Genomic DNA, 72,089 nt, shown 5'->3' on the forward strand with positions numbered 1-72,089 from the left:
AAACGCGACTCTTCCACCGATATGCCTGCTCACTCTATCTGGTCACACAAACACACATATAGTATGCACACAATAGGCGGTCTGTATGTATACTGCACCACCTCCAGCTATAATGATAAATGTGAAGCAGGGCGATACCTCTCTGTGGTGAATCTGCATGATGCGGCTAAACTAATAACGAAGGCTGCAAACTGTATTTTATTGAAACAAGTATTGGATCATCATTTTTCTGGATATGAAAGTGTAACACTTTTACAGTAATGACACATTGGGTCTCTAATGTCTAACCTAATAGTTCAGTGTTTCAGTCCCCAGTACAACAGTGTAAGACAAATAGTGCCACACCAGGAGCACTGGCATGAACTGTATCATACGGTATGTTTAGGACTCAGGGAATAAGGCACAAATACTCAAAAACCTGTCTTGCTGGTTGGTTCAGCATTACAATAAATCAAAATAAAAATAAGTTACTTTCCTTTATGTAAAAGGTTTCTTTACAATTTTCCTCAAAATTCCTACTTGAAAAGTGTCTTCATAATCTTCCATTCGCTGCAATCTTGCGTGTCAGGTATGCTAAACAAGTTTTGATTCAACATGCATTCAACTTTGGAGGCAGGGACAACAAACCCATGATCCAACATGGAGTGTTTCCTTTCATAAAGAAATTAAGTGTATGATAGTTTTATGAAGCATGGATCACCAGTTTGTTGTAGCTGACACAAACCTATTTTTCACCCAAGCTTTTAAACATAGAAGCATTAAATTTGTAACAAACATTATTCAATCTTTAAGAAAGACACAATCTGCTCCTGGAACATCATCTGAACAGTAACAGTAACCTCTTGTCTCCCTCAGAGCGTCTCCCTCTCTCTCTCTCTCTCTCTCTCTCTCTCTCTCTCTCTCTCTCTCTCTCTCTCTCTCTCTCTCTCTCTCTCAGTGTGTGTGTTTGTGGTGTGTGATTGTCTGAGTAGAGACACATGTGCCAGAGCAAGAGTACAGACTCTCAGATGCATCTTATAATGTAATCAAGACTCCTACAAAGACTCAGGTCTGCCACATCCATCTGGCAAGATCACCTGATCACTGACTACAAACCCAGTCAGGCTTTCTTTCAAGCCGTCTGCAGTTAATATTTGCCCATTGCATATTCTCCGCTGCCTAATAATGTTTCTCCTCTTCCTGCATTTTCGCCTGCTCTGTCTCTGTGTCCAGATCTTCATTTCATCAGCCCAGTTCCTCAGCCCTGCACCACTGCTACTAGCTACTCCAGCTGCTCACTGTCTGGACTCTTGGCTCAGCTCAACCCTAGCTTTGCTCCTGCTCGACACAACCAGAAACCAGCCCAGTCCCCATTGGTTCTCACTATGGTCAATCACAGAGTTTAAATGATCAAATTTTCAATCACACATCAACATGGGGGGCTGCACGGTGGCGCAGCAGGTAGTGCGCGTGCCTCACAGCAAGAAGGTTGCCGGTTCGATCCCCGGATCAGGCGGGGCCTTTCTGTGTGAAGTTTGCATGTTCTTCCCGTGCATGCGTGGGTTCTCTCCGGGTACTCCGGCTTCCTCCCACAGACCAAAAACATGCTCATTAGGTTAATTGATGACTCTAAATTGTCCGTAGGTGTGAGTGTGAGTGTGAATGTTTGTTTGTCCTTGAATGTGGCCCTGCAATCGGCTGGCGACCGGTTCAGGGTGTACCCCGCCCCTTGCCCATTGTAGCTGGGATAGGCTCCAGCCCCCCGCAACCCCGAAAGGGATAGGCGGTATAGATAATGGATGGATGGATGGACATCAACATGGTTTACAAGATGTATGCCGATACCGATATACATGCATCAGACACATTTTGTGGATTAATGACGACATTCTTCAATACCAAAACTTACTTATATGATGACTAATAGTATAACTCTAATAGAACAAAGGAACAAGGAAAGGCAGATCATATTTGGTGAATTTAGTATTACTAATTCTAACTGTCACATCACGTATATGAAACCTAACCACTTCTAGTCTCTAAATGGCAGTATGGTTCCATGGTAGAAACCTGATAAAAAATGCTCATGAAAGATCACAGTTTTGTCATTTTACAAGCTAGAAACAAGGGAAAAGCATTGATACCATACAAATTGTGCTGTGGGAACATCCAAAGTTGAATCAAACATATTGTTTGCATTATTCTGATATGATAGAAAAGAAAGTACACAGACACACAAAACAATTTGCTACAGGAATGTCTGATTTACAACTTGTCAATGTAATCTGATTCTTGGGGCCACTCTGAGGCCTGGTGATTGTCCATTCAGACAGTTTTAACACCTTCATCTGGTGTGGAGCTGTAAGTGATAGGTAACCCTTTGAAGTTGAAATGTCTGTCGTCTCCAGCTCTCCTGAAGGAATGCGGGGGAAGAAGGTCAGTTACAGGACATGTTCTGCTTCACCGATGTCAGAGGCGTCCACTTCTACGATGAACTGTCTTTCTGGATCTGGATGAATAAGTACAGGCGCTGTGGAGAATGGAATTTTAAGGCTTTGAAAAGTCTGCTCTGCCTGGTCTGACCAGCAGAATGGAGTCTTTGTATAGGTCCACTTGGTGAGCACTGACGCCACTTTACTATGATCCTTAATAAACCTCAGATAAAAATTAGTGAATCACTGCACCTGCTTGCTATCCCTAGGGGTAGGAAAATCGGAAACGGCCTTGATTTTTTCCGGGGTCTGCCCTAACCTGCCCACTCCCAAAAATGTAGCCTAGAAACGGTATCGACTTTGCATGAAACTGACACTTATCTGCTTTCACAAAAAGCCAGATTTCTAAGAGACGTTCAAGTACCAAGCGACTATGGGAAACATGCTCCTCCAGGCTCTTGGAAAAAATTGAGTTGTCATCAAGATAAACAAAAACAAACGGTGAAGGAAGTCTCTAAGGATAACATTGACTAGGGCTTGGAAAACTGCCGGAGCATTTGTCAACTCAAAAGGTAAAAACGGGGTACTCAAAGTGACCTAAGGGTGTGTTAAATGCTGTTTTCGACTCGCCCCCTCTCTTATACGCACTAAATGATAAGGGTTGCAGTGATCGAGTTTAGAAAATACCGACACTCCCTGCAGGGGCTTGAACGCAGCACTGATCAATGGGAGAGGATACTTATTTTTTATGGTAATGTTGTTTTGTCCCCAGAAGTCGATGCATGGGCGCAGGGTCTTATCTTTCTTTCCACGAAGAACCCTGCACCCAGCAGGGAAGATGAGGGCCGCATTATACAAGCGGCTAAGGGGTCATGGATGTACCCCTTCATGGCCATGCTCGGGCTTGGAGAGGTTGTACAGCCAGCTAGTTGGAAGAGGTGCCCCCGGCAGGAGGTCAATAGTACAATCATGGGGTGAAGGAGCAAGGATAAGGCACAATCCTTACTAAAAGCCCCTGATAAGTCATGATAAACTTTAGGCACAGCCGTCAGATCAATAGATTCCGCCTCAGTGGAACCAAGGGACCCCCCTACCGGGGCGTGGTCTGCCACTAACCACACCTGCCCACCACACCTCCAAACCTGCACAAAATAAAGAGATAATGAGACACCAGAAACACAAAAGAACAATACCAAAACTCCCCGACCCCCCTAAATATACATTTTAATGGACTAGGGTACGGCTTGGGTAAGACTACCTCAACCTGTCAAGAGCCCAAAGTCAGGTCCAGAATGGACTTCAAAGTGTTCAACAATTGCTTGATGTAAGGTAAAGGGAAGGCATCCTTATGGATGATCAAATTGAGGTTCCTGCAGTCTTCTCCTTCTTCTATACTAAGACCACAGGTGCCAACCATGGACTTAATATTTTTGTGATTACCCCACTATCGAACACCCCCTGCAGCAGTACCCTGAGTTCATTTAACACTATAAAGCATTATTATGTTTATTACTGCAGGTCACAAAATTCAGCAAAACAAACTGTTGTTATATTAATAAAGAAGTCAGGCAATAATTGGCCTTTTTCCATCATTCTGTGAGTAACTGTGATTTGATTTTATATTGCACACAGCATGAGTCTGTGGAGTTTGGAGTTTGTTGCCTTGCTGAGAAATACAAGGTTTTGTAGCCTTTTCTCCTGTTTATCTAACAGCTCGCTGTGGCTGCTCTTTGTTGTTCATTACTCCCTCCAATAATTTAAAAAGGTCTGAGTCAAAAAATGACAAAAAATGACCGCCATTTGTTATTTTGACATATTTTTAATAATAGTGAGTTGCTGACATTAACTTTGAAAAGTTAGAATCATACTGATGACTGTCACCCTTTGGGGAAAAACAAAGTCACACTACCTTCAATGTGAAGATTTTCAGTTGAGTGTTTGATGTATAAAAAGTTGATTAATACTCAGATATTTCAGCCATTATCTATCTCTGTTATACAATGTCAAGCAGCAGACCTTGTGCATATGTTGCAAACACTGCCAATGTCAACAAAGTTGAGGACTGTTCAGAAAATTACCTTGATATTGTTACAGGGACAGGAATTTGCATTGGTATCCAAGGAAACAAGTGAGGTTTGAAGTCTTGTCCGATACAGCAGCATCCCAGTTCCCTGCAGATGTGATGATGGTGAGCACTTCAGACACATTGTTCTATGTTTAACTGAAGTCAGCAGAGGTTCAGTCCACTATACAGAGGGTGGACTATTAGATTAAGCTACAGTGAGTAAACTAGTATCTGCTTGCAGTGCTGTAGCTTGCAAGAAGACAACTTTTGCGAACAAATCAAATTTGATTTGATTTGGAATATGAATATAATGTAGGATCCAGCCACTAGCTGCAAACCTCCACCATGACCCCAAAACTGTTAAAACTAACACTAACATTAAAACTAGCCCTACTAATAATTAAAGAAAGCGACAATAGAAACATGATTTTCCTGGCAGTACATTGTTCAAAAATTTCAGCATAATATACGATTAAATGACCAAGAGGAAATGAATGCTTCCTTGCTTTACTACTAAATGAGTGAGGACATTGTGCACATTCTGGCAAAATGACAAAACTATGAACTTAACTTAGATAAGAGTTTGTCTGAGTTTCTATCATGGAGCCATACTGCCATCTAAAGACTAGAAGCGGTTAGGTTTTACATACTTGACACGAGACATTTATAATTAGTAGTGCTCAATTCAGCAAATATAATCTGCATTTCCTTGTTTCTTTGTTTTATAAGTTAGTTATACTATTAGTTATCATATAGGTTAGTATGAGTATTGAAGAATGTTGTCATTAATCATCAAAAGGTGTTTGATGCATGTTGTGAACGATGTTGAAATGTCATTGAAAAATTGATCATTTAAAATTGGTTGAATATAGTGAGAAGCAGATGAGTCTGTCGCACGCAATCATTAGTTAATGTTTTCTCTCTATAAGATAAAATCACAGCGTTCACCTGTAAATCATTCTAACTGCGTGAAGGTCTATTCGAGACACGCCCTGGAGCGCCGGTATATCCTCCACAGCATGTGGCAAGCTCTCACTCTCTCTTTTACCTCTTCTTTGTTTTGTACCTTGAGTTGCGTTAATACATGTTCAGTTGCTATAATCTTTTATTCAGAAAAACGTTTTTCTATTTCTTTTCAGTCTTCATGTAACTTACATTTTTTCCTCGCCATGTTAAACCGCAGAACTTTTTCAAAGTTAAAGCCAAATCACGTAATAGGATTTATGAAGATACTTTCAACAGGCCATCGAAAGTGTTCTCAAATTTATTATTAGCAGAGATGTTATTGCCATACGATCATCGGCCTCTTTGGACCGAAGTCCTGCAGCCAGCCTCAACCCATCTGTCTGGGTCAAATAGCCATCAAAAGAGATGCTCCTCGTCTGTTGCTGATACTGAAGGTCGAATCCCTGAAGCATCTCTGTCCAGCACTGGCTCTCCACTGCAGTTCGACTGGTTCTCTCCCGTTGGACTGCAGCGCAGGTCGGAGCCGACAGTTTGGGACCCCTCCCTTCGTGGCCAGTCAGGACAGGCCGATTAGGCATTTTCATGCTGCATTTGAAAAAGAGCTGGTGTCGTAGGTTATAACCATCTTACATCTCATTAGACTCGCTTAGTCATCCATTCAAGAAATTAACAATTCATTCACACCCTCATTTTTCCTCAAAACTACTTCTCACTATTGCCAAACTCATTCTTTTATTATTAGTTTAGTTTCTTCATCCAGTTGTTTGTGTTACGTCATATAATCCATATTAGTTGTTGTATTATTCATTATTCATATCCATAGACAATCACTGTATCGACAGCTTATGCTTCAGATTATCAGAATGATCGACCGTTAATTCATTAATTATTATTAAATCAGTATTAAAAGAAATAATAAATAAAATCCTTCTTAGCTGAGAAGGGTTGGTGCCCTTTTATATTAACAAGTGCAACATTAAACCCAAAGGTTTAATGACCTGATACCGCTACACTCATTGTTCTGCTTATTTGAGTCCAGTAAAATAATTTCAAGGCTCAGCTTTAACATGGGAAGCCTAATACTATGTGGTTATGGGAAGTGGACATAAAGCACCAACAGATTTGGAGTATTATAGAGGGAGAGATGAAAGTATTGGCACCCCTGTGGAAGTGCTGGTTTTCTAGCAAAAGTCGCACACTTTTGGAGGTTTTTTGATAATATAACCAAACCAGGATAATTTCAATAACTTACAACTAAAACAAAAGTTGGTTTCCCCAAGTTCAACACAAAATACCACGAAAATGCTGCGGGAAATGAAAAATGCATGGTCAAAAGTGCTAGCACCCCTTCACAACAAGTGCCTTTTGTACTGATAAAAGCACATTTCTCATTGTTAGAATCTTGTGTTGAGGTTATGGGCAGTCAGACTTCAGCTCTGGTAGCATTACTGACAAATATCAGTCCATCTCTAAAGGACAATAGGCTCCAGTTGACTAACATTACAGTTCAATTGATTTCTATGGAAGGCATGATGTTTTTTCTTCGGATTTCCAATTATTTGAATGAATCTGCCTTCCCCTTTACATGCAGCTGATTTTCAGTACCAGAGGAAGCAAAATAGCCCTACAGTGTCACCTAGTCATTGCCATGCTTCAGTTTAGAGAGGGCACACTTTTCAGTGTATGCTTCATTTTTCCTGGTCCATACTGCTGTTCCATAGGCATGAACAAAACAGAATACTGAACCATACTGAACTATATAAATGAGTGACAATAGGTTTGGCAGTTCATTCTACAGAGCAACAGAACAAAACTAGAACTTTTTGGGCCTCCTGACCAGTGGTTATGTCTGGAGGATGAAGAATGAAGAAGACCTTGAAAGGAGCACCATGCTTAAAGTGAAGCATGGCTATGGCCAGGTGATGCTCTAGGGCTATTTTGCTTCCTCTGGCGCTGTAAATCAGTAAAAGGCGAGGGAGAAGATTGATTTATTGAAATATTTGGAAATCCGAGGCAAGGTGAGAGATGTAGTCAGAGACACAGGGCGAAGGATATGGGGAAAGCAATCTGAAAAATAATGCTGGAGAGTCTTGCATGAAGGCACAGAATCATCTGGCAATGGGTGAGTGTGAGAGCTGCATATGTACTGCACTGATTTGGAGATGTGTCCCAGATGTGCCCCAGGTGACTGGGTGTGGTTGAGTGGTAAAGAGTGCTGGCTGAGCAGGTGAGCAGATGAGAGGGAGAGTGGTAGCAGGTAAGGAGACGATACATGTGACAGAGGGCAGCAGTCAAAATAGGGTAGAAAGAAAAGAGAAGAAAAAAGATGAGAGAAGGGTAAGAATTTTACAAGGACAAAAACAAATCCAAATAACAAGAGCAACATGCAGTATGTGTGTATTGTGAACAGCTGATTTGCCTGCTCTCAATACCCAGAAAATACTGTCTGTAAAACATACACAAACACACACACAGGCACACAAACCAATAATGCCTGATTAGACAAACTAAACCCTTCTCCCATTGGAGAGGAAGGTACATGACTTTAGTGACGACTTCAAATATTGACTACTGTGCATCATTCTCATCTCCAAACACACTACTGGCCAATTCTCTGTATTTTGAATATTCTGAGCGGGAGTATAATGTATGTTTTGCAGTACAGAGAAGGCAGTCTCTGCAGACTGGTCAGCTAATTAAACGACTGCTTGGCCTCAGTGGCAGTTAATGCTGTTCAATTATGAATGAAATAGATGGGGTGAAGAGGGCAGCACAGTCAATGGGAGGGAGGGTCCTAGGGATGGACCAAGGGACAGTGCAAAGATGGGAAAAAAGGGATAAATGCAAGGCAGGAGGATGGAACGAGTTAAAAGAAAGGAGCAAATAAAGAATGAAGGGTAAAAAGAAATCAAAGAAGGTGAAGATGTGAAGTTTGAAATCAGAGACCAGAGAAGAAGGAAAGAAAGAGAAAGAAAGCCTTCTCTGCAAAACAAACAGGCAGAGGTTCACACTTGATGTTGTGTCAGTGCTTGCTGCTTTGAACTAGACAGTGGAGGGTCTAATTTAGTGTCAGTCTGGCTGCAACGGGCCCTTTGGTGACATGGCACCCACTGTTTGTTTTGGTCTACCTGACAGCCAGAGGCACCTCTCTTTATCTTTCTCTCTTTCTCACTGTCACTGTCACTGCCTCTGTCTCTTGCCACATCTTTGTCTAGATATATGTTGTTTCTCTCTGCTGCTGTCACCTGCTTACTGTGTGTGGTTTCTGTCTCTGCCTCACATTTACTTGTCTTTCATTTCAATCTCTCTTCATCCTTCTCCTTTCTTTCTTCAGTTTGATTCTACCAAATCAACTACATTCTGAAAGTGTTTTGTAGTAATCAAAATGGCATGCCAAGAATTGTTGCCAACTTTCTCAATAGATCTGGAAAATGTTAAAACCCCTTTATTATACCCCTTAGTTAAAAAAAACTCTGACTCTTCTCTCTCGAAGAGAGTCGGTATGGCTATGGTTCTCTGGATGGGCTGGATCCAGTGAGTGGAGAAGAGCAACATCAAGTGAACTCATTAGCCAGTGATGTGAATGAATGTACCTAGCGACCAATCACTGATCCCCCATTGCTTGCCCAGGAAACTCCTCTTCCTTTGTTTTCAAAAATGATTTTAGTCCAGCGTCCGGGTCCTTTCAATTCATCATACCGAAGTTCTACACTCCATATAACAGTTGTCATGAACAAATTTAGCTTCATATTGATGAGCTGATAGCAGCTTGAAGAAATGTATAGCTAATGATAAAGCTAGTTAGAGACAATTAAGTTTAGCTTGAATTTTTGGTTTTACTTTTACTCCACTTAAAAATGTAAAAAATCATGTGAGTACGTAAACAGTTACAACAGGACATGTAAATCAACACATACTGTAATCTTGTCACTTTCAGCAGGCTTTAGTGGGTCCCCGTTGAAAATAGTTGGCAACACTGATGTCAAGCTCTGTTCTTGCATGGCTCGTATGCAGTTTATGATGATAATGGAGGCAGATTTACCACTCTAAATTCTAAATACTTTTTAAAAGTCGTTGATTTCAAACATAAGTAAACAAACCAGAGAAGATGTCTGTCTATCTGATTTTATCATCATGAGGTAGCTAGTTTAAAATGAAGTTTGGCTAAAATAGTGTCCCCAGCTTAGCTTTTAAAGTTTATGGCTGGCTCATTTCAAAATAAAAACTCTGTAAAAGGGTCTTGAATATGCATTTGATGGCTACAGACATGATACTGTTATTGCTAAGAGACTGCGTCTAAAGCTACAATCCCATGGAAAAAGTTAAACAGGTGGTAGATGTAATTGAAATGTAATTAAAATGTTATTAATTCCAACGTAACCCTTGGGTGGCTGATGCTTACTTTATTTATGCTTTGGTAATTGTATTTTTATGAATTACTTTTACAAGACGAAAGGATTAGAACATGAGGAACAACCAATGAGTGTTGCAAATGTAACACTAATGCAAATTTGACTGGAGTTGTTGAATGTATATTTCTCCAAAGGTAGTTTAATAACTGATTTCAGGAACAAGACCACGCCTTAAACACACCCTAATTACACACCAGGTTATTTAAGTGCTCCTGATTCATCCAGCTCCCCTTCAATTCATTTTCTGCACCGTCTCCCACGACATGCACTAAAACACAAACAAAAACAAACAAACAAACAAACAAATCCTTACCTCAATTAATGGACCAGGAACTCTTCCTCAACCCTCCCTCAACAGCGACCTGTTCAACGACGAACCCACTCTTGCAGTCCCCCAATCACCTCCATCTCCACAAATCCCGACAGACGCCTCTCTCCCTCCCGCTCGAGGTCCAGGCTCCCGAGCGACAGGTGAAGCCTCCGCCATACACATGCACCATGACAACACTCTGACCGCTCCCCGGCGTTAGATACATCCGAATGGACAGTAGCCTGCCTGAAACATGCTCTTAAGCAGTGAAACATCCGCTTTCACCACTCCGACAGAATCCCTGCAAACAAGATCTTCTCCCCAAGCATCCCAAGCACTTCCAGGTTCCCAGTGCCCACCAAACCAGCAGCGATGACGTCATGATGCATCGCATGCGCGACAAAGTATCTCACCCATCTTCACCAGCCCTCTTCCAAAGTGGAAGAATGGTGTGCAACAACTTTAATGTCCTAGGTTGCAATGCCTCAAGCTGCCGATTCCTCCACACCTGCTCCTTCTGCGGCGGAGCCCTTCCCAGACCCGCTGTCCCCACAACCCAGCCAAGCATAGCCTGTGTAAGTACCTCAATACTCTCATTAACATCCACACTTTAGCTGGTGCCCTAAAGAACCACCCTGACTGCCAGTTTGTCAATTACCTCATTACCTCATTATCGACCTATCATCCCCCATGGCTCATCCTTCCCGAGTATCAACAGCCTAATCCTAGATTTCTCCATGCACTATTCCACAATCGATCACGCCATCTCCCTCATTCGTCTCGCATTCCAAGGAGACTGGTTGTCCAAAGCAGACATCATCAGTGCCTTCAAGTCCTTCCTATCAACCCCCGACTTCTGGCACCTTTCTGGCATTCACTGGAAGGGTGCATACCACTTTGCAGTGCGCCTCACCTTCTGATGCAAAAGCAGTCCCAAATATTTGATTCCCTTGCAGTATCACTGTGTTGGATCCTAACAACCACAACATCCCGTAGTCATCCACCTCTTAGACGACTTTCTTACTATCTCACCACCATCTTTGCCCCAAGCTAAGGCTCTTACCACTCTCACTACCACATTTCACAAACTGGGAGTCTCCATCTTCCCAGACAAAACAGAAGGGCCCAGCACATCCTTAGACTTTCTCAGCATCACCCTCAACACCGTCTCACTCCAAGCATCACTGCCCTCAGAGAAAACCCATCGAATTGCCTTGCTCATTTCAAATTTCCTCCTGGCCCACAGGTGCACCAAACACCAACTCCTTTCACTTGTAGGACACCTCCATTACGCCACTTGCATCATCCTCCAAGGCCGATCATTCGTGTCACACCTCCTCTCCATTGCCTCCTCCGTCCCATCCCTCCACAACTATGTCATGCTTGACAAAGCATGCAAGATGGAACTTAAACTGTGGCACCAGTTCCTTTCATCCTGGAATGGTATCTCCCTCTTTTATGACAACCATGTCACCACGCAGAAAGACATGCACTTGTTCACAGACGCTGCCCCTTCCATCGGTTTTGATGGCTACTACAGCGGAAAGTGGTCATATGGCCTAGCGAATTCGCAACACTCTCCCTTTCCTCCACCATATGAGAATTGTATACCATCATGATAGCAGCCATTCTTTGGGGGCATGAATGGTCAAAGATAATCGTTATCCACTCCGACAACCGCACCGTCGTCAACATCATTAAGAAAGGAAGATCACACGTTCTAGAAATCATGCAATTTGTTTGAAAGCTCACCTTAGTTTCAGCTCAACAGCAGTTCATCACCTGTGCATCCCACATCCCAGGCCACAAAAACTCAATCAGTGACTCACTTTCTCGTTTCTCCTTCCAGAAATTCAGGCAATTGTCTCCAACCTCTGACCACTTTCCGACTTGAGTCCCACCATTTTTAGCCACCACCTTCAACTAAGACCAGAGCTAGAAAGCTTACGAATTGCTTCACAAGACGCCATTCTCAATAGTGTCTCCCCCCGGACACTCTCCTCTTATCTGACTGGATCACGTTGTCCCACTCCCACATCTGCATGTGCATCAAAGGTCTCCGCAAGACTGAACCTCTCTCTGACCCTAAACGTTTGGCTCTCACCTCAGATCTTCTGGCCTGATGCATAGTCACCCTGCGCTCAAGTTATCTGTCTCCTTTCGTAGACAAAGTACTGGAATCCATGTTCCTACTTGCTGTCTTCCACAACTGCTTCCCAGCAGGGCATTCCCAACCGCATCCTTAAAATTCTCGGCCATTGGTCTTCACCTACATACCTCATGTATATCCGCAACAACCTGAGAGACATCAGAAACGCCCAAGTGCAGCTGTCATCTGGAAGTTCTTTTGGGACTCAACCAGCTTAACCCAAGAACATCCAAAGAGACAGCTGCCCCACCCTGAGTCTCATCCTTCACCACTTTCCTTTTGTCGCTGAACCTCCAGCCACGCCAATCAATCAATTCACTCCACACACATGAGAGTCTGCCATCCTCTCTCCTTTTCGTCCTCTTTAACTCACCCCTCCTTCCCTCATCCCTCGACTCTCATCCCTTCATCCCTTGACCCTCATTCTTCCATCCCTCCTTTGATCATCCCTGCTCTCTTTCATCCAAAGACACATTAAATGATTGTGAATTTACACCTCTGCAGCGTGGTCTTTGTTAGTGAAACCACTAAGGAGCAGGACAGATCTGCAGTACAATAAGATGTCAGATATACTGTCCAAAACCTTAGCTACCATGTAACCTGTAACTCCACATAATACCATTGTTTGCTAATAACATGCACTTTCTTTTGGAAATAACACAACTAATGTAGGTGCTGAGATAAAGTTTAATCCATTACTCAAAACTTTGCTCTTATGCTTGTGGTTTAGGAAGGGTGAGCAAAAAACAAAACCACAATTCAAACTCTGAACTGCTGACTTTATTGCTTATTACAACCACATGCACACCATTTTGGCATTGTGGAAAAATCCAAAGCTTTACAGGCCTGCCTGTAAATTGGACAATCGTCATTCAGGGGAGGGGTTTGGCAAAGGTCAATTATAAATTTGTATGCAGAAGCTGGGGCACAAATCCTTCCAGAAATAAAGAAAAATGTCTTCCTATCCTTGTTTTATTATTTTTGTGTATTTGCAACTTCACTTTAATAGAGACCAGTGAAAAGTATGTGGATGTGATCTAAATTATATTCAAAACAAAAACACACCATAATCATAGAGAGCTCTTCTTTTTGTGTTTTAGCTACATGTGCAAGTTTGTCTCTGTATTCATTTTGCTTTTCTTCATTTTTCCTGCATTTACAATAAAAAATAAAATAAGATTAGATATAACATAACAGAATATTCAGTAATAGAGCCACTGATGTGGGCCAGTGATTAGTTGGTCACTTTCTCTGCAGGATAGAGACATATGTAGACAATACTTCATGCTCTTTGTCATATAAACACGTACACACAATGGTATAGATAAATGTGGACATAGACACAGGCGAGCACACGCACAAACTCTTGTTTCCATCACATTTAAAGATATTACATAGACTTACATTCAGTGATAGACTTAACCTAATCTTAACCACTACTTGCCTAACATTAACCCTTACCCTAACTTTGACCCAAGTCTTCTCCCTAAAATACATTATGCCGATAAGGAAGGCGTGTCTCGACAATGTGACTTGTAACAGATTTGAGTCCTCACAACGTGAGTAATACACGTATACACATGTGCCCGGGTGGGCGGGTGCACGCGCATACACACACACACACACACACACACACACACACACACACACACACACACACACACACACACACACACACACACACACAATTAAATCACTGTAGAGCTTGGCACTTGTGCCTCCCTGGCCTCCAATCCTGCTGGCTGATTCAATTTTCTGGGCAGATCTGCCGACAGTGACCGCTAACATTCACCTTTAGGTGGAAAGAGAGAGAGAGAGAGGAGAAGCAATGGGGATGGCAGGTTGGGAGAGCCAAAGAGGGGTTGAGAGAAAAGGTGACTGTTACTGCACTTTTACAGTTAGAGGGGGTGTGTGACGAAAGTGAATGCAAATACTATTCCTGAAGGGAAGTGGTTGGGGAGGAGAGTCTGGCAACATGCAGCATATACTTCACTCATGAGAAAGTGTGTGTTTTGTGTGTTACATTTCTGGCTCTCCTATGCTGGTGGTGTAATTTGACTGGTTGTACACAAAGTAACAGTCATATCTCTTACATACACAGCTACAATGAGGATATGATTCTCATTTAAAAACCATTATTTGGATAACAGCTCAGAGCTTTCTAATTTTCTATTTTTAAACTCAACAAACTTCACAGTTTTTTTTCCCACATCTTCTGATAAATGGCAGGCTTTTAATGTAAAAAATATGCAGGAAGTTGCACAGCTAGTACTGATGAAATTATTGCTATGAAAATGTTAATTATTTTGAATTCATCAGAACAACAGGTAAAAACGGAGAATGCCTTTTAGTTTGCCTTAACAAGGAACAGGGGAAATCAGGGATAAATTCAGTCCCTGATATAAGACTGTGCCAATTATAAAGGCCTGATTCGCCCATTGAAAAAACAAAATTTCAACAGCACAAGACATTCTCAATAAACGTCAGGTTTTGGTGTTAGACCCACAGACATATCATTAACATTAGCATTAGCATAGTATAAGACTACCTTTAATACTGCATGCTCACACACTTATACCACCTTTATAAATTACCTTCAGTAGGATGTGATCTTTCTTGATTCCTTGTTATGTATGACTTTAATTGGTTTGGCATATGATTGATGGGTAAAGACATAATCTAAAACAGAAAGTCTCTTAAATGTAAATGCAGAATGTATCTGCTGAATGTTCTCTGAGTCCTCAGACTAATAAAATAACAAACCGGAAAACATTACAATGATTTTTGAAATGCAGCTTTCTACACTCTAAATAAAATGTATTTAAAAAGCCAACTTTTCCAATTAAGAATATACTTTACTGTTTATTAAACATGTGTTACGGTATTTGAATACAATTTAGCTTGAAATTACAATGTTTGATTTTACTATCTTTTTCATGCATATTACTGTTATATGTGGCACATAAACAAAATAACTTTTATTTAAAATGCATCCACTTTTTTAAAGGAGAGAGAAAGGAAAGAAAGAAGTAAGATGGCAAAAACGGGGGAGCAGAGGTCCATACAAAGTCAAAATACACACAAAAACACACACAGACAGACAAACCACACCCACGTTTCTGTGGCTATGTGTTACATCTTGTGTAATAATCCAGTATCTCTCCTCCTATGATAAGAAGATAAAAGGTGGTCGCAATTGCAAATCTAGTCTACTCACACACACACACACACACACACACACACACACACACACACACACACACACACACACACACACACACACACACACACACAGAGCGATCTCCCCCTTACGGCTTACCCTTCTTCAAAGCCTTCGCCCCGCTGCTCAAACTCTGTCAATAAAAGTGATTCTTGACGGAAGCTGCACAGAAACGAGGAGGGAGGTACAGACAGAGAGATGTGAAGGTATCTGATCAAGAATGAGAGGACAAGACGAAAGGGGAGAACAAGGAATGGGACAGAGGGGGGAGGAGAAGAGAGGAGAGGGGAGGGCAGTACTCTGATTCTGTTAATTGGAGGCTTTCTAGAAAAATGACCTGAATGCTGCAATTATATTCCCTGAGACACACACACACACACACACACACACACACACACACACACACACACACACACACACACACACACACACACATTTCTGATATTTCCCCTCTATATTTCAGACAGCACACCCACATTGGTTATGATATTAAATTGTTTGCCAGCTGCACATAACAGTAATCAGGCTGTCATACAAAGCTGCAGGGGAAGGCTGTTTGCTGCGGTCAACATGGATACATGGAGCTTTGTGTGTGGAAGCTGTGTGAACCTTGAGTTGCAGTCAGGCTTTACACCCAGAGTTCAATAAATTCAACTTTGACCCTGAGATTCATTTAGCTATACATACTGCATCCATTTTAATTCTGGCAGACAAGATGTGGAAATTTTATCGAGGCCAAATGTGACTGCGAATATGAATGGCGAATTTAATTTTGTTTAACTGAATGTCATATAACTGTGCATGTTGATCACACTGGAAGGCCAAAAGTCATAGATATTGGTAGATACAGGTAATTTTTTTTTTTCAGAAACATAGTTGAATATTGCCTATGATTGTCATATTCTACTTCTCTGCTTAATATATAATTAAAGGTGATGTGATGATTGAAACAATGCAAATATCCAGTACTGCTAATAAAAAGAAGTAACTACCGACTGTTTAGCCATGCCATCTCGACAGCCCCTGTCATTTTGAAATGGCTAATACTACAGTAATGGCTTAGTTTGTCCTATGAGGCTATTGTACTGTGATTACACGTAAACAGGAAGAAGTTGAATAAAGTCAGAGCTGAAAGTACTGACTGATATTGATAACACAATTATAGAACCCAATTTAATACTTCATTTCTGAAAGAGTGCAACAGAGAGGCTAAAAGTCTGTGCTGCTTTAACGATAAGCTGCAATTATTGATGACGAAAGAAATAAAGTCTGGGACAGCCTCCTTCATGTGGGATCACTCATGAATTGAAATATGATTTTGAAAAATTGCCCATTTGTGGGATTTTTCTCAACCTGTGTGCTTGTATGACTGCTCGGTTGTCATAGTAGACAATTTACAAAAGGACTTGAGTTAATGCACAGCAGCTTTGCGCTTGACCTAAGAAAACTGCTTTGTCATTTCATAAAGGTGGACAAGCAGTGATAGATATGTTGAGGAAGGTAAAATGTATCAAAGCAGAAAGACAGACAGACAGACAGACAGACAGACAGACAGACAGACAGAAAGGGAAGCAGGAAACCATGAGGCAGACAGAATGATACATTGATAGACAGATAGAAAGAGAGAGAGGCAGGCAGAGAGGAAAGCACAGAAACAGAGGAGGTCACACATGCTCACTTCCATAGACATAAGCCCTGATTAAATTGAGTGTGTAGTAGCTGGCTGCTCTTCAGGTGCGTGTGTGCGCGCGGAGGCGAGAGTGTGAGTCCTGTAATATTGTCTGCAGTCCCAAGGGCTGTAGCTGAGCAAACTCAATCAACTCCCACTCACATCTGTGCAACACCCCACCCCCCCAAACCCGACACACACACACACACACACACACACACACACACACACACACACACACACACACACACACACACACGCACTGTCAGGCCAAGAGCAGACTCTGGCCCAACCTCTCCCCTGGCCTGAAAGAGAGAGAAAGAAAGAGAGAGACAGAGATGGAAGGAGATGCACTGTGTATATGTCTGTGTGCATTTCTGATTGTGTGTGTGTGTGTGTGTGTGTGTGTGTATGTGTGTGTGTGTGTGTGCGTGTGTGTGTGTGTGTGTGTGTGAGAGAGAGAAAACTGTGTGGGCACACGTTCAGGTGTGCCCTTGAAAGAATCAAAGCCTCTGCAGATTGAAGGCATCAGTATGAGAGACAGAGGTGTTCCTATGTGTGCGTGTGTGTGTGTGTGTGTGTGTGTGTGTGTGTGTGTGTGTGTGCATATACACACTGGATGTGTATGCTTTCTGTTTGAGAATGTGTGAGCACATGAGCCAGTAGCATGGACATTTTCTTCACCTTACTCAGATTATTAAATTGCTTTACCTCATCTTTTTGTATATTCATCCAATGCTGAGATGTGCAAGGGTATAGAAAACACACACACCCTCAAGTGTCACTAACCTCTGGCCCTATCTGTACACCTGTCAATCAGCAACATCTGCCATGACATGCCATGGGAAGGGAAGTTCTACTTGCAAAGGGACAGAACGGAACACATGGGGGCAGGCAGTACCAGTGGAGACACCACCAATCAATCAGCTGATCAGTCATAATTGGATCATTTGCATATTTGCCACATATTCAATGTCATCATTCATTTATGCAAATCTGTAGCAGGATATAAGCTCCAGGGAGAGTGAGGTCAGGACTGAATGTGGACCTGTTGGTGTCTGAGAGCTCAAATTAGAGCTTTATTTAGATTTATGCACATGTTCACTGTAATGATATACAGCAGGCACAGCACCCTTCTGTGTCAGTGTAGACAATGCATTTATGGCAAGAACACTGACAAACACTTTCTTACTGCAAAAACACATGACCAGATTAACCTGTGAGCCTCATTTCTATTGAAACCTAAAGCAGGAATCATATGTTCATATTATTCCCAATTATGGACTGAACATTGACTGTGTCTTACATACTCTGAAGACTTTGTCCTGCACGGCTCTCTCACAGTGTCAGCAGCTGGTCTCACTGTTGAATAAGGACTTTGTGAAAACTACTGGATTTAGAGCATTTTAAAGACCCAAAACCCCAAAACATAAACCTGAATTTAGTTTTTCTTCTGTTGTGACGTATGGAAATCTGCATAATGATGGGTGGTCCTTGGGTGGCATTGTTCAAATATGGTGATGCAGATACCAGGCGACCATAGCAAAGCTCAGGAAGGAAGTGAAGCCAGAAGTACCGTTATATGTAGTATCATTGATCATTGATTCCGGTCAAATATATGTGGACTCTATTTTCCCATGTTTTTGTGTCTAAGTGACTAATGGAAACGTTTTTTTTAACTGGTCCGGTACTGAGTGAGACCACTGCAGCCAACAGCTGCTGTGTGTCCAGTGAAAGTGTTTGTTTTGCTACTGACAGGCCAGACTGCCTTTACAAAAACACTATTTTTAACATGGTAAAACACACTGTGACAAAATTATCTCACCGAAGCCTTCTTGGTTTGTCTTTCCACTGTTCCTACAATGACCACCTATTTTGGATTGATTGAAATAAACAGAACTTAATTCACAGAATAGGGGTGAGTGAGCGATGCAACCAGTTGTTGTAGATTCGGTAAAAGTTTGTTGTACATACCAACATCAATGGCAGCCCTGTCTATGCACACAACAACCAACTATGTCATCCGTTCATCTAAGCCTACATCATGGAAGAGCTTCACTGCTGCAATTGACAGAAGGGGTATCTGTTTAAACCCCCAGTGGCAAGCTAACACATCCTGGTCTCTGTGGAGCACAGATAGGCTTAGCGGTATTGTTGGCCAGTTACCCTTGTTACAAGTATGTCTTCTCCAGTGTCTACTGCCAGTGTCTCATCACCTGGGTCTTTTTTGCTTTGTTTCTGGATCAGTGACTTCACCAACACTGATCTCCAGCTCCAGTGTCTCTGCCACTACGCCACCCAGCCACCTGCCTCAAGCCTCCAACCCTCAACCAACTTGATCATATCCAGGTAGAGGTAACTGTTACGCATGTGAGATAAAAATCCAAAACGTCCAGTTTTTTCAAAGTGTGTCAATGTGTGAGCAACTGAATTAGGTCTGGGTTATAGAATGGAAAATGCTGTGAACTGGAACACTTTGGGTGCACAATGTAAATAGTTTGCACTGTGAAACTGGCACATTCCATCAGGTGGCGGCCATGCAACACTAAGGGATGCCAACCAACCTAAAACTCGAAAAAAAAAGCAACTGTCACTCCTCATCAATACCCATTTCTCGTATATTTCTTGTTAACACATTTGACCCAATGACATTAAGCAGCTACGTTGGCATTCTGCCACCTGCAGAGAAACACCAGACTGAACCCCAGCAGAAGAAAAAGCTTTTTTCTGAAAAGTGACTCCAATATGTGCCATGGCTTTAAGCTAATGATAAGCACGCCGAAATGTGGTTCAAGATATGTTGTCTGCATCCACATGTAGCAGACAAAACAGGTGTGTTTTATACAGGCTGAAAGAATTATTTGATAAACATGAAAAGAGTAAATAGCACATGAGTATGGCGCAGGCTATTGCTAACAAACAAGCTTCAAGGCTAAACTAGCATGTCCTATGTCTTCCTGTGATGAGGACTTTGCTTTATTGAAGAGGGTAGGAATTGAAGGTGCACATCGCTGTGAAGTAGGAGCACGGTAAAATACAAAGCACTGCACAAACTATCAGTGGGGACTTGAGAGCAAAGTTGCAGTCTGCTGAACGTTGAACTTGGCGGCACATCACAACAACCACCTTGCAGCTTGATAGAGACTCAACTCAGAGAATGGACACACTTAAAGCAAGCAGGAAAACGCTTGGCAGCGTCCTCTGTGTATGACTTGGTCCAAATATTAAATACAAGCAAAACAGATAGTTACTCCAACATCAACCAGGTGGTTAAATTGTCTTACACTGCCTTTGAGCAGTGTAGCATCCATCCATCCATCCATTATCTTCCGCTTATCCGGGGCCGGGTTGCGGGGGGAGCAGTCTGAGCAGGGACGCCCAGACTTCCCTCTCCCCGGACACTTCCTCCAACTCTTCCGGGGGGATCCCGAGGCGTTCCCAGGCCAGCCGAGTGACGTAGTCACCCCATGTGTCCTGGGTCTTCCCCGGGGCCTCCTCCCAGTGGGACATGCCTGGAACACCTCCCTAGGGAGGCGTCCAGGGGGCATCCGATAGAGATGCCCGAGCCACCTCAGCTGACTCCTCTCGATGCGGAGGAGCAGCGACTCTACTCTGAGCTCCTCCCGGGTGACAGAGCTCCTCACCCTATCTCTAAGGGAGCGCTCCGCCACCCTGCGGAGGAAACTCATTTCAGCCGCTTGTATCCGGGACCTCGTTCTTTCGGTCATGACCCAAAGTTCATGACCATAGGTGAGGGCAGGAACGTAGATTGACCGGTAAATCGAGAGCTTCGCCTTTCGGCTCAGCTCCTTCTTTACCACGACAGACCGATACAGCGACCGCATTACTGCAGCCGCTGCACCGATCCGCCTGTCAATCTCACGTTCCATCCTTCCCTCACTCGTGAACAGGATCCCAAGATACTTAAACTCCTCCACTTGAGGCAGGAACTCTCCTCCAACCTGAAGGGAGCAAGCCACCTTTTTCCAGTCGAGAACCATGGCCTCGGACTTGGAGGTGCTAACTCTCATCCCAGCTGCTTCACACTCGGCTGCGAACCGCCCCAGCGCATGCTGAAGGTCCTGGCTCGAGGAAGCCAACAAGACAACATCATCCGCGAAAAGCAGAGACGAAATCTGCCGGCCCCCGAACCGAACCCCCTCCGGCCCCTGGCTGCGCCTAGAAATCCTGTCCATAAAAATGATGAACAGAACCGGTGACATAGGGCAGCCCTGCCGGAGTCCAACATGCACTGGGAACAGGTCCGACTTACTGCCGGCAATGCGGACCAAGCTCCTGCTCCGGTTGTACAGGGACTGTACAGCCCTCAACAGAGGGCCTCCAACCCCATACTCCCGGAGCACCTCCCACAGAATGACGCGAGGGACACGGTCGAATGCCTTCTCCAAGTCCACGAAGCACATGTGGACTGGTTGGGCAAACTCCCATGAACCCTCAAGCACCCTGTGGAGGGTATAGAGCTGGTCCAGTGTTCCACGGCCAGGACGAAAACCGCATTGTTCCTCTTGAATCCGGGGTTCGACTATCGGCCGGATTCTCCTCTCCAGTACCCTGGAATAGACTTTACCAGGGAGGATGAGGAGTGTTATCCCCCGATAGTTGGAATACACCCTCCGGTCCCCCTTTTTAAAAAGAGGGACCACCACCCCAGTCTGCCAGTCCAGAGGCACTGTCCCCGTCTGCCACGCGATGCTGCAGAGGCGTGTCAACCAAGACAGTCCTATAACATCCAGAGACTTGAGGTACTCAGGGCGGATCTCATCCACCCCCGGCGCTTTGCCACCGAGGAGCTTGCGAACTGCCTCAGTGACTTCAGCCCCGGTGATGAATGAAGCGACCTCCAAGTCCCCAGTCTCTGCTTCCTCTACGGAAGACATGACAGAGGGATTGAGGAGATCCTCGAAGTATTCCTTCCACCGCCCGACAATATCCCCAGTCGAGGTCAACAGCTCCCCACCTCCACTGTAAACAGTGTTGACAGAAAGCTGCTTCCCCCTCCTGAGGCGAACGGTTTGCCAGAATTTCCTCGAGGCCAACCGGTAGTCCTCCTCCATGGCCTCCCCGAACTCCTCCCAGACCCGAGTTTTTGCTTCTACAACCGCCCGAGCTGCCGCACGCTTGGTCTGCCGGTACCCATCAGCTGCCTCAGGAGTCCTATGAGCCAACCAGGCCCGATAGGACTCCTTCTTCAGCTTGACGGCATCCCTTACTTCCGGTGTCCACCACCGGGTTCGGGGGTTGCCGCCACGACAGGCACCGCCGACTTTACGGCCACAGCTATGGACGGCTGCATCAACAATGGAAGTGGAGAACATGGTCCATTCGGACTCAATGTCTCCAACCTCCCTCGGGATCTGGTTGAAGCTCTCCCGGAGGTGAGAGTTGAAAACTTCCCTGACAGCGGGTTCCGCCAGACGTTCCCAACAGACCCTCACGGTACGTTTGGGTCTGCCAAGTCTGTCCCGCTTCTTCCCCTGCCAGCGAATCCAACTCACCACCAGGTGGTGATCAGTTGACAGCTCAGCCCCTCTCTTTACCCGAGTGTCCAAGACATACCGCCGAAGGTCAGATGATACGACTACAAAGTCGATCATTGACCTCCGGCCTAGGGTGTCCTGGTGCCACGTGCACTGATGGACACCCTTATGCTTGAACATGGTGTTCGTTATGGACAAACTGTGACTAGCACAGAAATCCAATAACAGAACACCACTCGGGTTCAGATCGGGGAGGCCGTTCCTCCCAATCACTCCCCTCCAGGTGTCACTGTCGCTGCCCACGTGAGCATTGAAGTCTCCCAGCAGAACAATGGAGTCCCCGGTTGGAGCACTTTCCAGTACCCCTCCCAGGGACTCCAAGAAGGCCGGGTACTCTACGCTACTGTTCGGCCCGTAGGCCGAAACAATAGTGAGAGACCTATCCTCAACCCGAAGGCGCAGGGAAGCGACCCTCTCGCTCAGCGGGGAGAACTCCAACACATGGCGGCTGAGCTGGGGGGCTATAAGCAAGCCCACACCAGCTCGCCGCCTCTCACCGCGGGCAACTCCAGAGTAGAAGAGAGTCCAGCCTCTCTCAAGGAGTTGGGTTCCCGAGCCCAGACTGTGCATGGAGGTGAGCCCGACTATCTCTAGCCGGTACTGCTCAACCTCCCGCACTAGCTCAGGCTCTTTCCCCCACAGTGAGGTGACATTCCATGTCCCCATAGCCAGAGTCGTTGTCCAGGGTTTGGGTCGTCGGGGCCCCCGCCCACGACTGCTACCCATTCCACATAGCACCGGCCCCTTCTGATCCTTCCTGCGGGTGGTGGGCCTACGGGAAGGCGGGCCCACGTCGCTCCTTCGGGCTGTGCCCGGCCGGGTCCCGTGGGCAAAGACCCGGCCACCAGGTGCTCGCCTGCGAGCCCCAACCCCAGGCCTGGCTCCAGGGCGGGGCCCCGGTGACGCCAATCCGGGCGACGTACGCTTCCTTGCTTTAATTTCTTTCATGGGGGCTTCTTGAACTGCTCTTAGTCTGACCCGTCACCTAGAACCTGTTTGCCTTGGGAGACCCTACCAGGGGCATTAAGCCCCGGACAACATAGCCTCTAGGATCATTCGGGTACTCAAACTCCTCCACCACGATAAGGTGGCAGTTCAAGGAGGAGGCAGTGTAGCATGTACAAGATTTTTGCCTCTCAGCCCTGACCAGTGAAAGATGACCTGTGGATGGAGACAACTAATCTGAGGCTCAACCAGGGACAGGGAAGTGCATCTTCTTAATCTACCATGGAGAAAGCTGAGGAAGAGGACAATGAGGGAGACACTGCGAAGGACAATGAGGAACATTGTGTTCATTAAGATCAAGCTATGTATGGGGTGAGTACCAAACACCATCTCCTAGGACTCACCTGAGTAACTGACTAAACAAGTTGTGTGCACCACTGATCAGATTTTCTCAATAAACTCCCATTAGAGCACTACTTTTGACATCAGATTTAAAAGTATATGTAAGAGAACAGAAATGTTTCTATTTCAGGAAAGAGTGAGAAGATTGACTAAATGGATACAGATGGAAATTAAGATGTATGTTACTGTGCACTAAATAGCACTAAACAGAGCAGTATGCAGAGACTTACAGTTGCTTATACTGATGCTATAAAAATGTTAAAAGCATGTGTAAAGATTTTATTGTGCTGTTCATACAGTTTGTTAGTGAGTATATTGTGAAGGTGCCCTGATGCATTACAGTGATAATGTATAAAAAGTATCTGTAATTAGGTAAGGGAGAGAACAACCGTAAGCTGCCAGTGTGGTGACACTATCACAGTGTCCTTGAAAGTTTTATTTAGTATGATATGTGTTTGCATGTATATATGTATACAATGTAAGACACATTTGCCTTTTATCATGGCTGTTTCCAATATTGGAAACTATGATCTTTCACTGCTATGGGCCGTAATAAACTAAAATGACTCACACAGACTTAAACATTACTAGTCCATTTTAAAGCCAATAATACGGCTACCTGGAGCTAAAATCAATTTTTATGTGTATGTGTAGATTTAAATGTAGGCATTTACACATCGGTGTGTGCATGTCCATATCTTAAAAATGTATATGCCATTTGACATGTGAGGCTGTGTGTGTCTATAAGCGTCAGTAGTACGTACAGTCTAAGACATACTGAAAGGTTACCGGCTTCAAAACAGTTCAATATGTCAAATTAATACATACCTCAGTGAGCAGCTGGAGGACAGTGAGAGAGAAAGAGAGACAGAACAAGAGAAGGATGGAGATGAAATATAATGAGAGGTAAAGAAAGATAGAACAGAGGCAAAGAGAGGCGGGGGGAGGGAGGGGAACAACTTTGGACAAAGAGGACAGGAATAAGGGATGACAGAAAAAAGAAAGAGGAAAGACACGCATCATAGTGGAACAGATGAAAGAGAACAAAGACAGACAGATGTGTATTTTTTGAAATTTGGAAGATCAGTAGTTTGATGTTGTGATCTACATTTCTTTTCAAATTATTACATTTTTGTTTTGATACAGTCTAAAGGCCAAATCACACCATAAATTGACGCATCAATCTTCATGTGAGAGTCCTCCTTGACATAACTGTCAGCTTACAAGCCTGTTAGCTCAGTCGTTAGTATGTAGACACTTTTTTGTACCATCCACTCCTGTTTCATAACTGTCTTTTCATCTTCATACCTTGGCAGAAGAGAGTTCAGTAAAAGCCAATGGTGGAACAGATGATCCCCCCTTTTTGACTGTTTGGCTCTCTGATACCTCAAAGGGCACAAAAGTTGAACTGTTCCCATTGAAATGTAGCTATTTCAAGCCAAAATGTGTTAATACTGAGTGGTATTACCTTATACATATCACATTTGCAATTTCAAACGGGTCTTACACTATAATACATTATAAAAACAATCTCAATCAGAACATTCTCATGTCACAATGTGATCAAATGAACATGACTGTTCATACAGTAAGTGGCTCACAAATATATATAAAAAATAGACAAAAAAAGTAAACTGGAACTTATAGAACATTTTTATTCAAACATCCAGTTAGGAGAGCATGGTGCAGGCATGTTTTCCACTAGCCTCCACTGTCTAGTTACAAACTTAAAAATTTCAACCTATTCCTCTGCCAGCAAAAAGAGCGTTTGTTTGTTTCTGTTTGATAACCCTATCAAATTGCAAAAGAAATGGCCAAAATAAAGAAAGAAGACAAACCAGCTGAACTGCTACTGTTAGTATAAAAGTGGTGGATCTCACTGAGCTACTGGCCAAACGCAGGTTGATTCAGGTGATTCACAGTTCTTCTGTCTGGTGACCAAACAAGATTTCTGATTTGACTGACTTTCACTTTCACTTCTCACAGACACTTAACAGATTCACACAGCTGGTAACTGAAAGCTTATTAGGTGGAATGTCAAGTGACTAAATCATCCAGTAGAGAGAAGAAAAGTTTTGGCTGACCTTAAGCAGCTGAGGGGAGGAGTGGTCTTTCTTCAAGAGACCCGTTTGCATAATGCTGACCTGTGGCAGTTGGGCAATAGATGGCCAGGCCAACTTTTCCATTCCCTGTTTGGGGCCAAGCATGGGGCACATTCCTACTGATAATAACACACCATTTGAACCATCTAATACTTTCTCAGATAAAAATGAACTTTTTATTATTGTCTCTGGTAAATTATACAGCAAGTCTGTGACTCTGACTAATGTGTACACCCCAAAGTTGGATGGAAAACGTTTTTTTCCCACCTTCCTGACTTGAATTCTCACTCATTAACTCTCAGAGGAGATTTTAACTGTTTCTTGTAACAAGGATACAATGATCCAAGTGCGGGCTGCACGGTGGCGCAGCAGGTAGTGCGCGTGCCTCACAGCAAGAAGGTTGCAGGTTTGATTCCCAGGTCGGGCCTTTCTGTGTGAAGTTTGCATGTTCTTCCCGTGCATACTCCGGCTTCCTTCCACAGACCAAAAACATGCTCATTAGGTTGATTGGTGACTCTAAATTGCCCCTAGGTGTGAGTGTGAGCATGAATGGTTGTGTTTTTGTGCCCTGCGATCGGCTGGCGACCGGTCCAGGGTGTACCCCGCCTCTTGCCCGCTGACAGCCGAGATAGGCTCCGCCCCCCCCCCCCCCCCCCCCCCCCCCCCGCGACCCCGAAAGGGATAAGCGGCATAGAAAATGGATGGATGATCCAAGTGCAGCGCTGATTGAACAGAGAAGCACATGAGTCTCACTGAAGGGGCAAGGCAAAACTTGTAGTCAGGGTCACAGAACAGAGGGGAATCTGTGCGAGAGTTATCGCTGGAGAGTCTTGCTTCTAAGTCTTCTGAGAACAATCTGGCAAGATATTAAGTATAGCTCTGAATAGGTGATGAATTCCAGGTGTGTGTCCAGTGATTGAACGAGTGGGCGTGGATAGCTGGTGAAGGTTGCAGGCTGAGCAGGTGAGCAGATGAAACAGAGAGTGGCAGCAGGAGTTAACTAATGTGACACTTAAAACTCAAGAGTTTAACCTCCTGTCCTCTCAACAGATTGACAGCCAATTGGAGCAGGAGTATGTACTATGAACAGAGTGATATGCAATTGGCCAGTCAATTGGATGGTTTGAGAGCAACATGAAATCTTTAATTTTGACCTCTGGGAGAAGATAAGATTGTTGTGCATGCTTTGAGTTTGCAAGTCAAAGACAGCTTATACGTCACAATACAGTGCTCCACTGATTGATAAGGTTTGAAAATAGTGTTGAAATAAAAAAAAGTTCTATTTAAAAGTAACAGCCTTTGTTCTAACTGATCAGCCCCTGTGAACTTTTTAGGATCAAAGAGCTAAGGGCATTAAATACTTTAAGATTTGTGAAATGTTTCAATCAAAAGAGTTTGTTTGCCCAGCAAGGTGCATGATAACAAGGGCCAGATGATTATATCCATTTTCCAAAATACCCTGCTTCTGTCTGTTCCCCAGCCTCCTCTCTCTCTGCTGGCTCCACCTAATCACCTGCACACCAGCTGCACATCACTCATCATACCAGCAGTACTTCAGGTTGGCTTTCTGCACCCATGGTTGCCAGTCCGTTCTGATCTCTCCAGTGTCTCTACATCTGTGCTTCCTGGGAGCATCGTACTCGATAAACTGTCTCTTGCTACTTCTTGTCATTTTTTGACTGAAGCCTTGTTTTTGGATTCCTTTGTTCCCCGGCTTATGAACTGCCACTCATGTTTATTTCTGTTTTTTTAGTGCCTTCGGGCACAACCAGTGTCACACTCTGCCTCTGACCTGCAGTCTGTTTATTCATTTGTTCCACTCTTTTAGAGTGCATTTTCTTTTTGTTGTTTTCCAGTATTTTTGCTGTTTAAATAAATCCTGTGTTGATTCATTCCATCTACCAGTCTGCCTCACTAAATATTATTTGGCTTAGCCATAACAGTTTTTTGCACCCAAACTTTAACATGGTCCATTTTGGATATAATGGTACACATGTTCATATGGACAATACCCAAGCCGTTGCAGTGTAAGAGATGTGTGCTGAAATTCCTGAAAGTTTCCTCCAAATGCGACTCACAGCATATGGAGCCAAAGGTATAGCAGAGTCAGGCCTAAGATGGCCAAAGCACACAGTTGTAGGACCCACACTGTTGGAGCTGAATGTCATAGTGGGAGACACAGAGATCTGGAATGAGTCCTCTGTGGTGTCAATCAGAATGAGTTGAACTCTATGAACTGGATAAAATATAATAGTCAGCTGCTTCGTTCTCTCACTGTTAGGGTGCACACCATCTGCACAGGCTTGCATTAGTCCAAAAGTAATCAAAGCAAGAGGTGAAATCACATCCTGTCACCAAACAATTTATTTAACCAGTGGTGACGACTGAAGAGGTGACTAAAACATTCAGAGCTGTTGTAAAGAGTTGGAATGGAGTCACACATAAGACAGTGTTTTCCCAGAGATTTGATTGCATAGAACGGGGACTCAAGTTCTGGGTGTCATTTGCTGGAATTTCTAGCTGTAGCATCATTTGTCCGCCTGTGTGTTATAACATTTTTGACAATGGGATGCAGGTCAGTGAGAGTTGGAATCAACTCAATTTGGTTGACTACCTTGCCACTGGAGAGACCGTGGGTGGGCACCCAGGAGAGTAAAACACTCTTATAACAGAATCACCTACTATCAAAATTCCCAGATTGCTGCTTACCCCACAGCTGACGTTGATGGCTAGCTTCAGTGGAAGCTGGTGCACAGGGCACTGAGTAGCATCAACGCTGGTCAGGCTCGGTGGATGCAGTGATGCAGCCTTCTGGCCAGAGGGACAAAGGCTGGGGTAACAGAGACCAGTCAGAGCTGCATGGGTTCTTTTGCTGCCCATCAATGATAAAATATACACGCAAGGTGGCTTATCAGATGGGGACATGGCTCTGGAGCTAGAGTTGCTGCAGAAGTTAGACAGCTTAAAATCAGTGCATCATCCGAGGAATCGGGGTGGGAACATCTTAGCCTTGCCCTTAGCCTAGCCTAATCTAGCCAAAAGGCTAAAATCAAGCCTAGCAACAGCAGGTGAGGCAGTGCAGTAAACTGCAACGACACACAACTTAAAATTATAAAAAACTTCAGACCCAGACTGATTACTAAAATCTTTAACCTTGTCAAAACATAAATGTAAGGCAATCAGTATCTAAAAGTGTGATGTAAAATTGTGGCTTAAAAAGATGGACAAACAAAATGCCAAAAAACAAAACTGAATGGCCATGAGTAGGAAAAAGATTACCCATCTCTGCTTTAAGCGCACTGATCTGCTACTCCAACTGCACTTTGTGTTTAGATGTGTAATTCTGCCCTTTAGTCACATAACATTTCAGTCTGTTATATTGAGTTTAAGATGGTTATTGCTGGGACACATGTAGAAAATATATTATAAAAGAGGTTTAAGGTTGTGCACCTACACAGGAATTTATTGGAGAAAAGGTAAAGAAAAAGAAAACTGACAGAAAGACTGAAAATCTGAAAACACGCGCATATCCCCACACCCCCACACAATCACTCCTACATGTGGAAGCCGGCATCTCTTGTCAAGAGTGCAGCTGATGGATCCATTGAAAAGTGACCTTGGGTTTTAATTGAGACAAACAATAAGAAGCAGGAAAGCTGTTATTGTGTTTGTGTGAGAAGATTGCATGAAGAGTCAACGTGTTTCTTGTTGCTTACAATAGTGCTTTTAGTGTTGCTTCACTTTATTTCCACTGGAGGAACGACAGTGTTATTGTTATTGGAGGGTAAGTGAGCTTCCTGAGTGCAATTTGTTGTGTGTGCATGGGCAAGGACAGGGGAGTACATTATAGTATGAGTGTCACTTCCAACAAAAACCTCATATCCCACTTTTGGTTGGCTCTGGGGATGGCAATGCGATGACACTTTACACTTTACACGATGACTGATACATACAAAAAACTGAATTGAATGCACTGTCATGAAATTTGGTGCTCGCTTAACATTAGCATGTTAGCATCTTTTTCACTTTTTGACATATCACAGATGTAAAAATTAAAATGAATGTTGGTGAAATTCCATTAAGCTGCTTCAGCTTCAGGGTCCCACTGCTGTGCATGCTGGCTCACTGTCATTCTGCAGGGCTTACTGGGACACTTGAAAAGACCAGACCTTTAGTTGTTGATTAGTAACACCTCTGTAACACCTCCTACGATGACAACTCAGCTTGCTCTGAAAAAGGCCTATTAAAAAAAAAAAAATCATGTCAGCATTCTCAAGATGGCGCTGCGCGAGTGGCAGCTTGTTACAGCAGCTTCGTTTTCCTTTGTATTAGAGTGTTTTTGTGTCTTTCTCGTGTTTTTTCCATCACTAGTCTCAGTCAATCATGTGTATGTATGGATGAACAATTGGTGAAACTAGGGAGTTGCTTTTTTCTACCTTGTGGATGACTTTCATCAACTTCAGGAGATTCACTGAACTTCGAGTCCATTGTTTACACTTGGGAACAGCTGATTGCTCTGAGCAACACAAGCGTACTGCCAGTAGAAAGAAAGAAGGGGAAGGGGATGCAGTGCTGGGGCAAATTGCCGGGACAAGAAAAGACGGTACAAACCATCCATTCCATCTGTTATTATGGGAAATGAGAGATCTCTTCCAAATAAGATGGAAGAGTTAACGGCACTAACAAGACTACAGAGGGAGTACAGGGAGTGGAGTCTCATATGTTTCACTGAAAACTGGCTAACGGAGATCAGGCCGGACGCTGGACAATTTTCAACTGCTGAGAGTGGACAGGAGAGCAAAGGAGAGTGGTAAGAGGAAAGGTGGGGGCATAGTGATGTTTGTGAACAGATGGTGTAACCCAGGGCACATCAGGGTAAAAGAGCAATGCTGCACCAGAGGATATTGAGCTGTTAGTCGTTTGCATTCGGCCATATTACCCTAACCCTAATCCTCTCACATCAGACTGCTCAGGGACTGCACAGATCAGCTCTGTGGAGTCCTGCACATCTTCAACATGAGCTTCAGCATGGAGGGAGTTCCAGCCCTTTAGAAAACATCCTGTGTGGTTCCAGTTCCTAAGACTGCATATCCCAGGGAGTCCAACCACTTCAGGCCAGTAGCCTTAACCTCCCACCTGATGAAGACCTTGGAGAGGATTATAGTGAACCATCTCTGTCACCTGGTGAGCAGTGAGCTGGACTCCCTACATTTTGCATATTGTCCAAGCATCGGTGTGGATCACTGCTCAGGGGGAGGGTGGAAGGCACCGTCGTAGACTGCTACCTGGCTGCATGGACCATCGACTACCCTTACCATAGACCGGGGCTGGGGCTGTGGAAGCTCTGAGAAGGATAGGAAAAGACTTAACAAACTGGTCAGAAGAGCTGGCTCTGTCCTAGACTGCCTTCTGGACACCATCGAGGAGGTGGGTGAGAGGACACCCATGGACAACCCATCCCACCCCCTGCATGACACAGTCAGGGGCTTAAGCAACTCCTTCAGTAGCAGACTGCTGCATCCAGTGTGCAAGAAAGAACACTACTGCAGGTCCTTCATCCCGACAGCTGTGAGACTGTTTAACTCAAGCAGCATGTAATGTAGCACTGTGTTGATGCTGTCTTTCGCGACTCTACGTCATAAACCCACTTTTGTTTTGCACCGCTGTTATCAAAGCCAATATCTGCTCACATTATCCTTTTCATCTGGTGCAATCTCTAAGTTGTATATTTCTTTCAACTGTGCAATAAAAAAAAAGTCTTCTCTTATCTTATTATGTGCATGTTATCACGCTGAGGTTTGCACAGTTTGTGCAGCTCAACGATCCATTGTGCCAAAAAATTGAAAAAAATCTAGAACTGGATTGGAGCAATTACATAAACTAAAAATGATGAAAAAAATGACATGTAGATAGTTTTACATCCAAGCAACAAAAGGTTTACTCACGTATTAAGCAACCCAAAAAGCCTTCATTGCTAAGGGTAAATGCACAGTAAGTGCAAAGAATGTAGGCTACATGCACAGTAGCTGTGGAGTAAGTAAGTAATTCACAGGTGAGTGTACTAACTGGAGATATATTGACAGTACAAATAGTGGTTTGAGAAAATGAATGAAGTAATATATTACAAATTACCAATTTGAGGGCATTAATTATTCATTTACATAAATTGCTTACCCAAAATGCTTGCAGGTCCCTGTAATATTCTTAAATATAGCTGAACTGATTAATAATGACTAGTTTCAATACTTTGTGCTGTATGTTTGCTTCCAAGGACAGTAATGTGTTAAGGTAATCACTGACATCAATGGGCTCAGAAGAGTACAGCCAGATACTGACAAGACAAAGAGAGAGCTGACCCGGAGGAGTCCATACAGGCGATGCTGAGTGACCATCTGCTGAAGTCTCTTTTCTCTTCACCTCATTTGCCAATAGAATCATCTCACTCTGTGTCTCTGAGTCCCAATCTCTCTGTCTCTCAATCACCCACACTCACAATCTCTCTGTATCTTTGATCACTTTTCTATCAGTCTGTCCTTCCGTCTCTGTGAAAGCATCGGCTGTGTAGTACTGAGAAGAAAAACACACAGTTGATACCACCTGAGCTATGAGTCACACTCACATACGCTCAAAATGCTTTCAAAGCCACTGCTCACATGCACTGAACATTTCCTTGACCACTGAGCAAATAGCCTCTTGTATCCCAGGTAACATTCAGGGCGGGTGTCTCTGTGTTGATCTTGTCCTTCTCATATTCCATTGTGTCTTGTTATAACACCACCATGGACAATCATTGATACTACGATCATGGATAATTTGTCAAAGGGTGTGAATTAACCACAAACATAATGGCTTTATTACTGTTGAAATAAATACTCGGCCAGTCGGTCCAGTGTTAAAAACAGCAAAATTTTCCAATTTAACATGACAAATAGATGCAAGTAAATCTAAAAAATGTCTTCATAAGTACCAGGCAAAGATGTATTTGTGTGTATGCATAATATCAGTGATCCATGTGATTGCCATGTGTGTGTCATAGTGCAGATATGTGTTTGTGTTTAGGCTATATGCCTGTGGGTCAGTGTGACACAGTGGTCATGGGCTGAATGATTAACTCTGGTTTCTGTCAACTCACATTAACTTCTCTGATACGACATTCATCAGCTCTGTCGCACTAGGTCACTGGTTCCCAATTAGTTAGAAACTGTATACCATATTTGACTTCATCTCTCAAGTTGTGAGTCATCTAACGAAAAGGGCAAAGTTCAACTTAATGAAGCATATCAACGGAAGGAACAAGTGCTTTTTTCATGGTGTTATGATCTCTGATGGTGTGTCTGTACAAAAAGAGCGGCAATGAAAAAAGATATTAATAACAATCACTGATGTCAAGGCTTCTGGCTCTGCTCCTGTCCAGCACTCCATTCTTCAGTCCCCAGGACGTATTCAGAAAGATTACTGGTACAAATTCTTAGAATTATGACATTTCCTAAGAATGAACCCTCACAGCTAAGACTAGATCCTGGTAAAGTTAAAAGTCATTCACAAAGCATCTTAGCCCATTAGAGAGCTCTGACAGTGAGAAACTGTTAGGAGTAGGGAGGAGGACTTTTAAGAGGCTTAAGAGTTTCTTAAGCAGAGGAGAAAATGAGAAAGAGGTTGGAGGAATATTCTCCAAACGCTAAACGACAATGAGTTAATGAAACGCTGCAGATTAGATCGTGCAGGGATAATGTTCGCAGTTGATCTCATTCGAGATGCACTTACATCATTCAATAACACTGTAATGCCAAAAATGAAAGTGATCACAACACGAAGACATGGTGAGAAAGACGTTTGTGGAAATAGAATTCAAAGAGCAACAAATGTGTGAGAGTATCAAATTGCTTACACTGTCGTGTTGGCTTTTGAAAATTATTGACGTTATTTTCACTTGCTTTGGATAAAATTTTGCTGATATGGACACACAGGGCCTATAAGAAAACATGGACAGGTGTTTTGTGGGGTATTGGCCAACTGAAAAGGCAGTTTCATGTGTTATCTGGAGAGGTGCAGAACATCTGCAAAGCCAGACAAATATGTCTGGAGAATGTCTCAGAACCTCTGGAGGACAGTGATGATGAAGGTGATGAAGATGAGGATAATAATGAAGAAAACACCCTCCGCAGGGGAGAGTGGGTGTCCTTGCGTAGCCCAATTGACAAATTAGCATTTCAGGCAAGTTGCAGTCAACGTAAATATGAAACTGGTGGCCGTGTTGAGCCAGCATACCATACAATTTTATTCTGTATACTTGTTGTGATAAAGACACAAAACTGCATAATTTCTATTTGTTATGTAATTTAGTGTTTGTACAGAGGGCTCTTTTGTGCTGTCTGAGGACATCCATCTCAATCTCCAGTTTTCTGTCTAGCACGGATGGCGTCGCAGTGGCAGCAGCAGACAGGTTTAATTGAAACACTTGAGGCTGACGATCGGACACCTGCAACGCTGAAGGCCCTGGCTTCCTCTGACAGCTTCACAGCGCAGAAAAGGGGAAAAACACTTGATTTAATCACGGTTTTGTTTTAATTCCCTTCACAGAATACCACCATGGCAATGAACATAGAGAAATATGAGACATTGCCTCTTTATGCCCTATACCTTAAATGTCTGTTGGTCTGTGAAAAACAACTTATCCTGCCTTTGCTGCATTTCCATCAGCTGAATCACTTGACTGTCTGTGCCTTCATTCAGGCCAGTGATGCTTACGTTCGACTGTCCAAGGATATTAAATACCGTCTCTGCTACTTACAACAGCTGTTTAGCAGCAGTCCACCCCCTGAAACAATGCAGTATATGGCTACATGTAATTCTGTGTTGAAGTTAACTTTGCAGTTTTTAAGTAAGTGGAATAGCGCTCATCTCTGAGTGAAGAATTCCATTTGTGTGCTGCAATCTCACTTTAGACTGCACATACCACTGCTTTTCTCACTCCTCAGCGATGTGCACAACCAGAGGAAATGAGACATTAATATCCTCTGCTGGATCCTCCCACACCTGCCTCTCTACTTGCGCTGTAACACTCGGGCTAAATATTCGTCTTAAACTCATTAGCTAATCGAGCTAACAGTTAACATTGGTGCTCTGTCCAGATGGGTTTTCTAGTTCTTTTAATTGCTTATTTGCTGGTTTATGGTAGACTTGTTGTTTGCTTTGGCAACCAGCTGCTAGAGCTATCCTAACCCACAATATAGCCCAGAGCAAGACCTGGAATCTCAGATGGAAAGCATGTGGAAAGCAAGGAGGAGGGAATACAAACAGTTTCTTCTTCTTCGTCTTCTTTATCCTGTAATCTGTCTGTCAGTATAAAAATGGAATGATTTGATGTGATATAAGCAGATAGCCAACGTCTCTCTCCAGATGTCTGTTTTTCCAATGAAAACAGCCATGTGCAAAGTGGTTCTCTGTGGCTCAAAGCATATAGGCCTGCCAACAGAGAACGAGAAAGAGCGACAGATAATTTTATATGCAGGGAGGAAAAGCCAGAGAGACAAAAATGAAGGCAGTATGAAGAGTTTCCAAGATTACAAAGAGATACATTAAGAGTGGAAGAGGAGGAGGAGAGAAGGGAAATGAAATCAAGGCATAGTGAAACTGACAGATAAATGGGGGAGAAATGAGAGATTGGTAATTATTAGCAGACGGACAAACTGGGCCTGTGCTGAGAAAAAGATAAAAACAGAGAGATATAATGATATAAACAGAGAGGACAGATAATTAGACAAAAATAGAAAGCAATAGAGAAATATAAGAAAATCTGTAAGAAGCCAAACATGAGAAAGGACTGAAAAAAATGTGTAATGGGAAAGAATATGACCGAGGAGAGGCAAGAAGAGGCTGAGGCAGGACGGAAAGAAGAGAGAGGATGAGACAGTGAAAAATGACATACTTGACATTTACCTTCCATATTCTTCCGTAAACAAAATAGAGGAGAGACAGAGAGGGAAAGGGTGAATGAATATGTGACGGTTACACTGCAGCTGTATAAATATTGAATATATGTCGGACCCCAGACTACATCCACCACTGTCCACCGCCAGAAGGACAGATTTCACATCTGAGAATCTGATACTGTCTCCTCTGAAATCCATTTCAGTTTATCAATAATGCTGTGTTCATATCATATGAGAGGAAACACAAACAATTAGATGACTGAGGAGAATGCGTTAAAGTGATCATATCTGTAACTTCATACGCCAACTGAAAATTAACCATTTGCTGTGTGTACAAGGGCCCCTCATATCTCAGGACTCTGAATTAGTGCCTGAATTTGCATTTACTAATGAAATAGGTGGTGTTGTAAACTGACTGCTGGTGCTGTAAGCAGAGTCAGGTTTATATAAAACTGAGTGGTTCAACACAGTCAATAAGAGTGTCCTCCATTTTGGATTCTCCATTTTTCTCGATTCCCTTGAAGGTCAGCACTGGCAAGGTGATTTTCAATTGGTCAATGTCACAAATTTGTGAGAGTTCACAAAAGGTTATGTGGAAGTGCCCGTTTCAGATTTTTTAAACCATTTTTTCACCCTTAAAGGTTAATATATTCATAAATTACATTACAGTGATTAAGGGTTTTTCATGTCCAACATTTTTGAAAGTCTCATTTTGTACAACAATTATGTTTAATGTCTGCTTGACATCTAATAAGAAGGAGGACACTCCAAACACTCCGAACAGTGGCGTTTAATGCCTGAACTGCACACTGAAAAAAAAAACACACGGCGACTGTTTGCTAATGTCTTGTACCTTGAAGTATGATGGATGTGTGCTGATGCCTTCAAGGTACCATTGCCATAGGAACTCCCATTCATTACATTATGAATGGCAACTATGGTACAGTTAAGGTTTGGAAATGGTTTCGCTCTTCAGTGTCTACACATGCATGCAGGCACAGTATTGGATACAGGTCACTTATTTTTTGGCAGTTCACATGGCCCAACACACAGTCACTGCAGTTACATGTGCAAAACTGAACAAAAAAGACAGGAAGCAAAAAAAAAAATACACCTTGGATTTTGAAATGTGAGCCATTACACCTCATGTGATGGCAAGCTTTTAGAGTTAGATGAAGAAATCAATATCATTCTCACCTGTCTGGTAAGACTACAGCCTACAGTCGGTTTGTGCAACCTAGCATAGAGACAGCAACTTTGCTCTGTACAGATGAACAAAATCCACTCACCAGCACATCTCGAGGTCCAACTCTTCAGACAGAACCAGAACTGTTTCATCCGTTTAGAGTATCCTTGCTGTAGCTTCATATTTATCAGTCAAATAGTGGCAGTGAGTGTATTTCCCACAATGTGCAACTACTGCTTTAAGGCAGGGGCGAGGAACCTCCCACCCCCATGCTGTATATGAGGCAGTTCATAAATATAAATAAATGCAATTAGTTTTTTCAGAGATAAAGGCAAAGAGGTAAATTTTGAGCGAGCAAAGAAACTGAAAGTGTCAGTTTGGAGAAATTCATAGAGATGTCATGAAAACTCAGTGACAGCAAGTGTTTGTGTCATTTGTGCATGTTCCTACTCTGCAAAAACAAGAGCCTGCTATGACATTTGAGTGAGCTGGTGAGTGTGAAAATGCTTTCAGGCATTTGCTGAGAGGTTTCAGTACATGAAAAGAAAAATAAAAAATAACTGAACAGATTTGCTACACAATTTAATGTGGACCCAACTGATGCCTGACAACCTGCATCATGAAATGACATACGGCAAGCAGTTTTTTTTTTCTTCTGCTGAAGACTGACCCAAACCTGGAAAACCAGCTACGAGTATCATCATCATCATCATCATCATCATCATCATCATCATCACTACTACATGACATCAGACGCCTCACCAAAGAGAAGCATATATGTGTTCAATGATTCAGAATGGCCAGGGGTGCCGCCAAGGGGGCTAAGGCCATTCTGATACAATTGCTGCCCCCTTCAGGTGAGCCCCCTCCTCTCCCCATCGCATAAGCACAATAAGCTTCTCAGGTGCTGCCCAATTGCAACTGGACCCCCCTCCCCGTGTGGGCCTATGAAACATTTCTGGGGGCACACGCTGAAGTTTCCACACCCTGCTTTCAGGTACAGTTTAAGGTTAGGGAACTGAACAACATGGTTAATGTTAAGAAAAGATTGTGGTGACAATTAAACTCCTTCTTATCGGACATAATAAATAATAAATAAATTTAAAAAATCAGACAGAAATATAAACATTCAAATTCAGTGTGTCCAAACTTCTGTTACTGGATGTCAGTAGCACTGATGTGTGTACTCAGTTTACTTTGGGTATGTTTAGATTTTTGATGGCTCAATCATTCATAATCCAGATAGCACATTCAAGAGCACATTAAATATGGATGTACTTGATATGTGTGTGCTGTGTCTGTGTACGTCCTCATATTCTTTAATGCTTTGGTTTTGAATCTTTATGGGTGTGCGATCGTAAGAGTGTGTAACTCCGTAGGTGTGTCTGTGTGTGTTAATGTGTTGTTTATCCTCCTCAGAGAGGTGACTAGTCACTGATTCAGCAGAAATGCCTAGCGTGGGATGAACTCTCTCAGCAGAAACACGCGCTCAGACACACACACACACACACACACACACACACACACACACACACACACACACACACACACACACACACACACACACAGAACCCATAGTCTCATTTTACCACCCTCTCCTCAAATACATACCTTCGCACACAAGACCTATCAAGCTTTCTGAGACACAGGCTGAGAAGGCCAACAAAAACTACATCTCTATTTTTCTTTTCATACTTTCCTGTGTTTTTACCTTCAACCCACTCTCTTCAATCCTCAGTTCTTTGCTTGCTCTCTCTAAAGTCTCCTCGTCCAGACTGGTGTGAGGCTGACATGATACTCCCATTGTGAACGCTGTGTGTGAAGGCATTTTTATCATCTGCCCTGACTGTTTCTGTGTTTTCCACAGTGAATGTGGGTGTTTGAATGTGTATTCATACATACAGTATAGAGTCAATTAAGGACCATCAAAATGCGTATGCTGTCTTTTTCTTGTAACTGGTTTGGTGAAACTGATCAATTACTCACAATTGAAAAGCTTTTTTCTTTGATTGCTGCATTTGGTGTGTGAAGATGCTGTTACACGCATCTGTAATGAAGCAACAGTTCAAGAAAACAAAGTCGATTTTATGTCAAAATAAACAGAGAATGTGGAGGTGGAACATTTGCACATGGGGAGGTGAGCCCTGGCATTAAAATGGCTAAATTCCGGCTTGTTGGGGTCCATATCATTAGCGACTAGGTTAGGTAAGTTTACATTTTTTAGTATGTAGGTTGCTAGTTCAGAAGTTGTTGCTATTTCCCATAGTGACAGGGATTTTGAAAACCAGTAAATAGAAGAAGGGGAGGAGAATGCCACCTGAAATAAGTGCCCAATGTGAGGCTTATTCCAGTCTACATCCAGTGAGTCAGACTAAGAAAACATGGGCAATCTGGATAATGAGAAGCTTAGCATTTTGGTGCAACAGCACCTGGAATTATATGATCAGATCTTGCAACATAGATATTATAAGAAAATCCAACATATAGCAGGCAATCAGCACAGAGCTGGGTGGAATACCAGGTAGGTAATATGGAAGGTGTGTTACTGCACTATCTGTACTATATTGGCTTTCCGTGCTAAGTAGCTAGCTATTAACTTTGTGTAAACTACTAAAAATACTGCACAAAGTCAGGAGTCTGTTGTTCTGGAACTGGTCCCTGTGGAAGACAATGGATGAAGACCAGGAACTGTGAACATCCTCTCCAAGTATCTTCCTCTTACCTCATCTGCTACTTTGACCACCACAGTCAAATGGTCAGATGGTCAACATCTGTCTGATGAACAGAAGAGCCTGAGTATGGCTGTTTTGTGCTTCTAGGTTGCATCCCATTTGTGACAAGGAACATTTTTATGTTCTTACTTCAATGTGTGTGTGTGTGTGTGTGTGTGTGTGTGTGTGTGTGTGTGTGTGTGTGTGTGTGTTGCCAAGAAAACTATCCTCATGAACTGGAGGTCAAGTAAAACCACACATTTTGCACGCTGGAAAAACTTATTTATGGGTTATGGTTCTATGGAAAACATATACCAGAACCCATCTCCATCTGGATACCCCTCACTCATTTTTGCAAACCTTCCATCAATCTTAATACTTATTTATTTACTGATTGATTTTTATTTTTTGCCTGTCTGCCAACCATAATTTGAGCACACCCACAACAATAGCAGTTGTGGAAAACCACTTACATACATGCATAGATGCTCACATGAACACATGCTACAATAAAATCATGCTTATCAATACCCACAACACCAACAAAAGCACTACTAATGATAACATATACCTACATATCTGTTGTCATTATTTATTTTTTTCTTGTTCATTATATTATTAATTTTTATTTACACTATCTATTATTATATATCATCTCCCATATTTAGTCTCTGTGCCTCTTTCTCCTCTGTTGCTCTCTTGTACTTTGTTATTGTTGTTAGATGTTGTCATTATTACTGGTGTTATACACCAACATCAAACCACCACAATACACAACAGCTAACATAACCTTGTTGTATTATTCCCTGTGAAATTCAACTAACTGACCTGGATGTCTTCACTGTTGCTCTTGTCTTCCATTATGTGGTTTCTCAGTGTTTTGTCTTTTTGTCTTGATAAAAAAAGATTTCACTGAAAGTAGTTGCTGACACACAGTGACTAACTTCAACTAAATCCAGGATTTAGTTAAAGCAGCAGGTTTGTCAGTAATAAAACTGGCTGTAAACAAGGCAAGAGATTAGTGATTATTTGTGTTCGTGTTAAAAACTTTACTTGTGCTGTGCCATTTAGTTTTAGCGCACCCTGTTATATCTGTTAAAGTTTTACTGTATTGCTCTGAGGGAATCAAGCTGCTTTTTCTATTTTTACTTCACATCAGATGTTTCTTTGTATCTCAAAACCTTTAGCAATGTTTTGTATTCCTTAATGTGAAGAACAAAAAATAGACATCTTTTTGTGGTTTTGTTGATATGCTTAATGTAGGACATTCTGTACAATCAGATCAGATTGTTATAATTATAGGTCATGTCAGAGGGAGCGAATGTCTGATTTAACAATATGGAAAACTTGTGGCCAAAATCCCCCTAAGAGAGAGAAGTGAAGACCACAGAAAGACCCCTCATTGGATTTACTAGTGTGTGACATGTAGATTATTGTGGTTGTGTTTTTGTGTCTCTGTCAGGCTTGGTTTCCCCATCTAAATACCCTGTTCCTCCTGGCTAAGTGGCACAGCACCAGATGATCCTCACATCAGGCTAGGTGAGTTGTTATAAGAGTAATCCACCAATTTAGCACTGCACTCCTCTAACACTGTTGAAATCCTGGATTTAAAAAAAAGAGAGAAAATCACTCAGATTCAGGTGTTATGCTAGAATTAGCCAATGCAGCCTCTGGCCTCAAGCAGAAATAAGGAAGCTATAAATGGTACAAATGGTCTACTTCCCCAATTTTTTTTTTTTCAATTTCAAACTTATAGTCTTGAGATTCAAACAACATTCACTCAAGAGACATGAATGAGGCTTTATACAACTATTTCACATATACAGCAGAACTCCCCAACACCTGGAAACAGACTCGATATGTGAAATCACTGGAGTTCCCATTTAAACCTTAACACCAAGCGCTGTGATTAAGAAAGAAAAGAAAGCTAAAAGTCATAGATAAAATATTTAAAAGCCAAGCTTCTGCCACTGCAAGTGGTAGCAGTGCGAGTGCCAATCTAAACAAAGCTACTGAAAAAGAAAGTCTAAACCTGTGAACAAGTCTGAACAACACTGGTAGCACTGATGAAGTGTTACTTGAGCACATCTGATAAAGCCGTGGGGATACAGACAGACGAAAAGGTTAGTAACCATCGGTCCACAGGTGCAGGAACACGGTGCTCTGCTGATAACACTACCGTGCTTTTAAAACACTGCTGATGTTCTTGTGTGTTTTCTGTACTGTCTCCTGTGCAAGAAAACCACTGAACCCGAGCTGACAATCATTTTCTGACAGTCTGGCATGGAACATTTTAAGCATGGCCTTCAATTGGGCCGCTGTACTTGATTATGTTAAAAGAAACAGTTAAAAGTAAACTCCTAAAGATCGTGTGTATGAGTATATGAACAGGTATTTATTCATGTTGATATTTGTAACGTTTTTTTGAGGACAATCTGTAAAAGAAAAGGTGTGCTTTATTTGTTATTTATTATTTGTTATCAGTACAAAGAGCTTTATGTACTTAAAGCTACTACAGCCATGTAATATAGAATTTGTATAAATATATTATTATCACTACAAATCTGTAGTGATAATAATATAGCTCTATAGGCAGTGCGAATGGTTTCGGCTCCTTGTAGTTAAAGCTGCAGTCACCAATCAAGATGAATGAAATTGCCTAGCAACTGCTAGCCTACCACATCATTTCTGTTTTTTCCCTCTCTGTTGTTCATATGTTCATCAATGTTCATTAAAATCTGCCAGATAGTTCACTGGTTTTGTAAGCAGCTCTAACCTTGAGTCAGCTCACTGAGTTTTTCATCAACACACACACGCACACACACGCGCACTGACACATTTGCACACAAGCTCACACACCCGTTTACTAACACACACACACACACACACACACACACACACACACACACACACACACACACACACACACACACACACACACACGAAGTGAATGAGTTTGGTGCTAACAAAAAGATGTTACAGAGTGTCAAACCAATATCTGTCTCTCTTCACTGCTGCCTACCTCTCCATTTTCAGCTCAAGGACAGAGAAAGGGAGGCAGGGGGAGGAATAAAGACTGAGAAAGTGATGGAGAGAGGAACTGACAGGAAGACAGGCAAGAAGAGTAATACAAGAAAAACTTTTCATTTTATTACATGCAGACATTTCAATAAATGTTAGAGAACATCTCCATTCACATGTTAATGAAATACATTAAAGGGGCACTGGCAATGTCAAGACCCTGACCATTTCCCATAGAATTATACATGTGAAGTCAATTCATTTTCATTAACGGATGAAACATGACTTTGGCATTCAAAAAAGAGGTGTTAATCCTGCAGTTGTCCGTATTATTTCAACAAATAAAGCTATTTTTGTGTATGTCTGGCGAAACTGATTTGAGGAGCTATCAGGAACAGCAAGTCTGGCACTCTGTGGCTGTTAGTCACAGTACACACATTACACCTCGTATCCGTATTGTATCTAGACATGATTCAACCTGTTTACATTTACTCTTGGCATTAATATGTGCGTCCACTGTCCACAAATCTGACTGGATTCCGATCACTCTTTTTTAACACTCTCGTCTCATTTGTGCGAGTCCAAAAAATAAAAAAATAAAATAAAATAAAACACAAAAAGATGGGAAGAAGCCTTCTTCAACATCTGGAATGTCAAAGATGAAAGTCAAGACTGATGGAATAGTGATGGGGATCTTCACAGATGAAGACTGGGTGTCCAAACCTACATATATATTTTATTTATGGATGATGGAAAAGTAAGTTGCATTTACACTTGAATTCAATGTGCTCGCAACGTGTCCCTGACCCCCCCCCCCCGTTAGATCACAATCCATCCTCAGTGCGTCTTCGCTGCATTGACACCTGTACTTTAATGTGTACAAGCGCCATGCAATTGAAATCTGACCACTCAACACTCATTTTAATGCAAGGTGTAAAGGGCATCTATAAAAACATGCTCACACAAATAAATACACAGGGCGATACAAGGGTTTGGTGTGGAGCATTTTCACCAAATTGCGAAAATTTGTTCAGATATTGAAGAAAACAGATTTACTGTGGTCATTTTACAGATTCAGTAAAATATTCCTGAATGTTCCTCTAAAGTCAATATCATGGATGTATTTGTGAAACTTTTTTCACAAATACATCACTGTCATATCGGGGGTGAACATGTTACTCTGACAAAACAATCAGGAACTGCAGTACACTGACATGATTCTGTCAGTTCTTCTGACCAAAAAAGTAGAACTCAGACCACGTGAAAGTTCAACCAAGAGCAATTTATTATGAGATTATTTGGTGGTGGAAATCTGGAGCAATGGAACAGACTGGCTGGATTGTGTATTTAGGGCAAACAGTGGAGCAGCGCAGGCAGTTGTTGGAATCTGTAGGAACACTGGAGACTGACGAGGGTCAGGATGTGGCAGGCAAATCAGCAAGGCAGTAGACCATGGACCTGCAAGGAAGACCGCAAGATGAAATTGCAAACTATGAGAGTCAGCCACGCACAGGACAACTATGACACACAGACATGGTGAAAAGTAGAATGAAGGACCAGGGTTTATACTGCAGCCTGCAGGTGTAATTGATGAGCGGATTCACAGCTGGTGTGCGAGTCTGTAGGTGGGAGGAGCAAAACAGGTTGGCCACACCCTGATTGAATCAGACACACCCAGAGAGAGACAAACCGGAGACACCAGGGAAGGGAAAACAGCAGAAACACTAAGGGAGGGATGCTGCTAGACCCAAACAGATTCACGCTATAGTTTGAAACAACCTGCTGATAAACATGCTAACAAAATTGTTAACAAATATTTTCTATGAGACTGTAAGTGATCCTTCAAATGCAAAATGAGAGGTAAAAAAAATCTGTCTAAAGGAAAACACAAACCAGCACTGCTGGCCCTTCAAACAATGAAACTGGAAAGATTATGTCAAAGCTCTGCTGAGTCAAAAAAAAAATGTTTTTCTTACTGTTATTTCATTTTGATATTCACAGGACAGAATGATGTACATGCAGAGTTTGTCATTCAGAGGTCATTTTCACATTTATGTGCTGAAGAGAGAACATTTCTTTTTGATTACCTTAAATCTCAGTTTAAGACAGGTACATCACAGCTAGTTTGGAAGCCAATCATGGTCCAATATGTTACTTATACAAGTGTGATGTGCAAACTTGAAGCATCCAGTGTGTGAACACTGAGAATGCTATTCAGTGAAGACGCATCTTGTGTCAAGTAGTTGTAAAATGAACTGTATTTGCATATTTACAGATTCTGGATTTTTCAACAAGGCAGAAGGTGGAGATGTAATTTTAGGACCTTTTAAGGAGGTAACTGAAAATTTTGAGGAAAAAAACATGTCAGACACAAATTATTATTCAAAATGGAGTATTTTATGTCATAAAACATGTCTGCAGGGGAACTTTAAGTCTTCAATGCTGTAAAAAGTGGCTTCAGTGAATTAATAATAATTAATCAATAATGCAGCTAATGATAAGCGATGCTTATTACTGCACTATTTTGAATATTTTCATCACTGTATAAAATCTGTTAATTTAATTTCAATTGAACTGTTGCTTTTTTTTCAATTACAGTATTTGTTAGAGTAATTGCTAATTTTTTACAGTGGTGTTATGAATACAAATTACAGCTGCATTGTTTCTACCACCCTGTGCTTCCAAAAATAATAAAATCACTCACACAACTGTAGTCGTGCCATTGAATAGATCCTTTACCTGTTATCTGTGTTTATCATTGTCAGCTGCAATAAAGAAAGATATACAGAGAGAGCGATGAGGACGTGAGTACAAGAAATGGCGTGATAGGAAAAGAGAGGAGAAAACATGGAGAGATAATTAAAGCTACATGGTACGACATCATGACAAAACTAGCTGTTGTGTATGTCATTATGTTATTAGCTTTTCAATACACATCCCCATGCAGTCATTTAATTCTGGTAGCGTTTCCCGTCCCAGTGATGTGTCAATGATTGCTGCACTCAGCCGTTTTATTAGGCATAATTGAATTAACGTTATTTTGGTGCTGCCATCAGCGACACACTCAGTCATGAGGAGCGACGTGTGTTTGTCTTGATCTGAAAGTGGAGTTTACGTACTTACATTTTATTTCATTTTTATTATTTTAAGACTCATCTCAAACAAAAGCTTAAGGCAAACCAGAACTGTGACATGCTGCATACTGTCCTTTGTCTTTTTACTAGTGTGTTGTGTATTTGTATGTGTATATTATTTCGTGTAATTTAACTTTTTAATTTTTTGTTACCTATCACGGCACTACAGATGCAAATCAGCATTCTTGCTAAAATCAGGTGCATGTTTTTGTATTTTTATACCGATATTTATCATCATGCCAAGCCCCTATCAAATGAACAAAACAAAACATCAACAACAAAAACTGGACATCTGTTGCATGTGTGTATTACTTCAAGGAAGTGTGTGCATTTTGAGGGAATTTCATTACCTGAAAAAAAATTATTACATATAGGCCAGTGTAAGTTCACATGTCCACATTTCTTTGTGTTTTAATACTGTTCACACTTGTTTCTGTGTGTGTGCGCTGCAGGGATGGCCCCAGTATTACTCATCGTCTCTCTTGCTTTTATTCCTTCACTGTTTTTCCCTCTTTTCTGGAACCTTTCCATCTGTCCTCTTCTCAAACTCTCTTCCTGAACACACATTTACAGTGCTAGTTCTGGTTTCTACCTGCTGACCATCTTTCTCTCCATGCCTCAGCTTATCTCTTTCAATCAGAGTACTTTTCCCCCAACCCCGACACATACACCCACATGCATGTCACCTGACTCTGAAGTACACACGCACATACCCACATCCACCTTGTACCTATATGACACAAATATTCATGGAGAAATGTCAGACAACTCACACAGACCAGTGTGCCAATGCATCTTGTGTGTGTGTGTGTGTGTGTGTGTGTGTGTGTGTGTGTGTGTGTGTGTGTCTGGTTTAAATCCTACATTCATCACACGCACACAGACACAGACCTACGACCCAGTGCGTGCCAAAGACATGTAGATGGAAGGTAATTAAACAGGGATCAGACTGGTCTTTATCAAGGGCTCTTCACTGCTGGGTTAAATTAACCTCTGCCTACACACACACACACACACACACACACACACACACACACACACACACACACACACACACACTTTGTGCCTTAAGTACATACGTACACATTACGTATGTATGTCTACATATGGACACATTACAAGGTGTAAGAGGGGGTGTCAGTGTCAATCAATGGGGGGGTGGTGGGGGTTCAAGGGGGACCATGAGGTGGTAAGAGGGGGTGTCAATGGAAGGGTGGTGGGGGTTGGAGGGAGAGCTGCTGGGGGGACAGAGTTAAGCAGGGTAACAGCTCTGGGGAAGAAGCTGTTCCTGTGCCTGCCGGTGTGGGAACAGAGGCTCCTGAACCTCCTACCAGATGGGAGGGGGGCAAACAATCCATGGTTGGGGTGGGAGCTGATGCTGATGCTGTGTGCCCTTCTTAGACACTTGTGCTGGAGGTCCTCAATGGCAGTTGGCTGGGCACCAGTGATGTACTGGGTGGTTTTCACCAACCATTGCAGGACCTTCCGCTTGAAAACTGTGCAGCTGCCGTACCATACTGAGATGCAGTAGAGGTAAGTAGAGGTACCATTGAGCCTCCATTATCATAGGTGGAGGAGTTGAGGGTCCAGGAGAGGTCCTCGGTGATGTGGACGCCCAGGAACTTGAAGCTGGAGACACATTCAACCTCAGCCCTGTCGATATGAATGGGGATATGACTGCTGTCTAGTTTTCCTGTAGTCCGCGATGAGTTCCATCGGTCTTCTTGCTGTCGAGGGTCAGGTTGTTGTCGCCGCACCACATTCCCAGCTGCTGAAGCTCATCCCTGACTTGTAGGCTGACTCGTCGTTGTTGTTAATCAGGCCTATCACCTTGGTGTTGTCTGCGAACTTGATGATGGAGTTGGAGTCATGCACAGGCACGCAGTCGTGGGTGAAGAGGGAGTAGGGGAGAGGGCTCAGCACACAGCCCTGTGGAACGCCGGTGTTCAGGGTCAGGGTGGCAGAAGTGTGGTTGTCTAACATAACAGACTGGGGTCTGTTGGTCAGGAAGTCCAGACTTTTCCAGGACCTGCCTGGCATTATCAGGAAGATGGAAGATCTGAGGGGCATTGTGATGCTGGCAGTACAATCTGATTCTGCTTGAGGCCTCTTACGCAGGGAAATTTACAATCAGGAGCCGTCAGCGCTGCACATCTGGCAGCACAACTCAACTTCCCCCTGTCATCAGACATGAGCTGCTGGAAGGTCTCATATCCTCTGATTGGCTGTTTGGACCACTACTCTAAAGCACCACAGCTCACTTGCATGAAGCAGCTGAGGAAGTGGTAAGAATGAAGGAGCACACCTCCTGGGGCACAGCTGGACCTGAACTTCATCAGCTGCACTGAGATGCTTGCTCCAGATGGAGGCATCTGCGGCACCACATCCTCCTCCTCCCCCACTGAAGTGTCCTCAGCATTTTCAGTTTGATGATGTTCCACAGATTTTCAGTTGGATTTAGATCTGGTGATTGAGCAGACCAAGGCATGGTTCGAATGTTCTGGTTCTCCATCCAGATTTTAACTGACCTTGCCGTGTGGCAAGGGGCATTGTCTTGTTGGAAAATCCAGTCATTCGAGGCAGGAAAGAGTTTATCAGCTGATGGAAGAAGACTGTTTTTAAGAGTAGCCCTGTACGTGACCTGGTTCATTCGCCCTTCACACAATTGCATTTGCCCTCTTCCACCCATACTGAAACAACCCCAGACCATCACCAATCCACCCCCATGTTTTACTGTAGGACAGTCTGGTTTGTAGGCTTCTCCAGGCTTCCTCCTAACCAGTAAGTTGGCTGGAGTGGGCATCAACTCAAAATCAACTCAAAAAAGAGAACATTAGCCCAATCATCAACAGTCCAATCCTTGTGATCCCTAGCAAAGAGTAACTGGGCCTTCCTTTGCCTTTCGTTGATGAAGGGCTTCTTCTGCGCCCTGTATGACTTCAGACCAGCTTCAAGAAGTCAGTTACGAACTGTCCTTGTTCAACAAGTCACATTTCTCGACAGTGCCCACTCATTTTTAAGGTCGCTGGAGGTCTGACGACAATTCCTGGCACAGGAACGGATGAGTGCACGATCCTCTCGTGGGGGTAGAAAGACGTTTGGTAGTACCATGTTCGGTTTGCTTTTTCTTGGTGTAATGAACGGCTGTCTTGAAGATCTTCAGTTTTTTGGCTACTTGTCTCTCACTCATGCTCATTTTCAGCAGTGCCAAGGTGGCTGCCTTTGTGGCTTCACATAATTCTTTTGTTTTAGGCATTATGTGAGAGCTGACAACTTCTGAGTCGTGCTACGGCTTGAATGAAATCAGGAAACCACTCTAGGCCTTTGCATGTGCAGTGCTGCAGATGACATGAAATGGCCTTTTATATACACTGGGAATTAAGCTTAAGCATGTCAAACAGGACATAAAGTATTATGGAATCAGCTGCATTTTTTGTCGTGTTTATTGTATTCTTCAGGTAATATACCTTTAATGGTATCAGGCATTAAAATGAACAAGAAATTGAAGAAAACAAGGGTGGTCTAATAATTTTTTCCATGACTGTATGTGTGCTCTGATGGGAAGGGGGATGGGGAGAGGGGTGGTGAGTGGGAATATTCAATGTCCTGGCCAATGACATCATTGGCCACGCCGAATTTGACTGGCTCATCTGGAAGCTGCAGGCAGGGTACTTTCAGAAATCCGTATCTCACTCAAAAAGCATGGGGCGGTTTCACAGTTTGTATGCGTGTGGCAGCACCAGAGACCCAAAATTACACCCCAAATCCTAGAAAAAGTGAGTTTTTCATAATATGGGACTTTTAAGAAATGACAAATTAATATCCAATATATATGAAAGTGCATTACACAATGTCTAAACAAGTCACAGCGGAAGACCACTGTTGGGTAACAATATCTCACATGGATGCTGATCGACCCCTCACTCACATATGTGCACGCACGCACGCACGCACGCACGCACGCACGCACGCACGCACGCATGTACGTACACACACAGAGCTATGTTGTAGAAGAGACACAAGCCATGCATAGAGTACATGCATGCTTTTTTCTTAGTACCCCCATACCCTCCATTTACTTTAACCCCCACTGGACACACACATGCACACACAGGAGTAACTTCTAGACGTCTTTTAGGTCAATCACAGTGATTTAGAACAGCCACATCACGCTCCCTTTAAGTTCCCCATGTGTCTCTCTCATCCTGTCCTCTACACTCTCTCTTTGTTGTTTCCCATCAGTTTACCTCCCGTTTACCAATCTTTCTTTCTAAATTACCATCCCCAAATCTCTCTTTCTCTCTTCCACCTCTCTCCCTACCCTCTATCCATCTCCCTCCTGCCTCTCCCTTCTCTCGGTTGTCCCAGTTGGTTATTAATGGTTTTAATTTACAGAGAGGAAGGACCTTGGTGCCCACAGAGGCATCCCCTCTGCCCCAAGTGTGTATTTGTGTGTGTGAGACAAAGGAAAAAGAGAGAGAGACCCCCTGCTCATCCCTGTGTAACCAAGCAGCAATAACGCTTTGTCTTCTTTAACTGTGCTGCTCCTTCAAGGTATCCTGCATCCTTCTCCCTCCATCTTCACCTCCAGCTTTCTCTTTCTCCATTGCCCTAAACAATCTCTTTTACTTTCCTTGACCTGCCTTTTCCTCATGTTTCTTTATCATTTTCTTCTGTCCCGTTTTCCCTTCTCAGAAACGTATTGTGCTTCTGTATCAACTACATGCAGTAGCATATTGTGACCAGTGTTGGGGGTAACACATTACAAAAGTAACATGTTGCAGTAATATATTACCTCTCCTCAGGTAACAAAGTAATGTGACCCATTGATAACAAAGTTCTGTAATATTATTACAATTAATATATTGCATAATGCATTGTTGTTCAATACAGCTGGCATCAAGACACATACCAGCCACCGCCCACCTCAGTAATGGTAACATTAAACCACCACAAAAATGGCAATACCAACATAAACCACCATTATTGTATTAATTCTGTTAATATTTCCTTATATTCATTACATCTGTGCAATCATCATGTGCAATATTACACATTTTTTACTGTGCTTACATATTTTTTTTTTTTATTGTGCTATATATTTTTTCCAGTCTTACATATTTTCTACCGTGCTGCACAGTATCGTGCAATAAAACAATACCACTGTATTTTATTATCAATATCTTACTCATGAGCAATTCTAAATTTTGGATTGTGAATGTAAGCGATCCTCCACAAGGCAATATTATTTTCATTCTCTTTTTGTACAAAATGTACAGATACATAGTTGGTTTTATTTTGTATTCTTTTAATTGTCTATTTGTTTTCTCTGTCTACCTCTTTTTTATTCTTGCTGTATGTTACAACTAAATTTTCAGTTAATAAAGTTCTGCCTAGATTGCAAAATACAGATAAATGTATTTATTCAGTGCCTTTTCAGTGTGCATAACCCTTATGTTTACACACACACACATATTGTCAAATCCAGACCTGAAGCACAAACAAACAAACAAACAAACAAACAAACAAACAAACAAACAAACAAACAAACAAAAACGCTTCAGGTTGTGGTTACACCCATAAATCCTAACTGAGGTGTGAGCTTGCATGGAGCTGGTGCAGAGTAGACAGGGCTGCATGGATTAAAATGAGAGCCAGTATGAGTACTATCGTAGATTGCCTTATTATCACAAGCCTTAATATAACTGTAATGACCACCTGCCCTAAGTATCAATGCTTCCCCTGTGGACTGGTGAGATGACAAGGTTGTCTACTCTAATGTCATTTTTTTTTTGCTGGCAAGATTGTGGTTTGGGTTAAAATAAGTATGTTAGATATATATATTAAGTTACGTTACTTCAGTTACGCACACTATGTTACTGCACTCACAATAAGTGCATAAGTCAGTATTCACTGTTACAATCCTGTTTTCCGGCGTGCTTCCTTTATTGTTACTGTTGCCTGTCTGATCTCCCTCTGTATATTTTGGCTGATTGTTCACCTGCACCCAGTCAGTCCCGCCTCCTCACCTGACGCGCATGATCCTGATTAGACACAGAATAAAAGGAGAGAGCTCTCTTCTACCTGTTGCCGAATTGTCCTGAATCCCTGGTGGTGTCTCTGCTCGTCTCATCGTGAGTACTACGCTTCTTTACCTCCTCTCCTAGAGAGCTTACCTATGTTGACTACTTCTGCCCTGCTACTAAAGCCACTGTTGAGCCTTCTTTATCATAGATGGAGGAGTTGAGGGTCCAGGAGAGGTCCTCGGAGATGTGGATGCCCAGGAACATGAAGCTGGAGACACGTTCAACCTCAGCCCCTCAGTGAATGGGGGTGTGTTGAGGGTCAGAATTTTGTCGGTGCACCACATCATCAGCTGCTGAAGCTCATCCCTGTAGGCTGACTCGTCGTTGTTGTTAATCAGGCTTATCACCGTGGTGTCATCTACGAACTTGCTGATGGAGTTGGAGCCATGCACAGGACCACAGTCGTGGGTGAAGAGAGCCCTCTCTCTCTGAGAGGGCTCAGCACACAGCCTTGTGGGACACCGGTGTTCAGGGTCAGGGTGGCAGAGGTGTGGTTGTCTAACGTAACAGACTGGGGTCCAGGATCCAGTCCAGCATCCAGTTGTAGAGGGAGGTGCCGAAGTCACTGAGTTTGGATGGGATTGACCACAGATTGACTGTGTTGAATGCTGAGCTGAAGTCAATGAACAGCATCCTCACATCAGTGTTGTTGTGGTCCAGGTGAGTCAGGGTAGAGTGCAGTGCCATGGAGATGGCATCCTCCGTCGACCTGTTTGGTCAGTGGGCAAACTGATGGGGGTCCAATTATGGGGGGAAGACAGCATTTGAGGTGGGCCAAGACCAGCCTCTCGAAGCACTTGGTGATGATGGGCGTGAGTGTGACAGAGCAGAAGTCATTAAGGCCCACTGCAGCTGACTGCTTCTGTACCTGCACGATGGTGGTGGTCTTGAGGCACGTGGGGATTGCTGCCTCAGCCAGTGACAGGTTGAAAATGTCAGCGAAGACCCCAGCCAGCTGTTCTGCACAGGCCTTGAGCACACGGCCAGGTATGCTGTCAGGGCCAGCAGCTTTACGGACGTTCACCCTACTGAGTGCAGATGGCTGGTTGTTTGCTGTCCCTGCTGAAGTGAACGTAGAAGTTGTTGAGCTCGTCAGGGAGGGAGGCATTGCTAGTTGGAGGGGCTGTTGTTTTTGGCTGATGATGAGTCTGTGATGGCCTGGATGTCCTACCACATGCGGCGGGGTCAGCATTGTTGTGGAAGTGTTCCTCAATCTGTAGTTTGTGAGCGTGTTTAGCTTCCCTAATGCCCCTCTTCAGGTTAGCTCTGGATGCTGCATCGCCAGATCTGAAGGCAGCGTCACGTTCCTTTAGTAGGAGGCGGACCTTACTGTTCAATCCATGGCTGCTGGTTGGGCAGGAATGTTTGTATAAACATGGTCCAGGGTTTTGTCTCCTCGGGTGAGGCAGGAGACACTCTGGTGAAATCTGGGGAGTGCTCTGCCGTTCTGTCCACTCGGAAGACACAGCGTCCCTGCAGCTCTATCATGTTGTCTGGGATGCTGTTGTTAAGCCATGTTTCAGTGAAAATCATGACGTTTCAGTCCATAAATATTCTCTGTGATGTGATCTGAAGTTGTAGCTCATCCGTTTTGTTTGCCAACGACCAAACATTGGTGAGGAAGATGCTAGGTAGTGGTAGCTGGTGCGGTTACTGATCGATAGTAACAGAGAATCACAAAGCTTGTCTATTAGATACAAGAGGCATCACTGAGGTTTATTTTCATGGGGCACCTGGTGTATTAAGATCTACAGCAGGAGTTTTTAGTTAAGGACTCGTTCATTGGTAGTTGAACTGTGGCTTTTGTATGGAGCACTGAGGTCTTTTCTTGTTCAGTATCTACTTATCATTATGGACTTTCCATATTTTTCTGGAGTCTTTTCATGCCAATCGATTGCAATCACTGACCTTTAATAAAAATCTGATGCTGATCACTGAGTGATAAGTTTGACAACCTCTGCCCTAGACAAACCAATTTCTATTTTGAAGTTTAAGAATTGTTTTGTGAAAGCAACATGCCTACTTGGCAGACATTGGCCAGTAAAGCCAATTGTGATTCAGATTTTAATGCTAAGCTTATAATCCCTTTAACCAAAGACTGGTGATTTGTTATGTTTTTATTTAATTGTTGGTCAGAGGCATCTTAGTCTCTTTCTGCCCTTCCAGCTGTTAGTTCAGTTGAACCATTGTACAGTGTTTTGTTCCCCATGTTAAAAATATGACTATTTTGTAAACCATTCACTCAAAATAACATCTAATCGTAAAGAGGACTTTCTTAATCCTAATAGCACAGAAAAGACATTCAAAAATAATAGAGTAGGCCTCTCAGATGCCTGATAATAATGATAACAGCTTTTATGGTAGGCAATTCCAAACTTTTAGATACATTTTTTCCATCTTTTCTCGTCCTGGTTTGCTTTCTCTTCTGTTTTTTTTTTTTCTATTACCTTTTTCTCTATACCTCCACTCTTTCAGGTGCCTTAAAGTCATCCTTCTCTTTCTCCTTTCTTACTGTCTCCCTACTTCTCTTACAACCCAATTACTTCAGGCTTCCTTTATGTCAAATAGCCACACACATTTTAGATCTTTGACTGTTTCTCTTTCTCTAATTCACACACACACACACACACACACACACACACACACACACACACACACACACACATGCACCTCTGTCTGACGGGGAACTCATGCACTCAACACACACAAGAGGAGGATATCAAGCATGCATGCTCACCATTAATAATTTATTATGATAACGGTTGGGTATGATGTGATTTGATGTGTGTGTCTGCGTGTGTGTGTATGTGTGATGTGCACCCATCACTTTTAATGAGGGCAGACAAAGCATATGGAGGGAGGCAGGGAGGCAAGCCATTTTCCAGTGCTTTTTATTTTCCCTTTGATTGCAAGCATAGCACAACGCTGTATTTTCTGCCGTGTTCTACGTGCGTGTGGACAGTCTGAAATAAAAATTTGTGTTTGTCTGTATGAGAAGAAGGCACAACTGAAACAGCAGTCGTGAGAGATGATGGAGTGTGTGTGTGTGTGTGAGTGTGTGTGTGTGTGTGTGTGTGTGTGTGTGTGTGTGTGTGTGTGTGTGTGTGTGAGAAGCACATCGTTGATTGTTGCACACTGAACGCATGGTGTCAAAAAGACAGATGGGTAATGTCAAGCATTTCATAACTGTGAAGTGTGAAACTTTTTCTAGATATAATTTAACCAGACAAGATGGCTAAAAGCACATTATTATTTACAGTAACAGCCCGGGGGGGTTACACATGCACATAACCACTTAGCAATTCTGCTGAAGCATTAGAGAGTTTAGGGCATCAGTGCATGGATGGAGTACTCATAATAGACTAAACAGAGGTAGTCCAGGCCCTCCAAATATAAGAAAATGGTGGTGGTGGTTAAATGATTAAGAAAAACATTTTGCCCTGCAGGTATTCGTCAGTGCTCCGAATTCTAGTGGTCAAACATGTTGGTGTTTTATATTTTGCCTTTTTAATGATTCAGCTACTATAATAAAGGCTTTTTATATTTCCTTCCTCATTTTCCTCCCTGATTTTAGTCTTACTGGAAATAATATTACATTTAGCTTGAGTCTTAGTCGCTTGACTCAAAATTACGTTGTTTTAAGTCAAATTTTAGTCTTTTATTTTGTTTTCGTCAAGATTTTTGTTTAATTTTAGTCAAATGTTTTAGTCATAACTTTCTCAGTTTCATGGTACTGTCATGGATTTTGAACTATGCATTTAGTCAGTGGGCTGACAATGTGTTACTGACTTACCATACTTTTATAAATCATATAAAAATGAAAGCCTAAAGTGTGCTAGATAGAATGCAATAAAACAATCATGTTTCCTCACAGGCCATCTATTAATTTTCTGCATACATGTACTGTGACTGATGTACAGCAAAGTGGAGCAGACCCTGTAGACACACTGCCCTCTTTATTTGCATACAACCTGGAGAAATGCAAATACTGTGAAATGATTTGGTCCAACTTATATTCCTACTCACTGGAGGGGTCATTTTTTTCAACAAGACTCCTCTGAAATACGAATTATTAAAAAACACACAGTGATAACAAAACAAAATAGTTCCCTCCAGAGCTTGTTGTCAGTAAACTAGTACGAGGTTGAGCAAAACGCATAGATTAACATTAAAAAGGCATTCATAGCAACCTATAACAGATTGGCAAAAGTGCTTAGTTTGCTCAAAGACTGACTTGAGACAATGAGTGGCATTGACTCCGCAAACTGCTCCATCCTCATTGGAAACGACACACATAGTCCTTTTTCTTTTTTTTTCGGATGGAATATAAGATAAATATTTATTGGTCATCTCTCCTCTTCCTTCCCACCTGACATGCTGATGAAGACGAGTCTCCTCTTCTCTTGTCAGGGCATGACGAACAGAGATTTCGCTGTAATTTTTGTTGTCAATATTTTTTTCCATTTACGTTGTTGTTACAATTTAGTCATGCAATAAAATCACGTCAACGAATACTTATTGTCGGAATTTTCCTGACAAAATTAACACTGCTGTTGAGCAACTCCTCCCCCTTCTCATCTCAGTCCCACCCAGCGGCGCAACAGCGGCGAAAGAGGGAGGGGAGAGGGCGTGGAGTGGGTTTGACACAGCCAAGTCCAATCTTCACCAATCACACCAGCTCCTCGCCTCACCTTTAAAAACGCCACTGGCGAGGCGCATGGCAAGTTTCGAGGATGACTGAGCTCATGCAGGAAAGTGTCTGACGCCCAAACTTCTCCCAAGAGGAGACTGGCGTTCTGATCCGGGAGGTCCAGGCTCACAGTGGCCGTATCTACGGCCTCGCGAAATTTATTTCAGTAGTGTCTATCTGTTTAGTGTGGAAAGTTGTTGATGGTCAGATGTTTTTTGAACTGATGTAACTGCAAATACTCAATGACAAAGCTGGGTGGCGAGGCCCTCCATCCTCTCCCGTGCGCTCTGCTGCTGTCCCAGTTGACACGGCACATGCAGTTCGGCCTCTCTTCGTCTTAAGCCCCTTAATGTGTCCTCCGTGAGTTCATAGTGACATCCACGTCGTATATATGGCGTCATCAACCACGTTTTCAGTGGATAGTCGTTATCACCTAGCAGCCACCCATCCAGAGGGGTGTCCCCCTGAAAGACTGTAGGGATGCTAGAATTCACCAGAATGAACGAGTCACGTGCCGACCTGGGAAAGTGGCATACACGTTTGTCACCAGGCAATTTGAGTCACAGATCACCAAACATCCCTGTTTCACCTGTGTACATTCAGTATACTCAGTCAGGTGGAGTGACCATTACGCGTGCCGAACGTGCTTGCGATGTGGTCAGATGAGATACTGATCAAAATATATAAATTTAAAAATTTAGAAATTTTAAAATGACTGTATGTGCTGACTCAGATAGTTGCACTGAATCGTGGCTGTTGCTAATTATTGATCGCAGTGAAATGCCAGACTCTGTGGAAACCTGCCTGTGAGGCGCTGGCGCACAGAGTTGACCAGGTCTGGTCAGCGCACTTTTACACCACCGGCGTGGACCGAAATGGAATGAAAATCCAAATCCGCCGACTGATTATGCCGACACCTCCCCCTACTGCGCCGCAACACCCATCCTGGTGCACCTCTGTGTGCCTCGGTTTACCAAAATACCAAGTGCGGCGGCGGAATCGAAAATAGAGCCCCTAGTGTCAAAGGTAGCAGCACTTTTTTTTTTTCATTTCAAAATTGCAGTTATGTTTGTATGTACTATGTTTATTTGTCATATGGTTCATTTATGCTAACCAGACAAATGTGATGGGCTTTCTTACAATATGGCCTTTCACTCATTAACACTGTTACTTTACAGGAAGAGAAGAAGTCCTGGGTTCAAATCAGTGCATGGGTTGACAAATCAAGTCTAAGTAAACGTGTTGACAGGTTGTTATGGGGCTGAAAAAAAAGACAAATAATAATGTTTATCCAGTGTTGCTATTTGGAATCTGTATCGTGATTTTACAAGTGAATCTATGTTAGTATTCGTAAAAGGACAACTTTGAAGATTTTCAACTTCATTCCTCTGTTTCTAGTGCGGCGAGCATATGTATAGGAATGACAAACTTTTCTCTGACTTCTTTTTCTTAAAACTTCTTTGTCTTTGTTTCCAGCTTTCCTACCATCATTCTTTGTAGGCCTGCCACCAAGATTGGTCAAAGGGGAGTCCCCAAAACGACCCAATACTGGGGTCTTTTCTTATTTGCCAAATTTCTAATTTGCCCCAATTAGAAGTTCATCAACTCTCTATTTCAACTGTACCTTTGAAAAGTTTGTCTCCCATAAAATTCAGTTATGTTATCAAAAGCCCGGAGAGCCATTTTATGTAATAAAGGATTGAACATTTTTGCTGGAGCATTGTCAGTTGGACTGCTCTGAATGGACCCCTCACTCGAGCTGAAATGGTTTTGCAAGGGGGCAGTACTGTACCAGATTACTCTCTGTTTGGGTATTGAAATTCAATCTGTGTTTATGTTATTAAGATTGGCATTTCAGTGGTTCAGTTTAGTTCGACAGCAAGGATCCAAGGGCGGATGGAAAGAGAGGGAGTAACTGTAAAATGTAATATAGAGAGAATAATAAAGATGGGGAGAAGTAAAGAGAATAACAGCTAAGTACAGGGTACTTAGGTGTGTGTGTGTGTGTGAGGGTAAGGGGGGGGGGGGGGGGGGGGGGGGGGGGGGATTGAAGGCCAGACTCTGAAACCAAATTGTCTATGGTTCTGCTAAATGTCAGTGAGTGTGTGTGCGTTCGCTCCTTCTGGAGACATGCAAGCCCTAAACTCCTCTTAGCCCAACGCGCACGCACACACACACACGCACACACACAGTCCCACCTCATTAGCAGCAGGACATGACATTTCTGGACAATTCTGGCCAGGCGTGTTTCAGAGGAGGGGGCAGATGACAGAGTCTTTAATTCCTTGTTTTGACCAGAATACTCACTTGCCATCGGGGGTTTGGGGGGCAGCTCCTCAGTATGTCGTCCATACACAAAGTCAATATGCTATGTGACAAGAGCACATTAGATGCTTCTTTAGCATCCCAGAGAGGATATTAAGTTCTGCACACCAATTTTCTCTTTTATACACCGTTTCTCAGATACTGTGTGCATCTGCTTCTTCAGCTATGTGGATTACAAAACACACCATGCAAACACCAACTACCACGACACAGTGTTGACGGCCAGGGAGACCAACAGCGTGTCAAATGGACATCTGGAGTGACATCGTTGTCAACATATTGTTAAAATATTCCCAAACAATTAGGCAAAACTTAACAATATGTTTTCCATTTCTTATGTGTGTGTGTGTGTGTGTGTGTGTGTGTGTGTGTGTGTGTGTGTGTGTGTGTGTTTATGATGTCAGTTTCACATTTTTTGCCCTTACTGGCTTTCCACAGACATGCGCATACTTTAAGGACCCAAGGAGACCAGGTAGTCTGTCACACAGCTTAACCACTTACTCCCACACACACACTTTGACATGTGATTAGTTTGTAAAGCTACAGACACACATCTGCTTGTCTCTGTTTGGATACTTAAGCTCTTGTGTGTGTGTCTCTTGTGCATAAATACACACGAGAACCATCTTCTGCAGCGCTGCTGGTGTAGCCTGGTAGCAGGGTGCTCGTTAATCACTCTGCTAATGTCACTTCGCTGATTGGTTAGTCAGGTCACTTCAGTGTTTGTTAGGCAAACCACAAGGCTAGATGACAAACTGGTATGGCTCACTTCCTGTCTTCTCTTATCTGTCTTGAAGTTTTTATGTAAAATGTCTTGCCAGCATACATCATGAAAACTGCAGCGAACACACATCATATCCCCTCACATTCCGCCTAATAGCACTGTTTGTTCAAATTACGATAATTATCCTTTTCACAGAGGGTGTGGACATGTTTTCTATACACTGTAAGACATAAATCTATACTTAGATGTGACTACCTACCAAATTGTGTATTTTTCCTCCAGCCAATGTGAAACTAAAATCGGATCTGATGAGTGTGTGGTTTTCTGAAGTGCTACATGAGAAGATTTCTATCAAAATGATAACAGATATTTCCCTTTCATTCAGCTGCTAACCTACAGCACTGCCAACTGCAACTTACAGTCAGTATTTGGGATGCTCAGTTAAAACAGCACTGTCATTCCCTCAACCCTTTTAAAACAACTAAGATAAGTGAGCTCTTATCCATGGTTTGGAAAAATATTGATAATGTACCAGCAATATTTAGATATGAACTATGTCCATCCATCCATCCATTGTCTTCCGCTTATCCGGGGCCGGGTTGCGGGGGGAGCAGTCTGAGCAGCAGACTTCCCTCTCCCCGGACACTTCCTCCAGCTCTTCCGGGGGGATCCCGAGGCGTTCCCAGGCCAGCCGAGTGACATAGTCACCCCAGCGTGTCCTGGGTCTTCCCCGGGGCCTCCTCCCGGTGGGACATGCCTGGAACACCTCCCTAGGGAGGTGTCCAAGGGGCATCCGATAGAGATGCCCGAGCCACCTCAGCTGACTCCTCTCGATGCGGAGGAGCAGCAACTCTACTCTGAGCTCCTCCCGGGTGACAGAGCTCCTCACCCTATCTCTAAGGGAGCGCTCCGCCACCCTGCGGAGGAAACTCATTTCAGCCGCTTGTATCCGGGACCTCGTTCTTTCGGTCATGACCCAAAGTTCATGACCATAGGTGAGGGTAGGAACGTAGATTGACCGGTAAATCGAGAGCTTCGCCTTTCGGCTCAGCTCCTTCTTTACCACGACAGACCGATACAGCGACCGCATTACTGCAGCCGCTGCACCGATCTGCCTGTCAATCTCACGTTCCATCCTTCCCTCACTCGTGAACAGGATCCCAAGATACTTAAACTCCTCCACTTGAGGCAGGAACTCTCCTCCAACCTGAAGGGAGCAAGCCACCTTTTTCCGGTCGAGAACCATGGCCTCGGACTTGGAGGTGCTGACTCTCATCCCAGCTGCTTCACACTCGGCTGCGAACCGCCCCAGCGCATGCTGAAGGTCCTGGCTCGAGGTAGCCAACAAGACAACATCATCCGCGAAAAGCAGAGACGAAATCTGCCGGTCCCCGAACTGAACCCCCTCCGGCCCCTGGCTGCGCCTAGAAATCCTGTCCATAAAAATGATGAACAGAACCGGTGACAAAGGGCAGCCCTGCCGGAGTCCAACATGCACCGGGAACAGGTCCGACTTACTGCCGGCAATGTGGACCAAGCTCCTGCTCCGGTTGTACAGGGACTGTACAGCCCTCAACAGAGGGCCTCCAACCCCATACTCCTGGAGCACCTCCCACAGAATGACGCGAGGGACACGGTCGAATGCCTTCTCCAAGTCCACGAAGCACATGTGGACTGGTTGGGCAAACTCCCATGAAACCGCATTGTTCCTCTTGAATCCGGGGTTCGACTATCGGCCGGATTCTCCTCTCCAGTACCCTGGAATAGACTTTACCAGGGAGGCTGAGGAGTGTGATCCCCCGATAGTTGGAACATACCCTCCAGTCCCCCTTTTTAAAAAGAGGGACCACCGCCCCAGTCTGCCAGTCCAGAGGCACTGTCCCCGTCTGCCACGCGATGCTGCAGAGGCGTGTCAACCAAGACAGTCCTACAACATCCAGAGACTTGAGGTACTCAGGTACTCATCTCATCCACCCCCGGCGCTTTGCCACCGAGGAGCTTGCGAACTGCCTCAGTGACTTCAGCCCCGGTGATGAATGAATCGACCTCCAAGTCCCCAGTCTCTGCTTCCTCTACGGAAGACATGACAGAGGGATTGAGGAGATCCTCGAAGTATTCCTTCCACCGCCCGACAATATCCCCAGTTGAGGTCAACAGCTCCCCACCTCCACTGTAAACAGTGTTGACAGAAAGCTGCTTCCCCCTCCTGAGGCGCCGAACGGTTTGCCAGAATTTCCTCGAGGCCGACCGGTAGTCCTCCTCCATGGCCTCCCCGAACTCCTCCCAGACCCGAGTTTTTGCTTCTACAACCGCCCGAGCTGCCGCACGCTTGGCCTGCCGGTACCCATCAGCTGCCTCAGGAGTCCTATGAGCCAACCAGGCCCGATAGGACTCCTTCTTCAGCTTGTCATTGTGTGTTTTTGTGTATTTCAATTACAATTACAATTAGTCATTTGGCAGACGCTTTTATCCAAAGCGACGTACATATGAATTCACCAATGGCGCAGCATTGGGGGCAGTTTTTTTGGAGTTCAATATCTTGCCCAACGATGCTTTGGCATGTGGACTGCCAAGGCCAGGGATCGAACGCTCTACCTCCTGAGCCACAGCTGTATCAAGTGTGTCAATTATCTCATTTGCTATATTGCATTTGATTGCTATATTGCGTTGAATTCGTGGGCAGTTGACGTCAGCTAGTTAAAGTTAGCCAACTAAGCCAAGCAAAAGAAACCTTTATGTTTTCTTTTACTTTCACCTCTTTCCATGGTCCTTCGGACAGTCTTGGTCTAGATGCTACAGGAGATTTCGGGGCCAAGATAAAGTTCCTTTTATATTTTTATTTTATTGTTACTCAGCTTTGCAATTTTGAAACAAAAATATCTTTGTGATTGATTAATAAAAATTGCTTAAATTGCTCCCCGGGCCAACCAGATGCTCTGTGTCAGACTAGAGCCTTACAACTGTTACGTTTACTTTTGGTGAGGGATGTAAATCCTGTCCGGGTTCTTGAGACAGGGGTAGCTTTTGTTGGCGTCAGGGTAGCACTCGTCCACCAGCAGATGCCCACAATAGGTGAAGGGTTTGCCTTTGGGAGGCTCTTGGAGGTCCACAGTAGGCCAGCGGGTAGAATCACATAGGGGGACCTTTTTCCATCCCTTTCCACCTCCACACACCTCAGTGCTCATACATCGTTTTAAGCCAGGGACAAATCCAGTGAGCGAGGGTGACTGTGAAAACTAGCCATAATAATTATTCCTTGATGCCGCGGGCCAGCTATCATAGTACAGGGTGGTCCGTGCGTGCTGCAGGAGGCAGGCGGCAGAGTAATGAACTTGCCGTTGCCACTGGGACGGTCTCAGTTGGTCACACTTCTGTTAGGTTTCCCACTTTAAAAATTAAGTGTATTTAATTCCTGCCTCTTCACGCTACTGCGTACGTAAGTGTTCAAGTGCAATTCGGGTCCAGCGTACTGGTTGCTAGTTTACAGACAGGCAGCAATTTTATTAATAAAATCCACGCATACTAGATTAGTTACAGATAAATTAAATCACAACTGCCCACCACCTCAATATTTTCAGTGACCACAACCGTGAAAAAATTCTTGGGGGTGCCACTGTAGGATGTACACGTATTATGTGTGACAGGTGGAAAGCCTGGCCTGGCAACCCATATATTACCCTTCTGTCTCAGTAGTTTCAACCTTTCCAAACAAAAAAACAAACAAACAAACAAACAAACAAACAAACAAACAAAAAAGCTTAGCTGTAATGCTGACGGGAGGCATGACTGCCTATTTTATGTGTTTGCTCCATTCCCCTCTGTTACAGCAGGTGGCTGTGTGTACAACATTAGCTGTAACATCCACTGATGAGGAGTCAACTCAAAAAACACCCACCAAAAAACAAGAAGGACGAACATGAGAGGGATGGAGCGCCTGCCAACAAGTTTGTGCAACTACCTCACAAATGGGAGGAGGCTTACCTGTGTGTCAGTCAAAGTCATGCTTTTTGTAAAATGTGCAGATTTTAGCATGTCACACGGAGAGAAAAACAGCATGTGCCAGCGTGACGAACCTGCCAAGCATCAGTGCGCCCGAGAGACACAGAAACACTTTCTGCCAATAACTGCATTTATAATATCTCTGCCATCCATTTTCGTGATCGTCCTTCCAGTTGTCTCATTTACCAGTAGCCTCTCACAAAACCACAACTGAAGCATGATGTGTACATATCATTCAGCTAATACATAAATAAGCCAAGTGCTGAATTTATATGCCCTTTTGTGTTTTTATTAACACAATGCAGGGATATTAACTGAATTTCACTTTCAACCAGGTATCTGATTCTGAACACATCATTGTTACGGAGCAAGTTAATCCAATCCTTGTTGCTCTGATATTTTAAAGCCACGAATTGCATAGTGGTGATTTTTTCATTCACTGTGAGTGACATTGGCTAAATGTGAGGTGCATCTGGACAGTGCCAGAGTGTGGGGAGACAGCCAAGGGTGGGGTGCCCAAAAATTTCCTCTATTTTCAAATCCCAGTGTTGAGAGGTATGTGGCAAACCTAGACCGTACATGTGGATAAGACGGCCTTAAATAAGAATCAACTTTGCATCTATTTCGTGTTGCTTTCTTCTGTCACTTCATTTTTTTGTTGTCTATTCTCTTACTTGCAGCTTTTGTTCTCACTGTCGTCTATTTTCTCTTTTCTTTTGCATCCTCTCTCCTGCAGACGTTAGTGGAATTGCACTTCAGCCACCTTCTACTTCTACATCTCAGAGGCAAATATTACACTTTTTTCTTTTTTCCACAATATTTACATGACAGCTTTAGTTAATAGTTTACAACAAAGATTTTATGAACCATGTTTTAGAATAGATTAAACTACCCAGCAGTACATCTGAAATGATTAACTGATTCATCAATTACCTTGGCACCTATTTTGATAATCAGCTGTCATTTTCTATGAAACAATATTTTCCATCCTATCAATTAAGTATTAAATAATCTAAGGTGTCACTCTGGGCTTCGTGCAATTGTGATGACATTTCTCATTATTTTCATTCATTCTTAAAAACCAAATTGATTAATGGAGAAATGGATGTGCAGATTAATCCTTAATGAAATTAATAATAATCCAATGGTCATATGTAGTAACATCAGTCCCAATTTTTTTTTTTTTTTTACTTTTAATACAAATCATTTCATTGATTATACTTACATACTTTCACTTAAACATTTTCAGTCCAGGACTCTTCCTTGTAACACAATATTTCACAGTGTGGTATTAGTACTTTTACTGAAGTGAAAGATCTGAGTACTTCCTCCACCACTGCCTGCACAGTGATTGCTGATGGACTGACATACAGTTTGGTGATTTAACACTGCTTCTCTAAGGAGCATTCGGTCTGGATGGAGAAGCACATTGTGAGAGAAAAAACAGGAAGTGTGGTGGGGAAGGAATGACTGGAGGATCGAAGGTAGAAAGGCTGAGAAAAAGATCTGCTTTCCTTGTCGCTCTTCCCCTCCACTGTATTACGGCTTTCTATCTCCCCTCACCGCCAACACCACCTCCCCCCATTTGGCCTTTCAATTGCATTGATCAGTAAGAGCAACAGAAAAACAGAGGAGGAAACACTGTGATATTTTGGCAGATGAGAAGGAGGGAGGCAGAAAGATAAGCAGAGAGAGAGATGACAAGAAAAGGATGCAGAAAAGGAAGGGAAAAGAGTCAGAGCGAAAGGCAAAAAGGGGGTGGAGGTGGACTGAATTTCCCATTAAAAGAATCAACTGCAGCAGCCCTGGAGAGATAGAGATGGATGAAAAGCCAGAGAGGCAGTGAAAGAACATGACAATGGGTTAATCTCTCTTTCTATCACTCTCTGGCAAACACACACACACACACACACACACACACACACACACACACACATACATACACACATACACATTCATGCAATTCAGTATAGATGAGTGCTCCTGGAATTGATAGTATAATTCTGTCAATGCCCTAACACCTGCGATAACAGCTGAGACGGCTGTGTGTGAGTGTGTGTGTGCGACAGAGAGACAGTGTGGGTTTGTGGAAAATCTTGTGTTTCTGTACGGCAGCAGATGACCCTTATTCTCACTGAACACCAACAGGAGTAAAATCAGATTAAATAGGAAGGCAGTAGGAGAGCACAGACCTCTGTCTAGCCCACTTTATCATATGCAAATCTGCAAGTGCAACCACTATATACGTTTGGATATATTTCCAAAGCTATTAGGATGTCACATTTGAATGTGAGTGAGAGCACGATCAGTGGAATGATTTAAGCGTCACACTTGTGGCAATGTTGCAATTGTAATGCTTTTTACTGTCCCTGAGTGCTCCATTACAACAGCCTTCTGTATGAAGTCTGAGCAACTCTGTGTGTCAGCGATCACAGGAATCCGAGAAGAAGGCATGTTAAAAACATTTCAATTTTAGAGACCTAGAATACCCTTTGCATGAGAACGAGAAGTCCAAAGAGGAAAGTGTCCGTTTTGCAAATCAAGGCCTGACTGGTCCAGAAACTACGATCTGGCTGTGAAGAAGTGAAGGGGCTGAGTTTTAGCGGAGGTCTTGATTATTGAGATGAGGTGCCGCCGATGTGTCTCTGCTCTGACTCCACAACAATCAGGTACACACACAGGAAGAGAGTGGGAGAGAGCCACTCAGGGAGCGGCAGCAGGTTAAGGAGACAGAGGATAATGACACTTGGTGACAAAACGAAAATAGGATATGCTTAAATTTAAAAGAAATATTCCGTTAAAAACGCTGTCTGCCAGCTGTTGGTCATTTACTGATAGCTACTTGTCTTAAATTGACACTGGCAGACCACCCACAGTGTTTATCTAGAGAGAGCCCCACGGCTTTGTTGCTCTTTTCGAAACAGTAGAAAGACACAGTCTGAATATTTACTACAATCTTTGACTGAGCGGTATTGTAAAGAGCACATTAACGAACAGCAGCCAAGAGTTTTGGTTTTGTGGCAGGTGCTGCGCATTTTTTCAATGGTCGGTAAATAAATATTGTCCAGAAAGTCACCCGATTACATCACTCATTAATTTGCATATCTGTGAGATTATTTCGTAACTATTTCCAAATAAACAAGGTTTTTAAAAGTAAATTTTAAAATATTGAAGTCAACCTAAACTTAATTGAGTCTAATGAAAATCGGTCTATATGCCCTGAAGATCGCTTGTATTTCCTTGCATTTTCCCACTGGGCTGCCAATGCTCCCCTGCCTCTTTCTCTGCTTGGCTGGATTCAGAACCACTGACTACTGTACATACTACCGATGAATGTTTTGATTCCTCTTTGTTTTGAATAGTAGAATGCATTTTGAAAAAGTTAAATCAATTTATTTTGCAGTATGCTGGGCCAGGCTTAGCCAATTTTCCAAAATAACAAATACCTTAGAGATGGGTAATACTATCTGATGATAGGAAGGAACCAGATTCATTGGCTTTTTTTTTTTTTTTTTTAAATTTCACCGCCAATGTAATGCAAGTTGGAATTAGTTCTATTTCTGTTGCTTTGGCAGTGCTATGAGGCGAGGTAAACTTGTCAGACAGGCAGGCAAAAATTCAGGCCGTGCCGAAATACCAAATCTTTGACGCCAAACAGTCTCAGGCGTAGCCAGAAACAGGCAGGTTCGGCAATGGGAGATCAGTCCATGAGTCCATGAAAAGCTGGAGAGTCTTGCATGAGGACAATGACAGTCTGGCAAAAAGTGAGTGTGGCAGAGCAGCTTAGATAGTACACTGACTACTATGAGCCTCAGGTGTGTGATCTGGTGAGCAGGCAGGTAGGCGTGGCTGAATGTGGAAAAGTACTGATGGCACAGGTGAACAGATGAGGAGACAATGGCTGCAGGTAACAGACCTGAATATACTGTCACAACATAGTGGTAGTATAGCAGGTGGTTTTGTAATGTTGTCATTGTTATCCTTTTTGTTAACAGGCACTTATGGAACTTCTTACCTCCAAAAATGTTGTAGCACTAACAGACAATATTAGAAATCTACACACTGGACTCTTTTTTTTTTTTTTTTGCATACTGCGTACTAAATGCTACATTGCCAAATCAGTATGTACTGCTCAAAAAGTAGGCAGTTTTGAATACAGCGTGTCCTGTCTTTGTGCGTTTGTGTTGGTGTGGGCTTAGTTCTCCTTCCTGGCTCCCGGGTCTGCTCATACAATACACCTGTCTGGGATCAGCTCATCACTCCTCCCAGTTCGCCCACCTTCCCTCCATCAGCCATCAGCCTGCAGCATATTCTATCCACTCCAGCTCTCCAACCACTCTTCACCAGATTGTTGTTCTCAGTTCTCTAGTCATTCAAGTATCAGCCACACTCTGATCCTCCTGAAACAGGATTCCCGGTTGCCGTCCACGCTGTGGACACCCATGCCTTGGTTTCCACCTGCACTGTGTGTGCTCAATCCAAAAAGTCCACCAACCACCCAGTGGTCTCCTCCATCCACCACTGGTTCCTGGTCATCCATGGTTGCACATTACCCTAGGGTGAATTGTATAAAACTATAAGAACTATATAAATGCTATCACAGAACAAACTAAGATAAGGAGATTATGCTTCAGTTTTTATGTGCATAGTTATAAACGTAGTATCCCTCCACTACTGGCTGTCTTGTTATGGAAATAAGAGCTTACCTAAATTGTTGTACTTCTTTACAGTATAATTCAGAGACAATCCAAACTTACAGCCTGATATTGGCATAAAAAGACTCCCATTGATTTTGAGAGGAATGGGGTCGTCCTCTAGCCCAGTCCTCAGATGATAGAAAATATACAACCTTAAAGAACTGGCAAGAGTCTTAAAGGTCAAAATGCAAGTATTTACATGTGGGTGCTGTTGCATATTTTCACTCCCCTCACCTTTTTCCCTCAGTCTCTTTAAATTTCAGTAATGTAGAACATCCATGGAAATACGAATGGAAATCATCACGTCATCATCCATACTCACCATTGGTCTTTATGCCTCCTTGGTGCATCAAGAAAACACCTTAAATTAAATTGTCTAACTAGATATTGAATTGAACTGAATTTAATTGTATCCGGAGAAAATAACTCTGTTCTATGCTGCAATCTTTCATCCTCAAGGTCACTTGTGTTTTCATTACCCTCTCCTCCTTCAGGAAAGAATGTTTCTCTTTGAAAGTGCAAAGAAAATAAGACAAAAATATGCAGTTGGCAGCAGAGAATGCAGTTTTGATGAGACAACAGATATACCACCTTTCATAAATCTTGACCAAGGCAAAACCGGAAAAGTACATCAGACAGAAAAGAGAGACAATGAAACATAAAGTAGAAAAAGTGGGAAAAGGGGGAAGAGGCAGATATGTTGACACATACACACAGGAGGCACGTAAGCATTTTTACTCCATATCTATTTTTAAGATGTCTTTATGCTAATAAGGCCGTCTGTGTGAAGAAGGTAGTCTGCTTCGTCTACTATGTGCTAAAGCACTGCCAGTGTGACACTGCAGAGGCAGGCAAAGACAGGCCGTTTCTGTTCAATTAGTCTCTAAAAAAATTCAATGAATATGACCATCTGTCTTTGTAAAATCTCTGTCATCAACGTTACATCAGTTTACTTCCCACAGACATTCACCAGCACACCAAGCCTGGCAAGTATATTTCCTTGCAAACTACAGTAACTGGCACATGGTAATGGAAGATTTTGCCCAAAACATAATATAGGAGGTCCCAGTGATTTTGATTTAGCACCATCTTTTGACGAAAATAATTGATGTTTTAGTCTAGATTCAGTCAACAAAAACAAGAGATTTTAGCCTAATTAAATTTTTGTTTCTCCTGAACATTTTGAGGTTACAGCTGTCGCAAGCTTTGCTGTGCGCAGTCAGCAGTTACAGGTGTTCTTGTCTATCGCGAGGTTAATGGAAAAGGAAGTTTCTTCATAGTTTTCATTCAGATGAAATTAACACTGGTGTGTGGAGGTGAGAAAGGTTTGAACTTTTCCTCAAAGGTTCGTTTTTTCCATTCTTCATATATTTCATTTGTGTAAGGCCAAAACAATGAATGCCTTTAAGGAGACACTATCCCTTCTGCTCCACCGGGTGTGGCTGTATGACATCATGTCTGCGACGCTGTTTTGTTCTATCCTCCCCAAAGTTTCATAACCCAGAAGTGGAGAGTTTTGGTGGCCTGATTATGTTGATTTGCTCAGATCATGTTGATTTGGTTTTTCCTGTCATTTTTCCTTGATTTTTATGCTTCTACCATGGGTAAGAAGGCTACGTAGTTAAAATCTTTCTTTTTTAATTATGCTTATTATTGTTATTTCCTACTTTGTTGTGCTGCAGCCTGCTGTAGACAACGTTAATGTGATCAGGAGTCGTCTGCACAGGTTGTTTTATTTTGAAAATTGAAGGAATACTTCATGCTGTTCCTGTGTCTGACTTCCTGCCTGGCTCAATCTGCTCTGTACAGGTTGATGCGTCTTCCATCAAAAGTAGACTAGGTACATTTTTTTTAGAGAAGCAGAGAGGAGAGCTGCTTCTCAGACACCCTTGAAACATGCTGCACTGTGTCTGTTGGAATCACAACATCGTCTAGAGTGGCTGCGATGAGCTCTGGCAGCTATGTCGTAGCCAGAATGTGATGCTGCTGTGCCCGAGTGGGTGCAAGTAGACATGAATTTGCCTGGGGCAGTGCAAACTATGGTTAAGATGCATCTGTGCAAGTGAAAAATATTTTGATTCCACTGAAACATTTGTGGTTATACAAGGACTTCATAAACGTACAGAGATGAGAGGAAAATGGAGAGATACTGGAGGATAATAACTGGAAGAGTTCTGTCAAACAAACACTCTCCACAAACACTATCTGTGTCAACGTCTGTACAGTCTATGACTTATATTGGCTGCTCTTGGAGAAATCTGACCACAGCTTTAGAGCTCTGGAATTTAGTTTACTCATACAAACAAGTAACACTTATCTTTCCTGTATGTTTGCTATCTATACAGACAAGACTAGTAATGCTGTATGCAATTTTGACACTTGTGCCACCTGCAGGCAATGATGACAACAGCTGCTGCGTTCAAGTGTGTTTATGCGTGAGAAATGTGAGGGAAACCCCGACAATGATTTTCAGATATTAACCCTCTCCAAGAACAAGTTCATCCAATATATGCCACTAAACTCAGCAGTGTGACGATGGACCTGATGTCTCCTTTAAACCTGCACAACAATAGTCAACAACACCCACCCACTGACATCAAAGGCTCAAAAATCAGTCACAGCAATACAAAGAAAGAAAGAAAAAAAAACAGCAGGTTTTTATTGCTATAGGACATGGAGGTCACTGCTGGCCACCACATGTAGTCAGTCAAATGGTGCTAATCAGGCAAGACCAAATTATTACACCACCAGATCAGTTTTCTTCCTCTGTGCCATGATCCTGATGAACTGGTCAGGATGTCCAAACTTCAGCACTCACTAAAGATCACTTTTTCATCCGTCACTCCTGTCTGCTAATAAGGTTGTATATTCTCTTATTTATTCCATATTTAGGTGTACAACACAATTTTAAATTATTAGTATGTCACAAAATTCAAGTACATTATTTTGATATGAACATATAATGAACTCTGAAATATGTTTAATGTGTCTATGTTTCAAGACAAAACTAATTTGCCTCCAGCTTTCTCCAAAACAAAGGTGCTTCTTTACCTTGTGCTGAGGAAATTAAATCCAGGTGTTGCACTAGTCCAAGGTCCAACCAACAAAAAATGGGTAACAGAAACCCATAGTGAGGTTGGAGCCAAAGTAAAAATCAAACGTTAATCAGTGCAGTAGATCACACTGCCCACATAAAAGCTCACATTTCAGCTGTGTTTTAAGCAACTGTAATGTGAGCATACTGTTGGGACAGTGGCAACAAAAGAGTGGAAAAGTTGTGAAATGCTAAAAGAAACTGGTGGAACATCTCACAATTAATTAGGTTAACTGGCAACAGGTTACTAAGGAGTTGCACTCATGGTAAAGACACAGAGG

This window comes from Chaetodon trifascialis, chromosome 10 (assembly GCF_039877785.1).
Source record: "Chaetodon trifascialis isolate fChaTrf1 chromosome 10, fChaTrf1.hap1, whole genome shotgun sequence".
Taxonomy (NCBI): Eukaryota; Metazoa; Chordata; class Actinopteri; order Chaetodontiformes; family Chaetodontidae; genus Chaetodon; species Chaetodon trifascialis.